The following is a 72089-nucleotide window of genomic DNA, read 5'->3' as shown; positions in this document are numbered from 1 at the left end:
CTGTAAAATTGGGATAATAGCATTTCCCTAGTTCATGTGGCTCCCATGAGGGTAAAATCTTCAAAGATTGTGAGGTGTTTAGATACTATGACAATGGGCCCAATAAGTACCCATGATAGACAGACTTCAGAATGTTGACTCTACTAGTTTTCAGTGTTCCCATTCAGTCATGCACATTATTAAAAAAAAGAATATATGGAGGCATTGCCACCTTATTTTTTCCTCTTTGCAACGGATGAAGGATAAAAATGAGCTATCAGTGCATTAAGTAGACTGACTGAAACCACTCCCACTTTGCCTTATACTAGTGTTTCTAACTCAGTATCAAGTCTGATAGTACTTAGTGATTTTCCTTAAAGATACAGCTCCTAAAGGCATGTGATTGTCAGGATCTCATCTTTCAATTTTTCCAAAAAACCAAAATTCCCAGATCACCTAGCTATGGATAAAACTTTGAAATTGAAGAGTTCAGAAACCAGAAGACAAACAAAATGAATCTCAATTTTAACTAGTTTTGAAAAACCTATTGATTTTTAAGCCCACGTCATGATTTTGGAGCTTGACATATGACTTTTTCAATGCTCAGCATTGGCAATATTCTTATACACATATGCATCTTCTCACTCCAAAAAGAAGCAAACTGAGCAACTTGTACACCAGTAGAGCCTCGCTCAGTATATAAAACCATGTCAATGCCACACATGACAAACATCAGGAAAGGTCTCTTACTGTATACTTGTATGCTGCCTTTAAGGCTTTGGTCCTGCAAATACTTACACATGTGGATCAGTTTATACACATGAAGAATTCCACTGAACATCCTGAATAAATTTTCCCATGTGTTTAAGTGTTTGTGGGATTGGGGGTCTTACTGGGTAGTGCCAAAAATAGCAGGGGTGTGTATTGCTTTAAGTACATTGACAGGGAAATGGATTCAATGATATAATGGGTCTCTTCCATCTCTAAATGCTATGATTCAGTCATGTTTTCCTTGGTAAAGCCATTCATTCCATCACATAAAATAAAATACAATGTATGTAATTTTGTTCATGGGGAAAAGTAGAAAGAGAAATTGCTCTGTAAAGACTAGCATTTGCATCAGCGCCTTCAATTATGCTATCTTCGAATGTAGTGGTTGCATAGTAATTATCAGGGACAGCCACTTGGGAAACATTCTTTAATCAAAGAATTTTGATTAGTCTAATCACTCCTCTACAATGACTATGTAAATGTTAAATCTGGTGGTGTTTTAATTTGAAACCATAGGGTTTTTTTATTAAGGAAGACAAAAAAGTTACTGGTGCTAATGACACTGTTGTGGCTACAGGATGAAATCTGCAAAAACAAAATATGAAGGGAATATAAAATAGCAAAATGCTTTTAGCATAAAAGGGAATATTTCAGATATTTGGCCAAGGACAAAATATGTTTTCCATTACTTACAGATGCTTGAGCAGAGCAAAGCTGTCTCCAGTTTCATTTTCGCTTCTCCTAGAAATAGTCTTTTTTTATAGGCCAATTACTTTCAGTTGTTGTGTTGTAGGGGGAAGCATTTTTTTGCATGTATCTATTTGAATATGTGGTACTTAAGTGACAAACTGGTGAGAATCTGAATAGGTCTGCTTCCAAAAGATTTCTTTCTATTTTTTTAAAAAGATTTCTCCTTTGCTGAGGTGACGGAGGGTCTTGTGGTTAAGGCATGTGACTAAAACTAGGAGATATGAGTCCTATTCACTCTGCCACAGAGACTATTCGTATGACCTTGGACAAGACTCTTATGCTCCCATCCTCTAAGAAGAACTGTCTAGACAGACCCCTGCACCAACACAGGACTCTGTATGAGAACAGGAGTCCATCCACACAGTTTGCAGGAGGAAGGTCTTAGGGGCATGAAAGTTCAGAGATGCTGAGCACTTGCAGGTTTCACTGAAGACAAGTGAAATTGTGGCTCCTCAGTACCAGTGAAAATCAGGCCCTTAATCTCTTTCTACTTCAGAGTCCCATCTGTAAAATGGAGATAATGATAAAAACCTTATGCCAACTGACAGATGACACAGGGGATGTACAGGGCTTTACAGGGATCCCCTGGGTTGGATATCTGCATAATATTTCACCAAAGTGTAGCATGCAAGATCTTTAGCAAAAGCCAGTAGCCCACTGGTAATCATAATCATTGTGAAATGTATGAATAGATAATATCTAAAGACATATGCATCTATAGGAAAAATATGCTCTTAAGGTCTTGGAGATAAGGGATGCCATTAGGAGGTGATATATCTCCTACCTAAGTTATATTTCTGAGGTAACAGCCACTCATCTCTCTGTCTGGCCATTTGGTCATTATATGCTTCCCACTGTTCATCTATTTGCATACTGTGTCAAGTCTAGCCTGAGAGACGGCAAAATCTACAAGAGAGGAAATCTGCAGAATGAAACAAGCAGCAGGATTGTCCTGTTTATGAATAAAGACAAAGGATTGTTCTGCTATATCTTAGCATGCAAAGAGAGACACTGATTCCTTCAAACTGAAAGCATGAAAGGTTTCTAACCATCAGAGGAGTGAAGTTTTGGAATAGCCTTCCAAGGGAAGCAGTGGGGGCAAAAGACCTATCTGGCTTTAAGATTAAACTCAATAAGTTTATGGAGGAGATGGTATGATGGGATAACATGATTTTGGCAATTAATTGAACTTTAAATATTCATGGTAAATAGGCCCAATGGTCTGTGATGGGATGTTAGATGGGGTGGGATCTGAGTTACTACAGAAAAATCTTTCCTGGGTATCTGGCTGGTGAATCTTGCCCATATGCTCAGAGTTTAGCTGATCACCATACTTGGGGTCAGGAAGGAATTTTCCTCTAGGGCAGATTGGAAGAGGCCCTGGAGGTTTTTCCCCTTCCTTTGTAGCATGGGGCACAGGTCACTTGCTGGAGGATTCTCTGCTCCTTGAAGTCTTTAAACCACAATTTGAGGACTTCAATAGCTCAGACATAGGTGAGAGGTTTTTCGCAGGAGTGGGTGGGTGAGATTCTGTGGCCTGCATTGTGCAGGAGGTCGGACTAGATGATCATAGTGGTCCCTTCTGACCTTAGTATCTATGAATCTAAGTGCCACAAGGACTTTGGGTGAACAATACTCTTAAAAGACATGAGTATCTTGTTAATTAAATCTGGGCTCTAGAATGTATGTCATGACTTTATATGTAACCATTTGTTTCCAATACTTCCATTTGCTACTATTTGAAGCTCTATGAGTTAAATAAACGTATACTCAATTTCACAATAAAGACATCTAAGTGCTGTGTGTTAAGTGGAGTGGTGATCTGAGGTTGAACTGGTAAGCTAGGGTGTACTGTTTCTTTGGAATCAGTGAATCTGTGAATACTGCGAGTGTCCAGGGAGACCCTCAGAGGGCTTGATGATTGGAGTGTGCCAATCTCTAAATTGACAGTGGGGCCTGTGAGGACTACCGGGGTGTACTTCTGTTGCCTGTGTCTGGTGGAGTTGAGGAGCTGACCTCCGACAGGCACAGACAAAGCTTTCTCATGCTAAGGGCAGGTGGTTGCAAGATGCCTCACAACTGTGGATAACCCTGGCAAGCATGACAACTAGTAAACCCTTCTGACATTTGCAGCTGGAAGGCCACATGGCCCGGAGCCTGCAAATACTTACACATGTGCCTGACTCTGTTCATATGAGTAAAATTATCTTCATGCCTACATATTTGCATGAGCTTTGCTCATATAGCTGTTTGTTGTAATTATTGCCGTTTATAATTTTAGTGTTTGTTTCATTATCAATTGTCCAAAAAAAACCAAAACATCTGTCCATATAAAGTTATGCTCTTAGATCCACTTTTGGTAGAGCTCTTCAAAAATTGGAATTTTTATCCTGTGGGAAATGTCTGTGTTTCAACATTTGTTTTCTTCCAGAATTGTAATGATTGGAAAGTTGAAATACCTAATATTTTTCTTTTTCTTTTTCTGTTGAATAGAAAGTTCCGAAAAACTTTGATGCAGAGATGTCCCATTTCAACTTTGTTCAACATTGAGCTTCACTTGCCAGAGCTTCTGTGGTAACACTTGGTAGTTCAGATGCCTCATATGTGTATTCTCCTCTTTTGGCCAGGCACCTGGTCAGACTACCTCTCTCATAAAGCACCGTGGTCATGTGACAAATGATTCATTGCAGTAGTCCACTAGGAGGAGAGACCACAGTGCATCATGGGGATACAGTTCAGCCTGGGAGCCTGGCCAATAGAAGAGAAGGGGGTATAAGCCATCCGAATTACAGCTCCCAATGAGGCACTGCAGCATCTCAGGTGGGCATAGATAAATGTTGACCTGACCTGAAATTAAACATTTTGTTTCAGTTTTCCGAGTGGGAAATAAAGAATCAGCAAAATTTAAAAACTTCCTGTGTCCTTTTACTAGCACAGATCTGGGGCTCCTTGCCCTTACCTGTCTCAGGGTGGAATCTCACAATTCTTCCACTGTTAGGCTACATCTACCCTTGGAGCTGTGGGTGTGATTTCCAGCTTGAGTAGACATGCTTGTGCTAGCTCTAATCAAGCTTGCATGCTAAAAATAATGTAACTGGGGTAGTACAGGCAGTGGCGAATGGTGGCATGGACTAGCTGCCTGAGTACATACCCACAGGGTCCAGATGGGTTTCCACTCAGGGTGGCTAGCCTGTGTTTCTGTTCACTACTGCCCTTGATACCACGGCTACACTTTTTAGTGTACTGGCTTGATGGGAGCTAGTGCAAACTATGAATATGTGAGCTGAAAATCATATCCCTAGCTCCAGATGTAGCTGTAGTCTGGGACCTGGATACACTTCCCCACGTGTACCAACAGCTTATCACCCTGCAGGTCTGACTGGGTTTTGGACACCTACATTCCCTATTGGAACCCATAACCAGTGATTATGACCAAGAGCCTTTTTAAAAGTATTTTTATTTAGCAGTTGGAACAAAGTACAAGAGAGGAAAAATAGGATTTCAAAACAACAAACAGCTCAGCTAGCACACATCTAGTTACATCTTATCTTACATTTCACTTTAAGCTGTTTGGTGTATCTCTTAAGTTGCAGAAATAGAACCATTACATTTTCCTAGAAATTCTATATCTTTGTGACCCATTCTGGTCACAGACCACATATTCTGCTATTTTTTTCTTTTCTCCTTGCTAGTCTGCGATAGTTTGTGAGCCTCTCAGGAAGGTGGCCTTTAACTCCCATTGTTGAAACTCTCGGTTCCCCTCTACACACACAGACACACATACCCCTGGTAGCAGGAGCATAAATCAGGACTTAATATGGAGAATACTTCCAGGATGGCTTCTCCATATTTTGGGCAGTTATAGCCATTTGGTCTCACTGGGTTGTAGACTGTGTCTGCTGTAGGTGGAGGTTTTGAAACAGTCTGAACCCATTTTTTAGAAACGAAGCAAACAAACCAAATTGTTTAGGGATACAGATTGAGAGATGCAATTAACATTGATATCCTATTACATCACCATTTAAAAACACCAACAACATTTTGACGGAAAAGTCCCAGCCAACTCCAATATGTTGGCACCTTAATAAAAATGGCCTGATTTTCAGAAAAACTGAGTACTCACAAGTCCTTTTGATTTCATTGGGTCTCCAGAACCTTCCAGAATCAATTCAGTTTTTTTAGGGATCTACGTTTATACACTCAGGCTTGAACAATTTGTTACTATCTTTTTTCTTTTTTTTTAACCAAATGGGGTTTTCTTTGTACATGTAAAAAGATCCATGCATTGTTTCTTTAAAATGATTTATTCTTGTAACCTGCTAGGCATATAGGTTCTGCTTTTTAATCCAGAAAGTTACACTCCATTAGAGTTATATTCACCTTTTTCTGTTAAAATGTAAAATGACTAATATAAAATGCTGGCACTACTGAAGTCAATGGAAAATTTGCCACATTACTTCAACGGAGCCAAGATTTCACCCCTCATTTGCAATCAGATAATGGAGTACTTGGAAATTCTTGTCACAAGAAATATTTGACAGTATTTTCCATTCTTCATTCTTACTGTTTTGAACATAAATATGTGAGGGTACATGGTCCAATAATTTAAATAAATCCTACACATTTTAGATAAACACAGTGAATAGAATTTATAAAATAATTAAAAAGTGCTTTTAAAAAATCTAAAGCAAATCTGACTACGGCACATGTATGGACATATGTAACTTTACTCACAAGAGTAATTGAATAAATAACCAGTTGCAGTTTAACTGCCCAAACTGATTGGAAGGCAAAAAGATACAACTCAATACATTAGATTTTTTTTAATAAACTGTTTTGTTTATTAAGGACTTTCCATGTTTACTAAAATTAGACCAAAATGCAAATACAAAAGAAAATTCCTATCACCAACAGCATATGGCACCCAGTCCCACACAGAATTCTTCAATTAACCAGTGCATTAGTAACTAGGAACATCAACATCTTACCTCTTTTCATCAATCCACAGTTCAAAGACTTGACCCTATCATGTTGGTACTTGGGGCACTCAGGACTGTGAGTCACCTTGTTACCCCTTTGGCTCCATGAGAGAGAGTCTTTCTTGTGGTAGCTGGGTGTCTGCTCTCTATCACCACCAGCCTGTTGGCCACTTAACATCTCTCCTCTGGGCTAGGTGAGCCCTAACTTCACCTATCCCTGCAATCATTATCACATTTTATTTTCCATATACAGTTCATAAACAACATCTTTGCCCACCTATTATACAGCTATGGACCATATTCTGTTATCCTTACTCATGCTGATTAGTTAATTGGATCCATGAAGTATGCTTCTACTAGACATAAGTGTGGCACAACCTGACCCTTTTGAGTTCTAGTTTTGAATCAGGCAGCTGACTACTGCAATGATGGCTTTTCTGGTGGTGTTTTTCTCTGTCTTGTGTTCTTTTCTTTTATGAAAAATTTTGATGGATCTCAATTTCATTTAGAAGTGAAATGAAAATAAATGTTGAAACAGAGATGTTGTACTCCAGCCATCCTATACAGAGAAGAAATCACATTATACCTCCCTTATACGCTCTGTGTGAGACACTCCACTTTCAGATACAGCATACATAACATTAATCCAGTCCATTTTAGATGTCTACGCTACAGATCTGAGTGCTCCGTTCCTCAAACAAGCTAGTACATTATTTATTTCCCATAGAGGTAAGTAGGAAATCAGGATTTGGTAGGTTATTACATTCTCACTTATAGTCAATTTCAAGATATTGATAATTATGTCATGAACATGTCAATAGTTTATGGGTAAGTGGAAGCAGTCCTAAAATTGATTTTTAGAGTATATAGTGTGATTGTGGCCTTTATTTAAGGGATTGTATGAACTGTGAGAGCATTTGAATATTTATCTACCTTGTCTTAACTGTTAATTTCCATTCCTTTAAATTCTTAGGGTTTTTTAAAAACCCTAATTTCCACTGTTAACTTAACAAAGATTTTTGTCTGTTTACTGGTTTTTTAAATTGAGAGGGCCAGTGCAGACTTCCAGAGCTTGATAGGGTTTCCCCATACCCCGCCCCTCTCCGGAAATGCAGAGTTTGGGAGGGTAGCACATTGTGGAAATGAGGTGGTGTTTATTATTATTTGTATTGCAGTAGTACCTAGGAGTCCTAGTCATGGGTAAGGATCCCATTGTGCTAGGTGCTGTAAACAGAGAAAAAGATGGGCCCAAGGGGTTTATAATCTCATGTATTAGATTTTAACACTGGGCATGGTTAACCATAGGGTTCTTCCTAGGGTTAATCATAACAGACTAACATTTTTAAACACAACTGTCTGTCTACATTAGTTCCTAAAGTAGTGTTCAGTATGTTAATTTAAAAGTGTTAATTAGCACACCTTGTTTTCCTATGCAGACTCAGCTTTTGTTAATCTCACCCTTTTTGTGATAAGTATGCGGGGGGAAGGGGGGGTGTCACAAAATATTAAGTGATAGGAAAAGTACCAGTCACAGCAGAGAAATAGAATCCTAGGAATAAGTTTCAAATGTTGCGATCAAAAATATCTTCCGGGTTTTCATTTGTAAGCAAATATTTTGGAATATGTTTTGCAGGTATCCCAAATAAAGAGCAGATATTTGAACTATGGAAACAAATACTGATTTTGGATTGATATATGCCTCATCTGCAGGCCTTAGCTGCTGAACATTTAATATGACAATTTTTTATTATATAAAATCTCAATTATCACAATAACGCCACACTTCTCTTTAAACTATGAGCCTGAAGTGCTATTATTTTGGACTGTTTTATTTGCTTCATGTTCAACCTTCACAGTACCAGTTTAGCAAGGCCCATAATTTCACCTACTGTACTTTTTGCTTTGTTCTTCTTGTTTAAAAATCCATGTAAAGTAATTTACATTTTTTCCAAATCTCTCTCACTCGCTTTTTTTTTCTTTAAAGGCCAGAGGCACAGCACTTATTACGAGCAACCCTACAAATGAAAAATCCACTCCCTATGTGACAAGGAGACTTATTTCTACAGTAACAAATTACAGCTTCAAGGTTCCTCATAAACTGTGCTTAAGAGGAAAAAAAAGGCTTAAAATTTCAAAGAAATAGTTCAACTTTTTTAATGTAAAAAGGGCAGACAAAACAAGTGGTGTGGGTGTGTGTTTTAATGTAAAAGAAATTAGAGAGAAAAAATAAGTTTTATAGTATACTTTGTGCATTTGACAGCCCCAGGGGCCAGATCCTCAGATACTGTAAATCAGAGCAGTTATATTGATGGCAACGGGGAGTCCACTTACACCCGCTGAGGATCTTTCTGCATAGGCTGTTTCAGCTTCCCTGTATATTGAGCCCCCAATCCTGCAATGAGTTCTGCTCAGGTAGACCTGTGACAGTTGCTTCTAGCAATTCAATTAATCAGCATCTAGTTCATGGTCCGAAGTGTTAATGCCTGTGTATTTTCCTACCATTATTCTTGGCTCATAGAGATTGTTACTAAATCTGTTTTTAACTCTTATTACTAAAAGAAGCTAATAGAATGAAGAAGTCCATTTAATACTTTTTTTTTCTTCTTTAAGATTGTAAGCTTCAATGTGGAGACTGTATTTTCCTGTCTGAGCAGTGCTTAACACATCTGAGTTACTAATGTAGTGCAAAGAATAATTATGATCTTCAGACTTTCTCAAGATACTCAGATGATCTTAAAAATCTACATATAAACAGTCTTTCTGGTAAGACAAGTACTTAGCTTCTTGTGTGTTACAATTTGTCACCAACTAATTAATTATTTTTTTTTTTGACATCTACAGATCATGAGCTTTCAACTGGCATTCTCAGATGGGTAAATAATTTAATATAAAATATAGAAATACTGTATTTACTTCACCTTTAGTTTTGATAATCTTTTCATAAATTTTGTCATTTTCTCAGTGTTACTATCCCGCCTGAGGCTGTAACAGAATCAGGAAGGATTTTTCCCATGGTCGGATTGGGAGGTACCTTGTTGTTTGTTTGTTTTTTTTGCCTTTGTCAGAAGTATAGGGCACAGGTTGCTTGCTAGGATCACCTGATTATACCTCACCAAAACAAGTCCCTGTCATTGCAGGGCCCAGAGGCACTGGTGCACCTCAATCCCTTTTAATCTCTGCCTGTGGTACACAAAGGGTTGTAATACTTTAATCTAATCCAGGTTACTGGGTTCCATGCAGGAGTAATTTGTGGGCATTTAGTGGCCAGTGATATACAGTGGGTCAGACTAGATGATCCGGTGGTCACTTTTGGACTTAAAGTATGTGACTCTTTTAACTTTCAGAATATGCTAAAACTGAACCTTGCTGAATTGGGACCGATGTGACATCAGAATTAGACCCAATGAATTTAGCAGCTGCTAGGAATTTGTTTACTTAGCTTACATTAATTCTATATATGAGGTAGAAAAATCATAAAGGGTTCATGTTAATTGTGATTTATGCATGAAGATTTGGCTGAATAATTCATTAACAATGAGAATTGCATAGTTAATTCCCTGGATACTTCACTGAAAATGTACCCAACTACACTGAATGCAGTGCCTTCAGGTTCAGCATTCATTTTAAGATGGCTTGTTCAGGGACTACTGCTTTCTAAAATGATCACTGATCTTGTCTTGACTAGCAATTTATTTTAAAATGAATATCAACTTTTACTTCCTTGTAGGATTTAGTTTAATAAATTGTTTTCTTAATCTTCACACAATTTAAATTGCTTCTATTCAGCACAGTTTATGTATATGTAATTTGTTATGTCAGGTGAGTTACGTAACAATAAAATGGCTCAAGCTGTTACTATAAAAAAGTGGTGCTCTCGGATAAACCTAAACTTAAAAAAAAAAAGGAGGGGAATCATATAAGACATTACAAGTAATTTAAAGGGAAAGGGGTTTAAAGATCAGGTCACAACCAACCAGGCTGCGTTGGTTACTTAGTAACCAAATCCCTAATGCTTTATCAATAACTCTGTCACACTACACACTCCCAGACAAAGAGGTAGCCTTCTGTGACACAAGATTTGACAGCTGCTATCAGCTGCCATTCATTTTAGTTTTTACAAATCTTGTTCCACTCTGTCACACTTATTTCTCAAAACATGAGCTGCTGTCTCTTTCTATTATGAATGGCATTTTAACCTTACCCATTAAGGGTCATATGAATTTATCAGATTTGTACTGTAGAGCGCTGCAGTGTGGCTTTGTTCATACAGTTAAGGGACTGCCAGCAAAGTCTACACCTAATTTAGGATCTGCTGATAAAGCTCTTTCAAACTGAATAACTCTCCAAATTTGACATTTTTCACATTTTGTTAAACAAGTTGGGAAAACCTTCAAATCAGCACAAAACTACAATCACATTATATTAGTGGCAAAAGGCAGATGTACAGGGAAAATTTTGATTGGAAGCTAATGCTGAATTTAGCTGGAATAATTTGTAGCTCAGCATTCAGCATTCTCAGCTGAGCAGTCAAGCAGTCACTAGGGAATATTCTGGTTACTTATTTTATTCATCTGTCAGCTAAATCAGAGATCCAGATGCAAACTCTAATCCTCAGGGACATTTTGTGGATTATTCCCTGAAGGACTTCAGGGTCATAAACCTGGACTACTCTGATACATAGAATAGTTTCTTCAAATAATTCCTTCTGTAACGGATAAACACTTCAGCATTATGCATGTTACATAAAGGAAAACTGTGTCCCCCTTTTCTTCCCATATAGACCAGAGCTCTGAGATTGCAAAAGATACAAACAATGTTTAAGTATGAAAGAGTGAAGAACCACATATTGCATGATGATTGATGTTTTATTATCTATCAAAACTTCATTATTCTGGGATGAGTTAATGGCGTTTAGGTTTTCTAATAGATTTACAACACACAGGCAAATGCTCTGGAATGGAGACTGCTTGTGCAAAATGTGAGATATGATTGCAACAGCATTTTATAGAATATCAGGGTTAGAAATCGAATGAGAGCCATCACAGACATTGTCTTAGTCTCAGAAGCATTTAAATATGATTGGAGACCAAGCAAAGGTTCAAAGCATCCCTCTCTCACACACACACAGAGCATGCATTGAAGAGTGGTCTATTTTGTATCCATAATATCCAGCTAATATACACCCTCATTCACCATTACTGGCTGCTTCCCACTCTTTCAAAATCCTTTCTCCCCTTCTTTTTACGGGTCCTGTCCACATCCACCATCCTCATTCTTCTAGAGCAGTGGTTCTCAACTGTGGTTCACCGCTCATTCAGGGAAAGCCCCTGGTGTGCCGGGCTGGTTTGTTTATCTGCTGCCACCGCAGGTTCAGCTAATCGCAGCTCCAACTGGACGCAGTTCGCCGCTCCAGGCCAATGGGGGCTGCAGGAAGGATGGCCAGCACATCCTTTGGCCCATGCTGCTTCCTGCAGCCCCCATTGGCCTGGAGCAGCGAACTGCGGCCAGTGGGAGCTGCGATCGGCCAAACCTGTGGACGCGGCAGGTAAACAAACTGGCCCTGCGCGTTAGGGGCTTTCCCTGAACAAGCAGTGGACCACAGTTGAGAACCACTGTTCTAGAGGCTTCTCTCTCCTCCTCTTATTTCCATATGGCCTTACATTTGTCCTCATTCTTTCTGTTATGGCATCCTCAACCATTTCCTTGGTTTGGGTTTTCTTCTCTGTGGTAAAGTTTAAGAGGTTGCCCAAGTGAGTGAAACTGTCCCACATGCTCCAATGATGGGGAAGAGAGCTGGTTGCTGATTCCTCACATGTGCTTGTTCCCATAGTCGATTGGACTGGGGTTGTCATGGGAGCTGAGGCAGAGAAGAATACAAATTGATGGCCATCTAGATGAATCCCCCCAGACGTTTATTCATTTCTCCAGTAGGAGCATGGGTCTAGTTCACAGATCTCCTTACCTTGTCAGAGGGAAGCATTTTGGTCTCTTCTCATGATGCAACCTGGCTGAATCAACCTGACAGTCACTCACTGACATCACAGGAAACAGAAGTACTGTTACAAGAACCTCACAGACTTATCCCTTAATATCAGATTAGCAAAATAGGGGCCCCGGGTCTGTGGTCTGACAGCCAAGCAAGCTAGAACTTATGAGCCATTGACATCACAGAAATCACCACTATATTTGCTCTTCCTCCCAAGTTGTCTTCTGGTCTACAGCTATTATGAACTCAAGGTATGCAGTCATGGAACCAGGAACAGAAAGACAAATTTTAATTCTACTTACCTGATTATTTGCTTTCCATGATTGCGTCATGACAACAGAGGCGCACACACACAAGAGGTATTTGGCTCAGGGGTATTTTTTTTTTCCAGAGGAGAGATCAAGTGAGCTAACTGGATTTATTTCCATTTAGAAGGAATCAAACTTGGGTACTGGACAGAAGTGGTCTTTGGAAGTGTATTAATCCTTCTGTCTGGTTGGTCATGCAAGCCTTTTCCAGACAAGAGTCTGAAAAGTCTTGACCAAATCCTATTATCAGGCATGTGGGATTAAAATTTCATTTATTTGGGAAAGTTGTTTATGACGTTAATACAGAACTCTTCTAAACAATAAGCAAATGTAGTTATGGAGGTGGCTAGCACAATCTTTTCTGAGTCTCATTTTCTGTTTTCAGTGTTACGCTGCCAGCTCTGTGTGCTTTCAGATTGAGTGCCTCCCTTCCTGTTTACAGATAACAACATAAACAATGTAAGCAACACTATTTATAAATTAATACCTCTGCTGACTATAATTCAAAATTGTTTAGAATAAATAGATTAAATTTAAACATGAAAATGACAATATTATTTGAGAATATACATAACTACTTGTTAGTACATGATTTTCGATCATTTGTTTTGCAATTACCTTTACTACAACACTCCCACCCACCTCCTCTCTCATATGAATTCTAGTCTTAGATCTTCTACCTACTTCTGGTTATATTTCTGTGCACTTCACCATCCTTATTACTGAGTAAAGGCTCATGTTCCTACCTTAGGAAGCAGACCAGTATCGTTACCCACTGTGGAGAACATGGAGTTGATCTGTAATAATAATGTTACAAATGGGTTACCTAGCTAATGAGATGCCATATTGGGTTCGTGGAATGTATGAATGTATACTGGTTAAGTTAATAGTGGGATGTTGAGAAAATTGCAGAATGATAACTCAAAAGCCTGAGATAAATAGCAGTCCATTAAAGACTTGCAAGACAATAGGCAAGCTAGTAACTCTGAAGTGGATGTTGTGTCTTCCCACCTATGTTACACTGCCTTTTTGATAAAGCTGAGAGCCCAGAGGTTAAAGGGTCAATTAATGTTTAAAGGACCCTCTGGAGAAAGGGAGGGAGGTGAGTTATTAGCAACTGCTTGAGGGGAGACATTGACAGAGAAAGAGAATACAGTAGGGCAATCTGTCCCTCCCAGCCCAGAGTTAAGGGTTTCTGAGTTAAGTGGAACCTACCTAACGTTGCAAGAAAAAAATAAGGATTATGTAAGATCAAATGTATATAGGCATTTGTTGTTTTAACCCTTTTCTTTGATTGCCATGTAACCTTTGGGTGAATAAACAATATATTTGTTTTGAAGGAACTGTTTTGATTAACTTCAAAAAGCTGCTGGAGGCAAATTTAGTTTAGGTGTGAAATATGATAGGGGTTGATGAGTTCGCACAGTTGGAAAATGGGGGCTGCAACCCAGGGATCCAGAATGAGTGGTAGAACTGTAGAGAAGTATGGAGGTAGCAACCATGTCACCTCAGGCATGTGCTCAAGAGCGACTGTGAAGGATGTGTAAGACACAGCTCACTGTGTAACCATGATACCTCACTTTAAAGGTGAGATAACTGAGAGGCTGAACAGTCATTCTGGTAGAGGTGGTAAAAGAAATGTTTCTCTAAATGCATGTCTCAAACTTTAAGGCACATTGCTTTTCAGAGTGAAAGTACCAAATGTGTGTGATTGGCCAGACTCACAGACTTTAAGGCCAGAAGGGACCATAATGATCATCTAGTCTGATCTCCTGCACATGCAAGCCATAGGACCTTACCCACTCACTCCTGCAATAGACCCCTAACCTCTGGCTGAGTAACTGAAGTCCTCAGATCATGATTTAAATACTTAGAGTTCTAGAGAATGCACCATTTACATTAGTTTAACCTGCAAGTGACCTGTGCTCCATAATGCAGAGGAAAGTGAAAAAACCTCCAGGGTCTCTGCCAAAATATGACCCTGGGAAAAATTCCTTCCTGACTTCAGATATGGCTATGACCACATTCTTCTTTCACAGCCAGGGACTGAACACAGAAATCCTGGCTCCTAGCTGATGTCTGACACAGTTGTGTAAGCCACTGGCAAAGCACGTGTCAGACACCCTTCTAGTGGTTGGTCGATATAAAGCCTATTACTGCTACCATTTAGAGGTTTGAACCCTGCTGATGACTCATGCAAATGAGTCATGCAAATGACTCATGCTGATCACCCATGCAATATGGGTGATGGAAATTCTGATTTTCTTTTGTAAAGGGGAAAAAACCCACAGGAAATTGCATACAAAAATTAAATGTGGTATGAGGCACTTGTGTAATTGTTATTCACAATGCTTACTCTAGATGACTCCTGGCAGAGGATGACAAGAAAAGAAAAGCTGTTGTGTTCAAGGTACAGGGATGGGTCCCAGATGAAGTAGGTTCTATTCCTGACATTACCAAAGACCCCCTCTAGGATATTAGGGAAGATTCAAGGAAACCAAATTATGGGAGAACTTTAGCATTAACATTTCTTAGCTTTTGAGTGCGTGATTTTGAAAACTTTAATGTTCTTGTTATGTTGTTTTTGTATCTAGTTTGATATAGATATAAACAAAACAAAAAATCTCAGAAGGCCAAATTTTTCTATCCTAAATTTATTGTAATGGACTTATGCCTGGAATGATTTGGCTCATATTGTTCAATGGCCTTAAAAATCATACTTCTTGTTTCACATAGGTAATGCACTCAATAAGAGTTTGACACTCTGATTTGTACAATAAATCATTTAGGAGCATGGGCTAGCCTGCAATTAAGGAAGTTTCATTTTAATATGCTATGCATTACTGTGAGAAAGTATACTCATAATTTGGTGGCTCCTGTTGGGGGCCTCATAGCCATGATGCATCCCACACACTGCAGTCCTAGAGTTAAAACCCATCAAGCCAGACATAGATATGTGTCTCTCAAGGTAAAATTCCAGCTTCCAGTATGCACTTGAAGTAATTGAGTGCAGCTGCACCTAGGTGTTATCAGAGTTTTAAAATAAGGCTGGGATCTTGTAAGGAAAGAACAAACGGGGGAGTTATTATGCTCACTAATAGTCAGGTCATAGAGCTTAAAAGCATTGAGTCACCCTAATTATATTGTTATGTTTGGGATTTCTTTTATTTGGTTGGAGTTTTTCAGACTATTAAACTTCAGGAAGGGAATGCAGATGCACTCTGAACTTTTTCTTCAGCTGCTCGGACCCTGACCCTGCCATTCTTATATTTTACTTACACTAACCTTCAAACAAATCCAGTGTTTCTGATTTTATATTTTTATTAAGAGCATTGGAATAGGCTTATGCACTATGGTGTCATAATTGTAAGAACTCATAAAAATCACTTCTGTTTTCTTTCTATTTTTACTCCTAAAGAACTGTGCAGAAAACAGCTAAATCAAAGAGAACTTTTGTTTGTGAAACTGAAAGAGAAGGATAGAAAAGGGAGCTGTTAAAGGATTTGGCCCACTGTTAAAGGGAACATGTCTTATTCTTTTTGTCATAAAAACGTAATGCTCTCTGGCATTTATTTTAATGGGCCGATATGTGTAAGTGAATTAGGCTGTCATAAAAAGACTTTTTGTTGTTGTTGTTCCCATTGGTGTCTTAATAACAACACATTTCCTTTACTTTTATTCTACAAGTATTATTCAGCAGACTACAAGGTGTCTAGATAAGGACAGTAATGAATACCACTATTGTTGACAAGTAAGGCAACATCATTCAAGACCTGCTGTCCTTGCAGATAAAATATCATTTGAGACTAATTTGAATTCTAGGGCATGAAGACCTTATTAGCCTAAGGAGAAGTAAACTACAAGAAGTAGTTGATTGTACATGCAACTGAAATAGATAAACCCATTTTCTGCATCTTTCTTGAAGGGTAATTTTGACATTAGGCCCATATCCCTTAAGTAATAATTCCTTTAATCCATTTTGTAAATGGATCTCAGTTACGTACAATCAAGAAAATCCTACTGTAGCTGGTTTCAGAGTAACAGCCGTGTTAGTCTGTATTCGCAAAAAGAAAAGGAGTACATGTGGCACGTTAGAGACTAACCAATTTATCTGAGCATAAGCTTTCGTGAGCTACAGCTCACTTCATCGGATCATCATAATCAAGGTGGGCCATTTCCAGCACAAATCCAGGGTTTAACCTATTTCCCCTTGTTTTTTCCTACCCCCCACCCCCTTAGACGTTCTTGTTAAACCCTGGATTTGTGCTGGAAATGGCCCACCTTGATTATCATACACATTGTAAGGAGAGTGATAACTTTAGATAAGTTATTACCAGCAGGAGAGTGTGGTGGGGGGAGAGAAAACCTTTTGTAGTGATAAACATCCATTTTTCATGGTCTGTGTGTATACAAACATCTTCTGTATTTTCCACAGTATGCATCCAATGAAGTGAGCTGTAGCTCATGAAAGCTCATGCTCAAATAAATTGGTTAGTCTCTAAGGTGCCTTTTCTACTGTAGCTGACACTTTTACTCAGGCTGGGGAAGGTTGTGGTGTGCTGCAGTCCAAATATGTCAGAAAATGACTTCTCACATTGGAACGATAGTCCAGAAACAAATATTCCATTATTTAATACATGTAAGGGTATACATGATATCTCTGTGCATGTTTATAGATTAGATCTAGGTGGGAATGTTCATCAAAATTATTTTTTGATGAAAAACGTAGTTTCCACAAGTGGTATTTTCCCGTTCGATTTTGCTGAAAAATTTGAAATCTTTTTCATCGAGAGAACTAAATTTAATATATTTTTGGTCTATTTGACCAAAATAAAATATTTTAATTTGTTGAACGGAAGTGAAACATTTCATTTTGAATCAGTGGGAGATTAAATTGCATTTGCCAATAATGCAGCATTGGCTCCTGGGAGTTGTAGTATGAATTCTTCATGTCCCCATTCTCTCCTATGTGCTGGGTTCCTTGGCTGGACTATATCTACCATAATGTACCATGGACAGGAGTGCTCCATCATGTGAGATGTCTTGCCAGTGAGCGCAGCCTACCGGGAAGAATAAAGGGAGGAGGCACTAGAGCTACAACTCCCATAAGGGAACTTTCATTTAATGTTGAAACTGATTAAAAAGTAATTTTTAATTTTGATTTCCATGCACACGTTACATTTTGTTTTAATCTGAACATTTTAAAATAAAGTGCTTCACCATTTCCAAATAGAAATGTTTCAGAAATGTGTTGTGGAAAAAAAATAATATTTTGGACTTTTGGACAAATGCTTAAACTGAACCCAAGTAAATCTGAACATCAAATTCCTTTTGATTCTGTTCTTCATTCACTGAGAGATTTTCACCAGTTATGAGAGGTTTAACTACAATTCTAATTCATGCCCAATTCACTATGCCAGGGTATTTTAATTCTGACACAATAACTGTATAAAACTTTTTAGATTCTTAATGTTACCAGTTATAAACCTGAATGTACTGCCTCTATCCTACAGTCCCCTGCTGGTGGCTTCTTGAGGCTAGGCCAGAGATCATCAAGGGATTTCTCTGTATACCTCAGATGATATCAGGAAATAATTTAAGGCACTTCTGGTGAGACAAGGACCTTTTTGCCAAATAAGACTGAATTCTTTAAACACATTTCAGCCCCCTCTCCCAGTCTGATATATCACCATAGCCTTCAAGTTTGTGAACTAATTTTACATTATTAACATCAGTTGCCTGGTGGTTCATTGCCATTTACTGCATCATGAATGAGACCGTTACTTAGTATTTTAGTATGGAAAAAAATCCACAAAGCCCATATATGATAAGCCTATCTGTATTCACAGGGAACACTTAAACATTCATTTCAATTTTAGAGGTACCATAAGTTTCAGAGAAATTAATGCATCTCATCTGCTTCTTTCTGCAGTCGCTTATATACAGGCATGTTTTTGAGATGGCCAAAAGATTTGTGAGTGAGTAAATTTGCGAACTTTCACTGATAAAAAACCTTTCTATCCCACCATGCTGTCAGGTATGTTTTCTGTACTTGCCACATGTGTTATGTTAACCTATTTTGCAAATATTTTAGATAATTTAGTGTTTTGACACTACTCTACATATCCCTCCATCTGTCATGCTAGGTGCCTTAGTAGCATAACTACAACTACAGAAACCTCTATGGGAAAGAAAAATTATGACTGTCAAATGTTAAACTTTACATCAAATATATAACATAATGCTATTATTTTAAGGTCCAGTCTCTTCATACCTTTTATGGCTGGAATCAAATCAGAAACTAGGTGTCGCTCCTCTCCAATGTCATACAACTTCTGTTTTTATGCATCTTGAATGATTGGATCTTAAATCTTGTCACTAATGTAGGGCAGAATATTCCTGAACCTCAAACCAGTGTAATTTTGGGAAGAAGTTCTGGATTTGAGGTAAAGAAGGAAAATATGTTTATGCTTGCTGAATTTTAAAAATATGGCAGCTCTTTGAAGGTCCCCAATGTTCTCAATGTTAGAAACACTTCTAAGCTCAATAAGTACTATGTGGGAAGTCCCCTGGCACCAACAAGGAGCCCTAGTGAAGGCAGTGGAACTCTGAACAGGTCCTGGGCTCTGACCATGTAGAACTCCATCCAGGTTGGGTGCCCTAGTGGAGATGGCTGAGGGGGTAGAATCGAAAGGAGGTATATTTGAAATAGTAGTTTAGCGTAGTTTATTAGAGTTATCGCCACTATACAGAAAGGAGAAGAGCAGGGGGATTAGTTTTCCCTAACTTTCTGACTATTAATGGAATCGAAAATCCTGCTCCACCAATATAGGTTTTGATTGCTCCTATTTTGTTTTTAGACAGAATTATCCTCCTTGTCTGAGGTGCCACAGCCCAAGTGTGATATTCCTTATTGACCTTCTACAACTGGAACCATAACTGATTTTCTTCTTTGCATGCAAAAAGATCAGTAGCATATCCCTTGATCCATTTTCCTCTAGGCTGTACCTTTTCAGGGGCAAAAGTAAATTATCTTTTGATTACCATTTTAGTTACATTTATAGAAACTTGTGCTGTCATATGGAGAACAAGGCTATGACCAATGATTCAAGAGGATACTACCTGAAAATGACTGTTTCAGATTTAAATTATTCCCCCAAATCTCTCTGCAGCATTCCATAAGGTAATGTTAAAGATGTGGTTTGCATAGTCTTACACTGTGAGGTTGCAAGAATCATTAAGTTGAAGTAATTTGTCAAGGAGAAAGTGGTATTAATGCCGCAGGAATGCAATAACAGGCATGTAAACCTACTATCAAATCTTTAAAAAAAAACCCTAGTTAAATAGAACTTTGAAATCAACATTTTATTTTGGATTGTACCGAAAGAAAAACTAATCTTTCTGACAGAAAGCTGTAGGGGAAAAAAGAGTAAATGCTAATAAATAAAATAACTAAATAATAATATTAAAAACACAAATCTTGACAGATAAATGCACATAAGTAAGGAAACTGAAGTTTGCCTCTCCATGAATAACTTATTCTGTTATGATGGATAGGCATTGGAGGAGGCTCTGAATACCATACCCTATTACAATAAAATGGAGATATTGTATCCAGATTTTATGTATTCATTTATTTTATTCATTTATTTATTTATGCAAAACATTTCAATGGACCTGTTCAAACCTCTACATGTCTCTGACATTTACTAAAAATACAAATACATGAAAAACATAGGAGTCTTCCCATAATCAGGAAAGGTGGGGATCCCACTTCATCCCTCGATCACAGCCCTCAGCACAAGCCCCTTTCCCCTAAAACTTGGGAGAAGAGATCGGCTTTGCAGCATGCCTTGCACATCTACAGTTTTGGATTATTTAGCTGAGGGTGTCTCCCAGCCGAGAGCTCCTTCCCTCCCTCTTCAGCCACACCCTCGCTTCCTGAAGACTTTCTACTCTCCTAAATCTAAGAAGCACAGAGCAAACTCTCAGAAGAATGCCTGGATTAGGACCCTTCTCCACCACATGCACTATTCACCAACACTTCATAAGGGAGAGCTTGCAAATGTCACTTTCAAACTCCTGCCCTAATCTCATACTGACACCATAAAGAGAAGTTGAGAAGACCTGTAGGGACATCTGCTTTAGACTCTTTTGAAGCCCCCATTTCGAAGGAGGCTTTTATCTGGTTTATAATAACTTAAGGGGAGAAAAAGACCATGCATTACTGAACAACAGATAACTGTGATACTGTGGGTGCACTTGGTATGAATGCTAGATTTTCTCCAGCTAGAGTGACAATTGGGACACTTTGAAATCTTGCTGAAGATGAGTTGCTTTTTCTTGGCTAAAACTGTCAGTCTTGATGCAGGGCTAGGCTCACTGCATAAGTGCTAGTGACAAGATCGACAGAATATTACAGATGGACAAAGTTTTTCCTAAACTGTTTGATGGGGTGATGGTAACTCCCAAGCTTAGAAGACAGTAATTTAAGCCAATGCTGTCTTCAACTCTTAACTTCCCTTGGGAACTGGCCCATCTCCTGGCTTCTAAAGCAGGATAATTTCACCACCACAGGGTGCTGACAGAGATAAGCAGGGCTTAGTTGCTGATATATAAATATTCACAGCCCTTTTGATATACACATTTCCATGAAGGTGTTTGTCAATTCTTTTAAATGCTGGTGGATACTTCATAATGAATATTCTATAATAACTATTTTCAGATACTCAGCATAAACAAATTAATTGTGCTAGTTTTTTACTCTTAATGTGTCATGCCAAAAATCATGCACACTGAAAAATGAAATGTTTATCAAAATATTTGCTGCAAAGCATATGTTTTGCTGACTGAAATCCTTTATTTTCCTAGACAGTCTATGCAGATTATCATCGATCTATTTTTATCTGTTTCTTAGATTAACATTGAAAAACTTCATTTTTTTAGATATATAGGTTCAAGCTGTTGCATAAACCTAGCTCAGATTTTGATAGTGTACTTACAAAATAAAAGGAGAATACAGATGTTTGCACCCTGTTTACAATCAAACTATATGACAAAGAGAAAATAGGCCATGTATCAATAATAACTGAAATATCTTTTCTTTGATGAATCCCCTTTGAAGGTACTCTAGGTACAAGAGTCACTATCATTTAGAGTGAGTCAGAGATCAGATTATAAACCTGCATTTTTAGACATTTACAATCATGTTGTATAGTGGTATATTTATTTGGTAAAATCTTTAAATTTGTATCTGATCGGGGTTTTGCTAAAATGCACTTTGATAAAAATTCTTGATGCCGGTAGATAATTAACCACTGAAAAACTGACTTAGTATTTCAGATGATTGCTGTAGCAACTGTTTTGTTAGTCTTTACATTTCTTGTTACAGTAATACTTTTTTTTCCAAAGAAGTGTTTAGAACCTTACATTCACAAGTTAGTGTACATGGTTTCAGCAGATGAGATCAAGTGGTTTCCCGGTGGTTTATTTTGTCAATTAATTACATGACTGTAGGTATTAATGTGAAGCTCCTTCAATAATCTGTCTTTTGAACATGTGAGGCAAGACGTTTGTTACACAAAATTCTCTTTAGATAGACAAGTTTAAAAGAAAATTGTTGTCTTCAGAGGTTCCCTGGAACAATTGAGAATTATCATTTTTTTTGGTTTACAAATACAAATATTTTCTTAAACATTAGTGCACTACAGTAAATCTTATGTAAATAAAAATTACATCAATAATATTGGGCCTGATTACATTGGCTTCCATTTATAACTGGTGAAGATCTTTTTTAGTATTTTTAGCTCATTTTCTTACCTCATATTCCTGTTGTGTGAATATCTTTTAAAAATTCACAGTGCATTTTTTTCAGATTAAAAATATATCTTACATCAGCACTGTTCACTCTTATTTTGTGTTCAGTTTCCACAAATATTCTCATGAGTGAGGAATGCTTATAGAAATATATTCACTAAATGTGAATATTCATGCTGAAAACCTAAGTAAGAATTATACTCATCCAGTCAAGGAATTGAAACAAGACATGTGATCAATGTATCCAAGCAAGGATCACTGGCCAACACTACTAGTATTCTGAACACTGAATATGTGCTATAACCTGCTTCCAATCAGTAGACTAAGCATTATTCAGAGAAACTGTTCTTTGACTATTTTGAATAAGAAACAAATCCAAGCTGCTCAGACAATTCATGAACTCATTAGTTGACTAAATTATTCAGTGTTTATTATTATTTGTATTACAGTAGCATCTAGCAGCCCCTAGTGAAAGCGGTACAAACACCTGGTAGGAGACAATCCATGCCATAGAGATTATGGTCTACATAGGCAAGACAGGCAAAGAGTAGGAGGGGAAACAGAGGCTCAGAAACGCGAAGTAGCTTGTCCAAGTTCACACACAAGATAGATGGTTTCCTTACTTTCTCAAATCTTTTTTTAAACTTTCCCTTTATTTTTTTAGTAGTTTATGTTTAACACAGTACTTCACTATATTTGCTTTATTTTTTTGTCTCTGCTGTTGCCTGATTGAGGTGTGAGGTTGATCGGTCAGTTCATAACTCTGAGGTTCTATTATACTTGATATCACTGAACTATTTAAAAAAAAAGAACTGACTGGCAATATGAGTGTTAGACTGCATGCTACCCCTGGGAGAAAGATAGGTACTATAGCTTCTGTGAGTTTATATGGCTGTCTCCAGTATGGAAGTAGGAAATGCCACAGAGAGTGCTGTGTGAAGAATTGTTGTAGTCATGTTGGTCACAGGATATTAGCAACACAGTGTGGGTGAGGTAATATATTTTATTTGACCAACTTCTAGTCATGAGAAAGTCAAGCTGTCTAGCTTACTCAGAAATCTTCTTCAGGTTTGGGAAACACACTCAGTGTCACAACTAAAAACAAGGTGGAATATACTGTTTAACATAAGTAGTTGAGACACATTTCAAGGGACTAGTCAAGTTCATGTGGCCCATTAGCACCCTCCAGTCATAGCCCCCCATGAAAGGAAAGGAAAGGAAGTTTGGTGGGTGGGAGGAGAAGGCAGCTTGTGTGGATGGGTGGGTGAGGGTATTAGTAGGTAATAGATTGTTGTAATAATCCATAAATCTAGTGTTTATATGAAGTCGATGATTTTATTGTCTAGCAAAGTTGTGAATTTGAGTTTCCAAGCTTGTCTTTTGAAGCTGATGTGCAGGTTTCCTTTGAGGATGGGGACTGAGTGATCAGATATAGAGTAACTGCTTTGTGAAAAGTGTTCAACCACAGGTGATGCTGTTTTTGTCTTTTATCATTTTTTTGTAAGAGTTCATCTGAGACTGTAGTGATTGTCCTGTTTCAAACACATAGTTGTTGGGGCATTTAATGCACAGGATGAGATACACCCCATGCTGTGATAGGCATATGTAGGACCCATGGATCTTGAAAGGTGTGTTGTGGGAGGTGTTGGTCATCGTAGCAATGGAGATATATGTCTGCAGGTTTTCAATCGGCTGTTCTGGCAGGGTCTGATGCCACTTTGAGTTGGTGTGTCCCGCTCAATCAACCCTCAATTAATTCATACAATCTCATTGATGGCAAAGGGGTTGAATGGATGGGTTGACAGCAGACGTTTGCTCCATTGTGTTCTGTGATATCGGTAGCAAACTCATTGTTACTTGCTGTATTTGTATGGTTTCTGTGTAAAATGTACAATTTAATTATAACTACCTCTTGTATAGTGCTGCCAATCCTTGGACAACGCGCTCAGGATTCAGTTCAACAAAATAGAAAATGGATTGATAAATTTAGCCCCAAGGACAATAAATGAAAAATATGTTCTGTTTTATTTTATTTATTTTTTAAGCGGAGAATTTTTTTTTTGTACTTTTGCTGTGGCAAGACAATCACCTACTGTCTTCAGACACAAAGCTGAGAGGGTGGGGTTGTACATATATGAATACAGAGCTTAAGGAGTCTGTCTCAAATATATTCAGGGCCAACACGAGCTTTAAAATTACTACTGTCAAGCTAAAGCAATTTCACTAGGGCTATCAAGCAATTTAAAAGATGAATCGTGATGGAACGCACAATTACTTGTGCGATTCATTTTTTTAAATCGTGTGATTAATCACAGTATTAATAATAGAATACCATTTATATAAATATTTTTGGATGTTTTCCACATTTTCAATATATTGATTTCAATTACAATGCAGAATACAAAGTGTACAGGTGCTCACTTTATATTTTTTTATTATAAATATTTGCACTGTAAAAATAAAAGAAAAAGTATTTTTCAATTCACTTAATACAAGTACTGTATGTAGAGTTATGTACAAAAAAAAACTGTTTTATTTTTGAATGCAATGTAAAACTTTAGAGTCTAAAAGTCCACTAGTCTTACTTCTTGTTCAGCCAATCGCTCAGACAAACAAGTTTGTTTACATTTGCAGGAGAAAATGTTGCCTGCTTTTAGTTTAGTGTCATCTGAAAGTGAGAACAGGCATGCACATGGCACTGTTGTCACCGGTGTTGAAAGATAGTTGCATGCCAGATGCTCTAAGGATTCATATGTCCCTTCATGTTTCAACCACAATTCCAGAGGACATGCGTCCGTGCTGATGATGGATCCTGCTCAATAATGATCCAAAGCAATGCAGACCAATGCATGTACATATTCTTCATCTGAGTCCAATGTTATCAGCAGAAAGTTGATTTTCTTCTGTGGTGGTTTGGGTTCTGTAATTTACACATTAGAGTGTTGCTCTTTTGAGACTTCTGAAAGCATGCTCCACACCTCGTGCCTCTCAGATTTGGATGGCACTTCAGATTTTTAAATCTTGGGACAAGTGCTGTAGCTATCTTTAGAAATCTCACATTGGTGCCTTCTTTGGGTTTTGTCAAATTTGCAGTGATCGTGTTCTTAAAATGATCAACATGCTGGGTCATCATCGGAGACTGCTAAAACATAAAATATGTGGCAGAATGCAGGTAAAACACAAAGAAGGAGACTTACTATTATCCCCAACTTCAGTCACAAATTTAATTAATGCATTATTTTTTTAATGAGCGTCATCAGAATGGAAGCATGTCCTCTGGAATGGTGGCCAAAGCATGAAGGGGCATACAAATGTTTAGCATATCTGGCATGTAAATACCTTACAATGCCAGCTACAAAAGTGCCGTGCAAACATCAGTTCTCATTTTCAGGTGACATCGTAAATAAGAAGCTGGAAGCATCTCCCATAAATGTAAACAGACTTGTTTCTCTTCGTGATTGGCTGCACAAGAAGGAGGACTGAGGAGACTTGTCAGCTCTAAAGTTTTAAATTGGAGGGGGTGGGGTTGAGTGCAGTTATGTAACAAATTCTACATTTGTAAGATCTGCTTTCAAAATAAAGAGATTGCACTATGGTACTTGAATGAGGTGAACTGAAAAATATTATTTTTATCATTTTTACAGTGCAAATATCTGTAATAAAATAATATAAAGTGAGCACTATATATTTTGTATTCTGTGTTGTAATTGAAATCAATATATTTGAAAATTATTTCAAAGAGAAACATCCAGAATATGTAATAAATTTCAATTGGTATTCTATTGTTTAATAGTGCAATTAAAACTGTGATTACTCACAATTAATATTTTAAATTGTGATTAATTTTTTGAGTTAATCTCGTGAGTTATCGGCGATTAACTGACAGTCTTAATAGAAAAATTGTAAAAAAACCTCTGGTGGGCATAATGTGATTATGGTTATTCCTTCCAGTGAGCAATAATATACTACATTTAATATTCTTTTGATCTAAATTCAGTATTTGAAGAAGAATTGTATCTTGACTTCAGAAATACCACCTCGTGGTCTCAACCAAAGCCCTCCGAAGTGAAAGACTCCCATTGAATTTAGTGGGCTTCTGGCTTAGGCTGCTGGTCTGCTGAATTTGTGCACATGCATGTTCCCACACACACTTTCACTCTCACAACCCTCCTGCAAACCAATTCCTTTTAGTATCTTAAACAAGAATCAGAAGTTGAATTTAAACACTATGGCCCATTTCTCAGCTTCCCCATGAGCTCTTAAGATAAATTGAATAATGTAGGATGTACTTTTAAAAAAACACTACAGTGTGTTGCCATGCCCAGTATGGATCACAGCTCAGAGGGCCAATTTCAGGTCATACTGCACAGACATCCCCACACTGGTAGTATATTCTATAATTAGATTTAACCAAACCAACATCAAATGTGTGCTCCTTGAACACTATATTAGCTTAGACAGTCCAGCCTATATTACCACCCAGATAAACTGGGCTTCTGTGATGAAAGTTCATTAAAACACCGAAATCACCACACATTAAGTTCTTCCCGCCCCAGGGGTGCAGTCACTTACCCAGATCAATGAACGCTCAGGACCTTTCACCAAAGATAGTGCTGGAGCCAATCCTTTAGAAAACTAAAGATTTATTAACTAAGCAAAAAAAAAACAAAACTAAAAGGTTAAAGCAGATAAAATGCAATACTGTTGGATCAAAAAAAGAAAAGGAGTACTTGTGGCACCTTAGAGACTAACCAATTTATTTGAGCAAGTGAGCTGTAGCTCACGAAAGCTTATGCTCAAATAAATTGGTTAGTCTCTAAGGTGCCACAAGTACTCCTTTTCTTTTTGCGAATACAGACTAACACGGCTGTTACTCTGAAACCTGTTGGATCAAAGTATGTCATTCAAAATGACAGCAGGAATATGAAATCTGCTATTTTTATATAAGTCTCTCTGGGTTGCCCAAATAGTTTTTGGGGACCTCAGTCCTTTTGTTTAAACTTTCCTCTGTCACAATTCACCAGGCCAGAGATGGGATAGAAAAGAGGTGGCCAGGTGCCTTTGTTTTTCCTTTTTATAACTTGACCCTTTTTTCTGGAAAAATCTGTGCCATGTCATGGGGTCAGGCAATTCCATGACATACGTGCTTTGTCATCAGTTCTTCATATGAAGTGTAAATTTTGCTTGCACATTCTGCATACATGCTGTTTTGAGATGTTTTCAGGTCTGACATGAAGAGATTCTTGTTTACAGTTCTTTTGTTATTCCAGAAGAACTAGCCTTTGGACATTTCTGACCCTCAAAAACATGTTTGAGTTACAAACATATAGAAAACTTTTCATAATTCCACACACAATGTTGATATGCACATTATAACAAGATTATAATACTCAGCAGATTACAACTTTTCCAATGATACCTCACAAGGCATACTTTGTACAAAATGTATCACAATTTTGTAAATATGGTGACCATATTAGTGTAGACCAGGGTTTCCCAAACTTGATTTGTGGCTTGTTCAGGGTAAGCCACTGGCGGGCCTCGAGAAACTTTGTTTACCTGAGCGTCCGCAGGTATGGCCGCTCGCAGGTCCCAGTGGCCACAGTTCGGGAAGCAGCGCAGGCGGGCCACCATTTGCTGCAGCTCCCATTGGCCGGGAAAGGCGAACCGCGGCCACTGGGAGCTGTGAGTGGCTGTACCTGCAGACACTCAGGTAAACAAAATGTCTCGCAGCCCGCGAGGGGCTTACCCTTAACAAGCCACAAACCAAGTTTGGGAACCCCTCGTGTAGACAGTTACCTTACACTTTAGATAGTATCACACATCTCATTAAGGAATAGAACTACAGTTGTACATTTTATTCAGCTCAACTGTGGACATATTTACTGTATGCAGCGCTGCTCAGCTTAATTTAACCTGCATCCGGTGTCGTTTATCCCTTAAATTCCAAATGGGTACAAAAAATCCAAAAATTTTAATTCAAACACTTATTCAATGAGGCAGTGTTGACTTTCCACTGAAAACTAAATGGAAACAACACCCCCATGAACTAGTGAGAATTGCGACAAATTGTTTTGGACAGTTACATCCCCTCCTGAAAGCCAACACAGTAGCATGAAAATAAGTGATTTATATTCCTCCTGTTTTTCTTTCAAAGACAATCAAAATGTATTCAGCTGAAATGTATTCTGAAAGCAGAATTTTCTTAAAGCACAATAGCCAAAGCAAAATAGCCAAGGATTTCTCTTACATTAAAACATTCCTGCCAACCCAAAACACAGTGAGCTAAATTTAATAGGCTCAAGCATACAAATGACTAGGCTCTACAGCCTTAACTTAGGTATCAGAATAAGTTAAAAAGCTTTTTCTTGAAAGGAAAATCTTTTGTCTGAATTTAAGAAAACAAAATTAAGGTTTTTAAAACTCTATCGCCAAGGTGTAATTGAGACAGACAGAAAAACAACTAAGGGGCATGAAATGCAATGCAGATCACCATTCAAGAAACTGTGAGGGGGAAAAAAAAACACATTAAGCCTGAAATATAATTAAAGGGCTGGGTGAACATTTTGGTAAAAGGATATTAGAAACCATTTCAATCCCATTACAGAAGCAGTAGTGAATGTAGGAGCTTTGTTGTTGTCTGGCCAGCAAAGGTAAATTTGTGAGGATTTCCCATTGATGTGGGCATAAAAAAAACAATTGAATATTACTAACTCACTTATAGTCATTGTGGTCTTTAATTCACTACACTTGAAAAAAGGTCATGGGGAAAGAAGGAGTCAGGAATAAGCAAATGAGAGCAGTATGCAAACATTAAGAAATGTTAGGACACCATAACTATTAAATTGTAGCAACTGAGTAGACTGTGGTTCTTATCCACATGGTATCATTAGCTGTAGATCTGCAAATGTATAACTAATTCCTTCCTAAAAAATAGAATATAATTGTCATGCTAACTGCGCCTCTGTTCCCTTTCTTTTTCTCTGAGTGCGCTCAGCTCAGTGTTTGGCATCTTGCCCTGAGTTGTCTCAGAATGGAATCTCATGATTTTTCCATCATAGACAAGGACCAGTGGAGCAACTACTTATCACCCTGAAGGCCTGACTGGGTTTTAGAAGCTAGTGCACAATGATAGTGACCAACAGCCTTCTTAAAACAAAGTATATTTATTTAATAGTTGGAACAGAGCATTGTATACAGATTTTAAACAGCAAATAGCCTATAGGCATATTGAGTCTCAGCTTATCTTACATTTCACTACAAGCTAAACTAGATAGTTTTTTCTCTTAAATTACAGGAACAGAACAGAACTAATTTATATTCAGCCCAGATCCTCCTGTGGATCCTTCAATTTGGTCAGTAGCAAATTAATGCACAGGTCCACAGGTCATGTGCTCAGGGGCTCCAGCCAATTTGGGGGCCCTGTCAGGAGTGCCAAAACCTCTATAGAATTGGGGGAGGGGCCACTGGCTCTGTAACTGTGGCTCCACCCCATGCTCCTCCTTTTATCCCCAATGCTCCGCCCTCTGGCCAGGCTGGAAGTCAGAACCGGGCTGTGGTAAGAGCCGCCCATGGAACCTGGGCCACTGTGGGGAGCCCTGGACCCTCCACCTACTCTGGGCAGCATGCCCTGGTGGGCGGGGACACGGACCAGGACTTGCTTTTTGGGCCTAGGACAGGTGGAGGGTTGGGGCTCTCCACAGCAGCCCGGGCTTCCTGTGCAGTTCTTACCATGGCCCAGCTCCAGCTTCCAACCTGGCCAGGTGCTGGAAGTCTCATGAGGTGGCTCTCAAGCTCTCAGTTGTAAAAAATATCCCTGGCAGTAGAGTGGGACATAAAATAAACTGGCCACTATGTTTTAGTTACACTGGCATAAATCTACAGTAACAAAGTCAGTCAGTTCCCTCATAATCAAAATTAGCTCTTCATTTTCAGATGCCACCATTGTGACTCATTGGGACTCAGAGTAGCACCCTGTAGCCCCCCTATTCATCAATGGTATATGGTTAAGATATTTCATACAAGGCATTCTTTGCAAGATACCATATGAAAGGTCATGATTTGCTGAAACTCATTGTTCTGTCAAAATATGTATATAGTTATTGTGTATGAAGTTATAAGATTTTGCTCTTTGGTTGTTATTGAAATACGTTGTGAATTTGGGAGTTTTCCACAGTTAGCTCTCTGGTGACAACAAACCCCCAGCCAGGCAGGCACTTAATGACCATTGATAAGCTGGGGAATTGTAAACAAGAGATTTACAATTCTGTAAAACATTTACAATTCTGTTGCACCAGCACCACACAATGTGGATTGCTCAACTCTGTGACTCAGCAAGACCCACCAGGACATGCCTAGGCCAGTATTTTTTTCAGGCACATAAATTCAGGGTATAAAATAAGGGACAGTGGGATCATGAGACCTCCTCTATCCTCCCCCACCGACTCTGAAGGCAACAAGAACACTAGGAAGATAGACTTCAAACTAAGGAGTTTGGTCCCAGGCTGAGAAGGAAACTCAACCTGTGTATTAAACTGTAACAGACCTGCAACATCCAGTGGGGTGAGAAAAGCTGTTTTAGACTAAGCAAGAGTTGAATCAAAGTTTAGGATTTAGAATGCATGTTTACTTTTTATTTTTAAGGTAACTATATCTGATCTTTATGCCTACCACTTATAATCACATAAAGTCTATCCTTCTGAAGTTATTAAACTTATTTTAATGTTTTATCCTTGCCAGTGAGTTTGTCAAAAGTGCTTGGAAAATCAGCTCAGGTTACCAAGACTGGTGCCTGTCCACTTTCCTTTGTCAAAGTGGCAAACTAATGAATAAGCTTGCACTGTTCAAGAGAAGGTCTTCAGCAGTGTAAGATTACACGTTTGGGGTGCAAGGCTGTGGGCTTGGGAATTTACTGGTGTTTCCCTGTGTAGAGTTCATACGTGCCTTGTAGAGTATTCATGCAGCTTAGCTGGGTGTGCTTCTGCCCACTGGTCACTGAGTGATGACAGCCCATGGAAGGGTTTGTTGCTTGTCATTGGCAAAGCATTGTGAGAGACTGCCCAAGATGGAGAGTTAAGGGGGCACAGCAGTCCCACAGTTCTAGGTTATACCCTGGTTGTACCTGTCATAACCATTCATTTGTAAGTTGGAGGAGTTTCCACCCTGGTGCTAATCAGCTATACATATTGTGGATCAGAGTCTCTCATCTGGCTGCTGCTAATAGCTCACCTTAATTTTTCACTCTCGTTATAGTGTGTATGGCAACACCCATTTTTTCATGTTCTCGCTCTGTGTGTGTGTGTGTATGTGTGTATACCTACTGTATTTTCCACTGCATGCATCCAATGAACTGGGTTTTAGCCCACAAAAACTTATGCTCAAATAAATTTGTTAGTATCTAAGGTGCCACAAGTACTCCTTGTTCTTTTTGCTGACACAGACTAGCATGGCTACCCCTCTGAAACAGGACCCGACAATGACCCCAAGATCCTGAGGCTTGTCAACAATCAGTATGCTCATCTGGCTAAATCAAAGCAGCCAAAAAACTACTCTTATGCCTGGTTGCCCATTGTGTACCCATTGTGGCAACTGGAAATCACTGATGTTCAGAGGTCCCCTGGCCACAGCCCTTTTCTGCTGTGCTGAGGGCCAGGAGGAAGGCCAGAATTTGTCATCTGTATATAGGCAAATTTATCATTTTTCCTCAGATTTGGTTTTATTGATTATTTAAAAGCATACACCTCAGCCTAAGCTCCTTCTTTGAGCTTGGTATTTCCCTCCATAACCTGCTCTCTGTCCTATACCCTAGTAGTTTCCTCTGCATCTGAGTGTGGCACTTGCGCTTTCACGTCTGTCTTGTAGCCAAGCGAAGCCACCAGTTAGTGGAACTGCTTTTGCATTTTACCAAAAATGTTTTTCACCATTTGTTGACAATGTATTGCCATTCTTCAAACAGCTCTGCAAGCCAGTATGACTCCACAGTTATTCTACTGAACCTTAAGGAAATTTTCAGTCACCTCCTAACAGGATGTCTCCAAAGAGCAGCCTTGCTTCCCTGTGTAGGGTCCCAGAGTTTGCCACCTATTTAAACCAACAAAGAACATGCTCTTTCTCAGAACTGAAAGCAGACTCTATAGTAATAATTCTTTATCTTGCTACTTGTTGTAAAATTATGATCCTGTCTTGGTGGGATTTTCAAAATGAGACTCTGTTTTCATTTCAGTGTTGCTGTTTGATGAGCAAAAAGTACAATAATCTTCTTATTGCCGTATCTTGCTCTTTATTCTCACCTTGCTTTATATAATCATCATTTTTACCTCACTGAATATATTCATGTCTCTTAAGTTTGCAGTCATATAGAAGTTTGCGAGAGCAATCCTGCTTGGTTAGTTTTTTTAAATAATTTAGAGTATAATAATGAAACAGAAGTTAGATAAAATGTGTTTTGTTTTTTATGCTTAAGGAACTGAACTCTCAGCATTTTTAGCTTTCTGCACTAATTATTTTTTAATTCCTATAGTTGGAGATTTGTTCAGCCCTTAGCTTTGACAGATTGATACACCTTGGCCAATAAGTCCGATCCTGGAACACTCCTCTGCAGCTGCTGTCCCAAAGGATGTTTCCTGTCACAGAGGTCCAGAAGAGCAGCATTTTTATAATTGTTGGGTAGAGCTAGAACAGGTTCAGCTTATTGCAGCTCCCACTGGCTGCAGTTCGCCGCTCCAGGCCAATGGGGGCTGCGGGAAACAGCGTGGGCCTAGTGATGTGCTGGCCGCCACTTCCTGCAGCCCCCATTGGCCTGGAGCAGTGAACCGCGTCCAGTCGGAGCTGTCATCGGCCGAACCTGCGGACACTGCAGGTAAACAAACCGCCTCAGCCTGCCAGTGGATTTCCCTGATGGGCCGCATGCCAAAGGTTGTGGATTCCCTGAGCTAGAATAAGCAGAAGAAATACCTATTTCACACTGGTTTTCCAGCAGCCATCGTTGCCTACCACCTTGTTAGAATTTGGTTTACTGATTTTGATCAAATGCCCTTTGAAGTCAAAAGGAAACCTTCCCGTTGCCGTCACTGGGGTTTGTTTCAGGCCTTTGCTCAGTGATTATACTTTCCCTTTCTATTTGCTCCCATAACCCAATGGATATTTCCCAAAGATATTTCCAGTAAATGAAATTGGCACATTACTGGAACTAGAAAAATGAAGGTTAACTTGATTCCTATAATAGTTCCTAAACACCCCACATGAGAACAAACAGGTCTGGGCCCTCTGTCTAGCTCAACCCAGCTGCTCTGGGTCTCCTTTGGTGCCTGGCCCTGGGACTCCACTTCTTAATGGAGTTCCCTAGGACAGAGAGGACTGTGCAGGAACAACACTATATCTGTCTGCATTAAATTTCTTTCTGTGCTTAGCCTGGTTCCAGGCAGTGACTAGTGTTGGTTAAATGACAGAGGAAAGTATTTGTGACTTTTAAACAAATATCCAGTCCCCATTCCACCCTAACAGAGTCATTGAAATTTGAAAGTTTGCAAAATTTTGGCCAATTATATAGACAACAAGGAATTTCCTCTTGCCACGCTCTTGGCCAGATCATTCCTCCCCTGACCCACCCACTCTCTGTTTATTTGCAGGTCCACATTCTCTGCAGGAAACCCTGCACTGAATGTGGCTGCAATACTCCCTCCCCTCCATTTAGACTCTCTGTGCACTGATTGCAAGTGTACTATGTGGGCCTCACAATAATAATGAAAACCTAGTGTTGGTGGTAATAATGCTAAAATCTAGGAACCATGTGACAGTGTGCATTACCCAGTCATGAAAAAGCAGTGGCATAGGAATGAAGTGGAGTGAGAGATGGATTATTATGAGTGAAACATCTAGCTGAAAAGGAATGAGGCCTATAATCCTGATTCAGCAGGATACTTAAGCACATGCCTAACTCTAAGCACTTGTGTAGTCCCTTTGAAGTCAATGGCACTGTACTCAAATGCTTAAAGTGATGTGCAGGCTTGTTGTGTAGGGGCCTAAATGGCCTTCCAGGTCTCAAACTTTTATGAGATTTTATATGTTGAGATGTTCCAAAGAGGATGGAGCTAGACCAGAGGTGGGCATACTATGGCCTGAGGGCCACATCTGATCTGCAGGACCCTCCTGCCCAGCCCCTGAGCTTCTGGCCCGGGAGGATCACCGCCGCCCCCACCCTCTCCCCTGCTGTTCCCCCTCCCCTGCAGCCTCACCTCACTGCACCTCGGGTGCAATGCTGCAGGCCATGGGGCTGTGAGCTCCTAGGGCAGCGCAGCTGCAGAGCCTGGCCTGACCCGGTGCTCTGTGCTGTGCAGCATCGTGGCTGTAGCGGCACCAGCCACCGGTGCTCCAGGCAGCACGGTAAGGGAGTGGGGTGGGGGGGGTTGGATAGAGGGCAGTGGAGTTTGAGGGGGTGGTCAGGGTCTGGGGGTGTGAATAGGGGTCAGGGCGGTCAGATGGTGGGAAACAGGGAGAATGGAGGCAGAAGTCCTGGAGGGGCAGTCAGGAAGAAGAGGGGGTTGGATGGGGCAGCGGGGGGCAGTTGGGGCAGAGGTTCTGGGGGCAGTCAGGGGACAGGGAGAAGAGGTGGTTGGATGAGGCAGGGATCTTGGGGCGGCTGTCGGGACAGAGAATGGTGGTGTTGGATGGGATAGGAGTCCTGGGGGGACCGTCAGGGCGTGAGAAGTGGGGGGGTTGGATAGGGGTCAGGGGCCGGGCCACGCCTGGCTGTTTGGGGAGGCACAGCCTCCTGTAACCGGCTCTCCATACGATTTTGGAAATCCGATGTAGCCCTCAGGCCAAAAAGTTTGCCTGCCCCTGATCTAGACTGTTTTCAGTGGTGGCAGATGACAGAACAAGGAGCAATGGTCTCAAGTTGCAGTGGCGGGAGGTCTAAGTTGGATATTCGGAAATGCTATTTCATTAGGAGGGTGGTGAAGCACTGGAATGGGTTACCTAGGGAGGTGGTGGAATCTTCTTCCTTAGAGGATTTTAAGGTCCAGTTTAACAAACCTCTGGCTGGGATGATTTAGTGGGTATTGGTCCTGCTTTGAGGAGGGAATTGGACTAGATGACCTCCTGAGGTCTCTTCCAACCCTAATAATCTATGATTCTATATGTATGGTACTTTGTAAAAAGGGGAAGCAAATGTCTCTTTAGAGAGCTCCTTGAATATTTCTATTCTAAAGTTAAGAATATAAGATGCTAATGAATTTGCAATCAAGTATCAAGTGCAATGTCTCTGGAAATGTCAATTATTTATATTTCTCACTTAAAGTGTGGAAATTCTGGTGTTACTACTAATTACTACAACAATTCTGCTGCCAGTAAGGATGCTTAGCTGTATTACAGCAAATGAGTATTATACTTTCATTTGGTGTGACAGGGATATAGAACAACTTTAGTTTCTCATTAATTTAGAAATATTTTGTTCCCAAGGTCCCAATCCTTTACCCATTGAACCTGACAGAAGTCTAGCCACTGGCTTCAATGGGGCCCTTAATTTGCAAAGTATTTCTTGTCAATTTACATTCTTTATTGTCTCTTCCTTCCCCTCAATCATGGTAGCCATGTCATCTTAACATACACATTTCTACTAAGGATATATTTACATGACCAAGGTTTACAGGGTAGAACAGTAATCATGTCTGCTAAATAAAAATCATAGATCAGTCAGGAGAAGACCTGTTGGGTTATCTAGTTCATGCCGTTGAAGCAGTACAGGATTTTTCTGTATCAATATTATGAAGATAGGGATCACATCCTAATTTCTTCTATGTATTGGAGTGTCAAGATACGGGGGTTTAGTTCACGCCCCTCTTTAATGTTGTTTGGCCTTAGTTTTAATATTTGGCAGATTGATTTGACTTGGTAAAGAAATATTGTCAAATAGTTAAAATGCAATATAACCCAGCTGACATTCTCTCAAAAAGGAAGGATGGTCATGTGGATAAATCACTCAGATCTGGGTTCAGTGAAATCTGTGACACATAGTAAACAGTTCCAAAGTCTTGAGTCTTACCTGTGCAACTAAACCCCAAATCAGGCAAGTTTCACATGGATTCAGCTTTCACAGTGAATATTTCATACAGTTCCAGGTGTAAAGCTTTTACCCTGCTTAGTCCATTGTGTATTACATATAAAGTTCACCCTATTGCAGAGGATTCAGCCTTATAGAATCATAGACTTTAAGATCATTATGATCGTCTAGTGTAACCTCCTGCACAACGCAGACCACAGAATCTCATTCACCAACTCCTGTAACAAACCCCTAATTTATTTCTCAGCTATTGAAGTCCTCAAATCGTGGTTTAAAGACTTCAAGGTGCAGAAAATCCTCGAGCAAGTGACACTGCAGAGGAAGGTGAAAAACCCCCAGGGCCTCTTCCAATCTGCCCTGGAGGAAAATTCCTTCCTGACCCCAAATATGGCGATCAGCTAAACCCTGAGTATGTGGGAAAGACTCACCAGCCAGACACCCAGGAAAGAATTCTCTGTAGTAACTCAGATCCCACCCCATCTAACATCCTATCACAGGCCATTGGGCATATCTACCACTAGTAGTCAAAGATCAATTAATTGCCAAAATTAGGCTATCCCACCATATCATCTCCTCCATAAACTTATCAAGCTTTGTCCTGAAGCCAAATATGTCTTTTGCCCCCACTGCTTCCCTTGGAAGGCTGTTCCAAAACTTCACTTCTCTGATGGTTAGAAACTTTCATCTAATTTCAATTCTAAATTTCCTGATGGCCAGTTTATATCCATTTGTTCTTGTGTCCACATTGGTATTGAGCTTAAATAATTCTTCTCCCTCTCTGGTATTTATCCCTCTGATATATTTATAGATAGCAGTCATATCTCCTCTCAGCCTTCTTTTGGTTAGGCTAAACAAGCCAAGCTCCTTGAGTCTCCTTTCATAAGACAGGTTTTCCATTCCTCGGATCATCCTAGTAGCCCTTCTCTGTGTCTGTTCCAGTTTGAATTCATCCTTCTTAAACATGGGAGACCAGAACTGCACACAATATTCCAGATGAGGTCTCACCAGTGCCTTGTATAACGGTACTAACACCTCCTTATCTCTACTGGAAATACCTCGCCTGATGCATCCCAAGACTGCATTAGCTTTTTTCATGGCCATATCACATTGGCAGCTCATAGTCATTCTGTGATCAACCAATACTTATGCAGCATGTTACAATAGATATGCAGGGTGAAACCATGAACAGTCACTATGCAATCAAAGCTATGATCCTGCAAGGTGGATCCTCAAGACTGCACTACGCCCCACTGAAATCAGTGGGGTTTCAAATGAGTGTGGGGATCTTCCCTGCACAATAGCTTGTGGGATGACTTATAATCATTTTCTTAAATCTGTTAAAAGTCCCCATAACAGAACAAGTACCGGTACTAAAATACTCTTCTATAACCTTTTCTTAGACTCGGTCAATAACTTATTGCAATATTTCACATGACACTGCTTAAAATGGCATTATGCAAAAACTTCACCTAAATCTAGTATGTACATTTCAATTGCATAAAATAATTAATTCTTTTAAAACTGCCATAAAATATGCATAATAAATGACAAATGAATAATTTATCCAGTGTAAGAGAGAAAGGAAGGAAGACATTAAAATATTACCCACAGATACTTTTTTACCTCTGTCAAGTTATTACTAAACCACTAGAGTTTTGTTCTACAGTATGTGTATTCAGGGCACAGCAGTCAAACAAAATGTGTTTTTTCAGGTGTGTGCTCCTGACACAGAATAATGACTGAGCAAATATTTCCATGAAGGACCTTTTAGAGATGCAATTTCTATATACATTGCTGTTTTAAATTACCATCAATTTCAATAATTCGTATTAAGGGGTAGTTTATTGAAATTTGTAAATCAAACACACACTATTTCTGTGGAGAAATGTTAGTCAATGTACATTTGCTTTTTTACTTATTTCCATACTATGTCCTTTGAACTTATAAATATTATTAGATTTTAAAGTATGTAAAGTGCATATTTTTGGATAAGTATTATCCAGGTTAAAAATAGTTTGGTGTAATTCATCCTGAAACTTTCAATTTTTGGTGGTCAGATCTTGATTCACAATAATAAGGATCACCTAACATTTGTAGTAATACTGGTAAAATAGGAATCTAGGAACCATATGTGTGTGTGTGTGTGTGTGTGTGTTACCCAGCCATGAATATCAAATAATACTAAATAACAGTCTTGCTAACGCCAAGCATTCAAAAACCATGAGTCAGCCCCATCCAAAATAATGAGATTGGGTTAAAAAGCATAAAATAATATTTTTAAAATTAATTGTAGGTTCTTGGTATGTGACTTCTGGCTTTTTTGAGGCTTTAGGGTTCACGTTTGCAAGATTTCCTTTGCAATTCTGAGGGCTAGAAATGTCCTTTGTATGAGAGAGAGAGAGATCTGAGATTCTTACATAATCACATGATCTCAGGAGCTGGAGCTTTAAGAAAGCCCCCAAATATCATGAGACTCTTAATAAGAGTTGGCAACTCTGTAACATATTATACTATTGTGTGCATCGCTTTTCTGAATCAGAAATAATATCTCCGTTTATGCTTAATTCTCCTTCCCTTGATTGTCAGTATCATGCACTATTTCCCTAAAAAGCCATCTGGCAGGCACTTGGCAAGAAGCACATTAGTAATAGTTCTGAATTCTATTAACACCACCACCCCCTGTTGATAGAACCTTCTATCTTTCTCACTTAAGGCACATGGAACATTATGTGAATAATCCTTACTCATGGAGCAGATTAATAGATCATCTAGTCTGACCTCCTGCATAAAACAGGCCATAGAGCCTCACCCAGTAATCCCTGCAGAGGAATGATTGGGAGCACTCACTTGAGTAATAACTACTTGTGCAGTTGAGACTATTTTTGCAGGACTGGACATGAAATAAGATGCACTGGCCTTTTGGAGATCAAAAGGGAGGCTTCAAGAGCCGGAAACACCAGACTTATTTTAATGACCACATGCACACAGGGAGAAGGGAAGAAAGAAGCCAGCAGCAGGGGGTAATGGAGCAGAGGTACATTCTTCTCTGTGCTTGGATTGTTAGCCTGGGGCCCACTCAAGGAGGACTGGTGGCCCTATTCTCCTATTGCAAGGAGCTTTCCTCAGAGGATAAGGGCTGGGAAGTGAGGCTGATCTGACTGGGTGAGTATTCCACTATTTCTTCTCCTCCCTCACTCAACCCCTACTTTATGTTTATTCTGAGGTTGAGTAAAAATCAGATTACACCTGGAAAAAAGCTTTTTAATCTTTGTGACCTTTACCCCTTCCCCATTTGCAGGACAAATATGTGCTATAAATAAGGCTACGATTTAATCATGGGTATTTTTAGTAAAAGTCATGGACAAGTCACTGGCAATAAACAAAAAATCAGGATTCTTTTATGCTGATTGCCAGTTTGTTTTGCCCCTAAGCCTTCTGAGGAAGACTCAGGAAGTTTGATAACAGCAAAGGTAAGGTTCATCCCTCTCACTCTTTCACAAAGCTCACTTTTCCCTTTCCTTTTCTTCTTTCTTCTCTCTTTCCTCCCACCCCCGGTGCATCCTGGGAATTGTAGTTCCTGGACTCAAAGCTACCTAGGAACTAATTTACAAACCAAAACTGGAGTAACTATTTGCACCTCGCTATATACAATGTTTAGATTGAAAAATGAATTGACAACTTGTGTATCCACAAATGTGATAAATTATTGTTTGCTGCTGGCAGTAGGAGCAATTCAAACCAATAGTTCAGCATTATGACAATTGCTTCAGGCTTCTATACAGCTCATATATAATAGAGGAACTGCCTACAGGGAAGATTATAAGGGAAATTTGAGAAAAAAAACATTTTAATTTTGTTAGCTCAGCAGTGTTTGTAATTATCAACATAGCCTATTATTTACTTAGGGGTAAATTGTACGTATGGGACCTTTATCTTGTACTGTAATTACACTATGAAGAAACAGTGCAGTTGTTAGGGGTGATTTCACATCGATGGATAGTTAAGTGTCATTAAAATTATCCTGGAATATATTTATTTACAAATAAATATTCCCAATCTTTCTTTTAGGAGAGTATTACCGAGTGACCTTTAGAAACAGATGACAAACAGGAAGTTGCTATACTAGAGCAATAATAATAATATTTATAAAGAACTGTCTTGCCAAGGCATCTTGGGAGCTATATTGGTAAAGATATTTTTAGAATGACCACTGTTGTGCCCTTTATTTAGTATTACCTTTCATTCTCTTTCACAATTTTATTTTTATTTTGGAGGGCATCTAAATCCTCTCCCCACCCCATTTTGTTCCATCTGTTTACATTTTAAGAAGGTTAATTTTAGTTGTGTTTGCTATACCATTGTTTAATTGTAGTTTATTTTTAGGGAAGAGCAAAATGTTAAAATCTCAGAGCATGCCATTTACTTTCATTGAACCATCTATTTCTGGCATGGCGGAGTGGATTTGAAATCCTCGTAGTGACATGAGCTATGCCATGGCTGAATCATGGTTTTCTATGCACAAGAAATAAAAAAGTATATATTTACTTCAAGCATTAATTTGGGCAGGAAGTGTGTGAAATGTAGTCACTTAATCCAGTTGCATCAATTATTCTTTTTAAAAATACATCATGGTTACATACCTGTAAAAGTTACAGTAACTCTTTGAAAATTTTTCTTTAATTAGCACTTTCTCTCTCTCTCACACACACACACTCTCTCTCTCTCCCCCCCCACACAATATTTTGGTAATAGTTCACTATTACCCCCCGCAAAATCCAAACAAAACTGAAAAAAAATCTAATAACATTAACTTGGTTCAAAGTGCAATTGGCCGTTTATTTCCTGTCATTTTCAGTACTCTATTCCCTTCCAATGGACCCAGGGTGGTCCCTTTACACACATCAGCTGGATGATCCTTTTCAGCCTTCTAGATCTTGAGGGGTAGAAAGATGACCCGCTCATTACATTTAGGGGGGTCACTGATTAGGATGGCCACCCTCCTCTTCCATACCATATCCCTTCTCAGTATATTCACAGGAGTGGTGACCTATAATCCTTTATTCTATGACCAAAATTTTCCAGGTTGTGATAATAGGGCAGGGGTGGCCAACCTGAGCCTGAGAAGGAGCCAGAATTTACCAACGTACAGGGGGAGGAGTTGGAGCAGAGTGGTTTGGAGTTGGAGCAGAGAGCAGCTTGAAGGAGTTAAAGTAGAGGAGAAATGCCGTGGCTGGCTAGAAGACCAAGACCCGAGGTAAAGAGACATCCAGCTTGTGCAGAGTGAGGGCAGGAAGCCCCACAAGCTGAAGAGCAGGAGAGGGAAGTAGCCCAGGGGAAGGAAGCACTAGTTCAAGTGGTTTGCCACTATCCCTAGGGCCCCTGGGCTGGGACCTGGAGTAGAGGGCGGGCCCAGGTCCTTCCCTCTCCACTACCCTTCTCTGGGTTACTAGTGGGACAGTAGATACCCTAGTTCAGGGGCAGGAAATTGCACCCTGAACTCCCCACACAAGAAGAGGAAGTGTGGGACCCATCAAAATCGTGCCAGCAATTTGCCACAGTACCCAGCCACGTTCAGCTATGGGAACCTATTTTCTCAAGAGTGCCAGTACAATGTATTTATATAGAGTCAAATTCTGAGATGTTTACTTGTTTTTTCACTCATGCCTTATTCAGCCAAAACGCCCATTGACTCCAAGCACAATTTTGAATTGGTAAGAACATCAGAAGATGTTAGCCTATAACAACTATTTAAAGATTCAGAAGTTTAATGCCAAGCTGTGCTGTCACAGCATGGGACGGCCCTTTTAAGGGTTAACCTGGGCCAGTGCAACCCACCTCCATGTTCTGTCCCTTTAAAAACCAGGTATTTTGGGAATTGTAGTCCCTGCAGGGTCATGCAACTCCAGGATGGAAGTGAGGCCTGCTGGGGAATATAAAGAGGCTGGCTGTGGCTCAAAATAGTGAGAAATACAGGAAAAAGGTATGAAAGCAGATGTTGCAACTTGTTGGCAACAATCTGAAGGGGCTGAGAGTCTGAACAGAGACCAGTTTGAGTCTGTGTGGACTGGGAGCTGAGACTAGAACCCACAAAAGAGTATGGTGGAGAATGTAGGGAAGAGGCTAGGGAGACGGTCCTAAAGAGAGTCAGACATAGAAAGAAGCAAAGAAGTAGGCAAGTTTGGAGACTGAGAGTTGACAGCTGCCTATAGTACAGGGCCCTAAGCATGGACCCTGGTGTAGAGGGAATGTCTGGGATCCCCTATGGCACTCCTTGGTGTTGCTGTGTTTAAAAAAAAAAAGCATACAAAGGGAAGGATTTGGAAAGGAAGCAGTTGCCTGAGGATGAAATATTGTTATACCCTGGAAAGGGTAGAAGTCAGACAGACCCTAATGGAAGGAAATGGCAAGAAATAGTTTTTGGTTTGAAGGGTGTGTGTGTATATGCTATTTATTTTGACTCTGGGAGTTTGTTTGCCCTAAATGGGAGCAATATTGATTTGGCTGTAATGCCAAACTTCACCGAATTGCTTGCAATACAGAAACAACTGGAAAGTGGAGCTCGGAGAGAAGGGACACGGAGACACAGCTGTAACTGACTGTTGAGCAGGTAAGCCACACGGCATACATATAATGTCAGAATTAGCCACAGTATGTGTCATAGCAGCTAGTACATATCTATCACCTCTGCTGTGTTAGTTTAAAAAACAACAAAACAATAAAAATAAAATATTCTGTTACTTCAGGATATTCTAGTCTATAGAAGATATTAATTACCTATAGGGTGAATTGGAACCACCCACTATAATATTTCCTCTAAGACATAAACAACTATACTAGTTTTGTCAATTCACTTTTGTTCATTGCTTCTCAGATAGTTTCATTATATCTATAACCTTTAGCACTTTTTTGCTGTTCAAGCAATATTTCAAAGTATGTTCAGACAGAACAGAATGTTGCATATCTTTGCCCTCAGCTGTGTTAGTGACAGGAAAACTGTCCTTAAGACTGAAGCTCTGCACAGGTCAATTTGTACCATATTTAGGCTTTTATTTTCTCTACTGTGCCTTTCAAAGTGAACTCCAGCTACTGAAGACTCTGATTAACCTAGAATCTGGATTCAGGGTATTAAATGCCAGTGCTGCATGGTCAGTAATGAATGTGTTTAAAAAAAAATCTTGCTGAGAGGTCTCACTTTCTCATATATCTGTAAGGCATTCTGATTCAAAGGAAAAATAATTTATTCTTGTTGACAAAAGTAGAGGTGTGAAAAGTAATGACTTAATAATTTTCCTTGTGATGTGAAAGTACAACACCCCTAAAGCAGTGTATTACAATATGTAAGGTTTCAGAGTAACAGCCGTGTTAGTCTGTATTCGCAAAAAGAAAAGGAGTACTTGTGGCACCTTAGAGACTAACCAATTTATTTGAGCGTGAGCTTTCATGAGCTACAGCTCACTTCATCGGATGCATTTATTCATCGGATGAAGTGAGCTGTACCTCACGAAAGCTCATGCTCAAATAAATTGGTTAGTCTCTAAGGTGCCACAAGTACTCCTTTTCTTTTTACAATATGTAAGCTATTGGTATCAACTAGCTCTCCCTGCCATCTATTTATGAAATGGGGGGAAGGATCTCAAGAGCAGACCATATTTGCATTGTCACACCTACTTTTTCCTAGATAATCAACAGACATACATGCTTTGCCAAAGTGATAAATTTTGGCTGTTTGGGGCTAAAATACCCTTAAGTCTTGGATGCAGGGATAATGAAATGTTGTTATCTTTCCTGTATAACTAAAGGGTGGCAGAACTGTACTTATTCTGAACTAATTGAGGTGGTTACCCTAAATGCACAAGGAACCTAATTCTGCTCCCAAAGCAGTCAATGGCAATGTTTCCAGCAATGTTAACCATTAGGCCCATATTGAAGAAATGTAATAACACATCTATAGTTCTGGTAGGAAACTTTTCATTAAAATTGTTTTTTTTTTGGTGCAAAATTGGATTTTTCAGTAACCACAATTTTTCACAAAATCTGTCTGGTTTCTATGGGAAAAAAATTCTCTTCATTGAAAAAGTGAAAAGGTTTTGATTAAAAAACTATTTTAAAAATACATTGTTGAAATACTCCATGAGGGAAAAAAAACTTATTTTCTGCTCTCTAATAGTTACATTATAAATCCCCAAATAATTTGGAATCCTACTGATTGTTCAGCAAGCAAGACTTGAGGGATTGAGGATATATTTGTCCAATCTGGGGGAGTCTCATGAAATTCAGGATTATTGGCAAAGCTAAATTACTCTTCATTAAAATTATTTGAAGGTTTTGGGGTTCCAGAGTTGGCTGGGACATAGAACAATTGTAGGGATGTGGTAGTATCTCACTTATCATAGGCAATAACATTTGAAATATGACTTGTGTCTAAGGCCCATAAATATAACAACTAAGTGGCCAGATTTTCAAATGTGCTTTAGCGCTCCCTGATTCTACACTGTTGCTAGAATCTTCAGTGCCCAGCCCCAGTATAACTTACAGATGCTCCTGAAGAGCAGGTCAGACTTAAACTATTGGCATAAGGTCCCTCAGGGACCTTTAATGCCAGTAGAGACTTGGGCATAGAGGAGCTGTTCTCTGCCATCTTCCCTTTCCATTTCTCCTTGCCTCCAGAATGCTTCAGACATGAGTCCTCCCATTCTCTGCAGTGGTGGTAGTGATCATGGTGGGGAAACTGGTGTCTGGGGATTTGTCTCCACCAGCTTTACACCAGTGCAAAGTTCATTAACATGAAGGAAATTTACTTCTGCCCAGCTACAGCCAGAAGACAGCCACTTCATGCTGTCTCAGTAGCTGAGTAGAGCAAAGGGCCAAAACAGACTACTGAATCCAACCCAGTATTCTTTATGAACAAAACATTAGTAACTTCATTTTTGTTAAAGATTTGGTTGATCATATGTAATATCCCTGCAATCACATCCCAGTACCCTTTCCCACAATGAGTAAATCGATTACACATGGAGTAAAGTTCTACTTGGTGTGAGTAAACCGGGCTGAATCTAACCCTCTGTTTGCTAATGTATTTTAGTTTTAATAACTTCAGAAAGTTATAGGTAAAACTGATGTCCAACTGCACTTGGAGAGAATCATAATGCATAGGACTACAGAGTATATGGCACATTCTACCCTGCTTTCTCTGAAATATCTCCATGTTAACACAGGATAGAGGCCTAAAACAGCAGTGGATCAAAAGTGGTTATTTCAGTTTTCACTGATGGATGGTGTAGTCATTAAAGAAAAAATGAACTAATGTCTGAATCCATCATACATGAAATAAAATATAAATAATTAAATCAGCTGCAGTAGGAGTGTCTGCTTTACTCTTGCTATCTGAATGTGTCAAACTGCATGATCAAGAGAGGCAATTACATGAAAAACAAGTCAAGAATTTTGTAAACATATAAAATACATAGCTCTCCAGTTTAAGCACTGCTTGCTTTCTGTTTGTCAAGCACAGTTGGTGACTGAGGACACAGCGCTCATTTCTCCCGTTCTTATAATCATCATATATTTCATAAAAGGAAAATCTAAAAGATGCCGGCAGCTGCAACATTAAAGCCTGCTGTTGCTTGTATTCTTGTTCATCACCCTTGTATTCCTGGTGACTAATCTGGCTGCAGAAAATCACTATGAAAACTTTCTCTTTATGTTTTAAAGAAAAGACAGTTCACATGAATATACAAAACAGAGCAAAGCTGCACAGAGAGTATCCACTGAATACACTGATGATCGGTACCTTAGACTGAAGGTAGGTAGAAAAGATGATAAAGGAAACTTGTAGAACAGATCAAATAAGGGTGGGGTGGGACATGTAAGAATTTCCCAACTAGTGACTGATAGGTGGAAAAGATAGAATGTACTATGAATAATTGCAGAGTTGTATTTGACCAGCTGTAGAACTGATCAAATAGGGTGACATTCATCCCTGTGCAGAGATGCAGCACAAGGCCCATGCACCACTTCAGTCCCACTAGAGCTTTTAAAATAGGACTTAAGCGGAGCCTAGGGCCTAGTCTTGTGGTTGCCACAGGAATGGATTTTATCCCTCATTCAGGAACATATTCATGGACTACATTCTTTGTTCCTAGATGTGTACATTTCCCTTTAGCCTTATTAAAAACACATTGTTTGCTTGCACCCAGTTTACCGAATGATCCAGATCGCTATGTGTCAGTGACTTGCACTATTTACCACACCCCTTTCCCCCCAGTTTTATGTTCTCTACAAACTTTATCAGTGATTAGTTTATGTTTTCTTCCAGGTCATTGAGAAAAAGTATTAAGTGTAGGACCAAGGACTGATATCTGCAGGACCACATAAGAAACTCACCCACTGAATTATGATTCCACTTCTAAAATGTAGGACGTTGCTCCTGATATTCCAAAATATCAGGGAGAATCCTGGAACCTGGTTTGCTATTTTTTTCCCTTCTGATACCTCTCCATAGCCTCCTACCATTTGTTTGGCTTGTTATGGGTTAATTACTGAAGGAAACCTGAGGCAGCATTTCCTAATGGTTAGAGCAGAAAGGGGCATAGCAATCAAGAGACCTGACTTCTGTTCCCCACTTTTCCATGGATTTTAATATGACATTGGATGAATCAATAACATCTGTCTTTGTTTCCCTCGACCAGATCCCCAGCTGGCATAATTCTGTGTAGCTCCTTTGGCTTCCACGGAGCAATGCAGATTTACACCAGATGTGTAAGTAGTACTAGTCTACTTTTCCCCTCAGGATGCACAGATCACCTATTGAAAGCAATCGAACTTCTGTATATAAAGGGAGAACAGAATAGTTTTGAATTGGTGAGACTAATTTATAATCTACAATGTTATGTTCAGCAGGTATACACAGTGATTTAAAAGATTATCAGAAAAGTTAACATAGCAACGCATCCCCAGTTTTGTTCAGTAATTCAGTAGAGTGGAGTTCTTGCATTCAGTGTTGCCCAATTGTTGTAATTCAGCAGACACATTGAGTCTGCGCTCTATCCTTGAACTGCTTCTCATTCTTCTAATAATATTTAGAAGACCATTGAATCATGTTGAGTCTCTTTTTCTGTCCATTATACTCTCTAACAAGGAATGACCTCTGAGAAAATTAATAATCTCAAAACTTATGTTAAATAAGAAAGCGGGCTTTGAAACTTTTGATTTTTTTTAATCTTTGATCTTCATTGTTTTGTGCTGGCCACTGTGCTTTTCTCCACAGTTCAGTGAGCCTGTAAAGCAGGGGTCTCAAACTCAATTTACCTTAGGGCCAATGCCAGTCCTCAAATCCTCCCAGTGGGAAACACATGCGGCCTAGAACCCACCCACCCCCCAAACTCTGCCCCCCACCTGCCTGAGGCTCTGGGAGGGAGTTTGGGTGGGGGAGGAGGTCTGGAGTGCAGGCTCTGGAATGGAGTTTGGGTGCTGGGTGCAAGCTCTGAGCTGGGGGTGCAGGATGAGGGGGAGGAGGGAGGGGTGCAGGCTCTGGGAGGGAGTTCGGGGGCAGGAGGGGGTGTGTGAGAAGGGGGAGGGGATGCAGGCTCTGGGAGGGGGTTGGGGGGTGTGGCGCTTACCTGGGGCTCCAAGTCAGGATGGGACGGGGATTGTTAGGGGGCTTATTTCTTCACCCACTTACTTCCCTGGTCCTTCTCGCATGAACAGAGAGCAACAATACCCGAAGTCCAAAGGTGCAAACAATTCAATGTTTATTGAGGTGAACTTCCAGCAAGCATGATTCCAGTTTCCTTCCTTAGTGTCCCCCTTCCCAGCTCTGACACTACAGAGCCTTACCTATGTCCCAGTTCCCATTCCCCCCTTAGCAAAACATGATTCCAATTTCCCCATCCCCATTCCCTGTTCCCATTTCTCCCCGTTACATGTCCTGATTGACTGCAGACAATATAGTAAAACTTGAGCTCTGCTTAACCAATCATTTTACTGAAATTTAACTAAGCAATCCTAACATATTGTAACAAGATTATTTAACCAATTATATCCCACCACCTTAATTAGTTTACACCCAGCAACATTAATTATACAGCAGACAGAAACAATCACAGAGCCAGACAGAGATTAGACAGACAAACAATAGGGAATGGGGACTACAATGATAGAACAACACAGAAATGAGGATTTCACATCCCAGCTATCAATAAGTGAGTTCTTGCCAGACAGGGTGCTATCAAACTAAGTTTTCCTTTTACATCTTCTAGGCACTTCCCTTTCTCTGGAGGCAATAGGCATTATCAGGACAGGATTGTATTCCTAGCAGCCCAATAGCACCTTCTTTCAATGTGACTAGTTTGGAATGTGAGGATGTGACCGTTCGCTTCCCAGCTTATGGCTGCCTCTGCTGCTCAGCCAAAGGCCTTAGCCTAAGCACAGGGCCTCAGACTGTCACAGCAAGAGAAGGCCCTTACACCGGCAGACAGTGATTTTGATTCTTTTTTTTATACCTCTATAACTAGCTAAGTGATAAGAATACACCTAAATTCTTAGAGAATAGGCCTTTACAGACAGGCCTGAATCCCTATATCCTAACAGGGGGCCTCTGTGCGCTGCTGCCCCCAAGCACTGCACCCACAGCTTCCCATTGGCCACAGGGGTGCTTGGTGTGGTGGCAGCATGTGGAGGCACAGCCCTGCCCCGGGGCTGCAGTTGCTGGACCCCCGCGGGCCACATTGGGGAGGTTTGTGGGCCGGGACTTTGAGACCCCTGCTGTAAAGTGTGTGTGCAGTGGAGGGGCAGGAAAATCAAAATACGAACTATTGAAAAGGCTGAAGTAATAAAGCACCTTTCACAGATTGCAACATTTAAAATGTTGATATTTTATTTTAGTGACCAAAATTTCAAAGGGAAAAGAAAATGGCACAACACAGATTCATTTCTTTGAAGAAAAGATTACAATAAGCATGTAATGTGGTGAAAACTTGACCTATTCTTACTGCAATCTTAAATTTGTAATCTCATGGTTCTAAGACTTTTCAGAGTGTGATATATAAAGTAGCCCCAGGCAGAAAGAACTCGAAATTGAGTTTACTACAATATGTTCACAGATAATATAGCCATTATAGCCTTTCAGCATTTAGGGCCATATATTAGCCTCTCCTTTTGTGCCACGAAGGGTACAGAAGAAAAAGAAAGGGTAATGAGAAAGATTAAAGGAAAAAATGAGATGACAGACACTGAAAGGAGGGGAAAAACAATACAAGATATACAGTAGAAAAAAATAGAATGAGGGAGTAGCATAGCAAGAAGGATGAGAAAATGAACAAGCGGGCTAGTAAGATGTCTGTTATAATATGTTGGCATTTAAAAGAATTAATTATGTAAAGTCTCTTGCATACAGTAAATTCTTGTGAATATGTAAATTTCTCAGCCTCTGGTGGATGTCATCCTTTTCTCTGGTTGCTGCTGTCGCTACAAGTGTTAACTTTATCTCTAAAATTTAATATGACTCTTTCCTCCTCCCCATACTATTGCACAATTTTTTTTTTTCCCCAAGGGAGGATACTCTTTGGAGTGTTCTTCTGGGGAAAAATCCCAGTCCGCACTGAGCTGACTAGAGTAACCCCAGCATGTGTGTACAAGGAGAGGAGGGGCAAGGCACTTTAATTAAAATTACTAAGTGAATAAGTTTAAAAGATTCATGTTTAAATTTTTTCTTGAACCGGAAGTTTGAGGTCCACTACTTTAGGTCATCTCATTAGACTTAGTTTCCTTAAGTGACTTTGAATCCCATTTGTTTCTCTTTGCATCTGCAGTTTCCGTGAGCTTTGCTTTCTTTTGTTTAACTTGTCTTACCCATTTTTGCAGATTTATTAGACCCAAACTGTTCTCTCATACTTCATCTCACAGTAGCTTCTGAGTTGTCACTTCCTTTCCCCTAGCATTCTGGAATTTCACTGCTTCCTTTCTCCTCAGCAATTTCCATCTACTCAACTTTCTCTTCTTTTTTTTAACTCATGTGGCATATGCAATATTTCGAGTTTGAGCTGCTGTTGAGTTGAGGGTGGTTTTGCTCTGCTTTCCTTGTTTTTAGTTTAGAACAAGTCCATAAACTAGTGGATTTCACTTACATGCTGATGTTTTGCCCAAGGGAGAGACTGAGGAGAAAATGCTCTCTCAGAGTTATTTTTCTCCCTTCTGGAGGAGTGATTAGCCAATACTTGACCAGCACAGCTGTTTTTATAAACTCCAGCCTTTTTGTTGCTGTAGTAAACATAATTTACAGTGTTCAGTTTTCAAGGCATTTTACCCTATTTTGATGCCCTTTGCCTGTCTTTTATTATGCAGTTTAAGGTTATCTGGAGACGTTAATTCTTAAATGACTGACCAGAACAGAGACCTTTTTTTTTTTTTACCAATAGGTTAATAAAGGAGATTCACTTCAAAAGGAGATTCCCAGTGTGTGTTATCAGTCAGTATACTTATGTCACCATTTTCTACAAGATTTGTCTAAAACTATCTCAAAGAGGGAGTGTGGTCCAGTGATTACAGCAAGGGAATGGAGCTCTTCTCAGCCTTGCCCTCACTTGTTGTGTGACTATGGGTAAGTCACTTACACTCTATGCCTCGTTTTCTCTATCTCTAAAAGGAGGATATTGTTCTGCTTTCTGAAGACCTTGAAGCTCCTCTAATGAAAAGTGCTGTGTAGCATACTGATTCCGCATGTGACTTAATCATGTGACTATTTTTAAGCATGGGAATAAATGACTTTGATAGGACGACTTTTGTGTTAGTATCTTGCTCAACTGAGGTCTGAAGCACACAGCATTATTTTTACTGAACTTCAACTACTATATATTTCTTAAATTACATGATGACAAGCCATCAGTGCATTAACAGTAGAATTGGTTGGGAATTTTTCAATTACACTTTTTTGTGGGAGGGGAGGGCAGAAAATGCCAATTTATTGAAACTGAAATGTTTCAATAGAAATGTATTGGTTTGCACAAAACTTTCTCTCTCAACCAGTGAAATGTTCCCTGTGAAAGAGTACCCTACCCTAGAATAGCCAATAGCTCAATGTTTCGGGCACTCACCTGGGATGTGGGAGACCTACATTCAAGTCCCTGCTCTCCCTGATTCAGAGCAGGGTCTTGAATGTAGTTCACCCCAAACCCAGGTGAGTGTTCTGGCCATATAATCATTTTCTCTGGCTCTGTGAACATTTAAGTATTTCTACAAAGTGGAACAGAGAGAAGGATTGCCTAGGGATTAAGGTATTCACTTGGGACTTTGGAGAGTCAGGCTCAAGTCCCTGTTCTACCTGATTCATTCTAAGGGTATGCCTAAACTATAAATTTAGGTAAATTTTATTTAAGTCAACACTGACTCCCCGATTTAAGCAAATCAATTCTGCATGTCCGCACTATACACATTATGTCAGCGGAGTGCATCCTCACTAGCAGGGCTTGCATCGACTCAGAGCGCTGCTCTGTGGGTAGCTATCCCACAGTGCATGGAACTGAGTGGAATGATGAGTTGGGCTTGCAATGCCTCATGGGACCAAAACATTTGTGCAGGTGGTTATGGGAACATGGGATTAGCCTCCTATGATGCACCTCCCTCACTCACTTCCTGAAGTCAATGGCAAACAAACCAAGCCTTTTTCATGCCTTTTTTTCTAAGCCTGGGTTACCTGCGCAGATGCCATAGCACGGTAAGCATGGTCCCCACTTAGCAGTACACTGTTGTTGTGAGCATTACAAACACCTCACGTCTTATCCTACAGTATTTGCTTAGCCGAACCACACAGAGCAATGTGATGCCATCGCAAACAGTCCTTCTGGAAGCCATGGAGCGGAGCAATTCGCAGATGCTGGCGACTGTTGTGCATCACCTTGACATAGTGGAGCACCGCTTCTGGGCCCGGGAAACAAGCACTGAATCGTGGGACCATATTGTTATGCATCTGTGGGTTGACGAGCCGTGGCTGCAGAACTTTCAAATGTGCAAGGCCACTTTCATGGAACTGTGCAAAGGGCTTTCCCCAGCTCTGAAGCACAGCAATACTAAAAGGAGAGTTTCTCTGACAGTTGAGAAGTGAGTGGCAATAGCTCTGTGGAAGCTTGCAGTGCCAGACAGCTGCTGTGGGGAATCAGTTTGGAGTGGGTAAATCTACCGTGGGATCTGCTGTGATCCAAGTTGCCAGGACAATCAAAAGACTTCTGCTAAGAAGGGTAGTGACTCTGGGAAACACTCAGGTCAAAGTGGATGGCTTTGCCGTGATGGGGTTCCGTATCTGTGGTGGGACGATAGACGGAACTCATATCCCTATCTTAGCACCAGACCACCTTGCTAAAGAGTACATAAATTGAAAGGGGTACTTATCAATGGTGTTGTAAGTACTGGTGGATCACAGGGGCTGTTTCACCAACACCAACATAGGATGGTCAGGAAAAGATGCATGATGCGCACAGCTTTAGGAATCCGGTCTTTTCAGAAATCTGCAAGCAGGAACTTTCTTTCCAGACTGCAAAATAACCATTGGTGATGTTGAAATGCCAATCGTGATCCTGGGACACCCAGCCTACTCCTTGCTCCCCTGGCTTATGAAGCCATACACAGGCAGCCTGGACAGCAGTAAGGAGCAGTTAAACCATAGGGTGAGCAAGTGAAGAATAGTGACGGAATGTGCCTTTGGACATTTAGAAGCCCACTGGCATAGTTTGCTTATTAGAGTACACCCCAGTGAAAGCTATATTCCCACTGTTGGTGCTGTGTGCTCCATAATATCTGTGAAACAAAGGGAAAAATGTGTCTGGCAGGCTGGGGGTTGGAGGCAGATCACCTGGCAGACAATTTTTGAGCAGTCAGACACCAGGGCAATGGGAAGGGCAGAGTGAGGCATGCCGCATCTTCGTGAGACTTTGAAAAGTAGTCTCATCAATGACCCACAGTAATGTGACATTTGTGTGTGTTGTTCCTTATTGAGCTGTTCCCTTCATTGCGTGTACTCCCCTGTAAACTCTACCCCCGCTAACCGCTGTGTCCTCAATGAATAAAGAGCCTTTTCTTCTCAATCCGTTAATTTTTATTATGCTCACAAACACTGAGAGACAGCAAAGAAAAGTAAGATAAACTGGGGCAAAAGGGCTGATAATACTTGTGGGGGGGAGGGTAGAAACAAGGACCACTTGCTTACAATTGCACTGCAATAACAATCAAAGGTGAGAGAATGGGTGCCTTCTGGTCCTTGTACCTTCCCCTGGAGTTGAGTGCAAGGGATACCAGACTCCCCACATAAACACAACACATCCTAGGATGTCTGGGAGAGGAGGATGTAGAAATGGGCCATGATGGCAGCAGGTCCGGCATAGGGTGCAGCGGGGCTCTAGCATCCAGCTGCCTTTCTTGAACTTCAACAGACACTTTAATATGTCTGTTTGCTCCCTCATAATCCACACCATCTCATCCTGCGTGTCATGCTCTTGTTCCCTGCTCTGTCTTTGCAGTCATTGTGCAGGCTTTCCGACAGTGCAATTCTCCATGTGCTGAGCTCTGTCTTGTCACTCTCAGAGGCACGCACTAACTCATTGAACATGTCTTCCCGATTCTTCTTTTTCTGCCTTCTAATCTGGGAAAGTCTCTGACAAGGTTTCAGCTGCAAAGAATACAAAGCACAAGGGTAGCATTGACAGTGCATACATTGTTTCTGGTGTAAGGTTAAATCTTTTTTATAAAAGAAACACCTCTCAGTGCACTTCCCTGCAAACCACAATGTAATCACAACCACTGGCTATTGCAAGAGTCGGTTTGCTGCTATAGCCATGGTAAGTAAAGCCACGTGGCATGGGAGAGAGGTCTTGTGCTGCAGCCTTTGTTAAAACATCCTTGGAATCAATGGCTGTTACCTCAGCACAACCCCCTTTCCCATAGCAACCTGGATGGTGCTTGAGGACAGGCACCAGTGTAAAGCCCGACAAATAGTTTGTGTTACAAAAGCGGTACTGGGTTGGGGTGGAAGGGAGACAAACAGGAAGTGTCGTCCCTCCCCATTTTTTTAAAATGCTGGCTGCAGTATGCAGTGATCCCTTCCAACCACAATCAGGGCACACTCGGGAAAGTGTGGTTGTGTGACCCAGAATTCAACAAACGGGTGGATTACTTATCGAATTGCTTACGGTTTAAGGGCTAGCATTTAAAACTCCCCCCATTTCCCATAGGAGACCATACACAGTATCATATAACAGAGACGGAAAGGGAGCAGATTCTGCAAGCGTCTGGGTACAGACCTGGTCCTTATGCTGCAATGCTGTATGCCACAATGATTCCAGAAAAGTTAATACTGGAGTGGCGCGGGAAAGTGCCCTACCATGGTGGATGAAATAAGGCAGTCCTTCCCAGAAACCTTCTGCAAAGGATTGCAGAGTATCTCCATGCAAGCTTCCTAGAGATCTCAAGGTAGGATTCCCAAGCCATCCCCGGGCACATAAACAGTCTTTTTCGGAGAGCACCCTCTATGTAGCTGGAGTAGCTGCCGATAACTTCTATCCCATTTTTTTAATTCAGATTCAACATAAAAATAATAGCATGTGTAACCCCTATAGTTTGATTGAAAATGTGTACTCACCAGAGGTGCCTTCCCTGGCATCACGGTCGGCCAACAATTGGTCCTGTGAAGGGATGGGCTCCAGAGGTAAAAAAAGTTCTTGGCCATCAGGAAGAATGAATCCTCTGCTTGCCTGCTGTGCATTCTCCTCCTCCTTCTCTTCCTCATCAACAATGTTCTCTTCGTTGTTGCCCAACGTTGCCCAGGGCTCCTGGGAGGTATCCACGGAGCGTTTGGGGTAGTGGTGGGGTCGCCACCTAGAATCGAATGCAGCTCCTCATAGAAGCGACATGTCTGTGGCTCAGAACCAGAGTGACTCTTTGCCTCCCTTGTCTTCTGGTATGCCTGCTGCCCCCAGAGCACTTGCAGCACCCCAGGAAACCCTCTGCCCCAGAGCACCCATGGTGCCCCAGTGTGCCTCCTGGCACAGAGCACCCAAGATTTAGTCAGGGGTTATAGTACAAGTCATGGGCCATGAATTTTTGTTTACTGCCCATAACTTGTCCATTACTTTTACTAAAAATACCGATGACTAAAACGTAGCCTTAATCATGATACAAAGACTTAGTTAATGGCCTTCTCACACCCATTAAGGTGCTATATGCAAGAAAGCTTGTCCCATCAGCCTGAATTCTGAGGAAGGAAATAAAGATAGCTGACCTGAACTGTTGGAGTTTGGACTCTCACAGGGCAAGTACTTGGAAACAGAGGTACCTGGCTTAGCCCTAAAAGACATTCAGTGATGACAGATTACTACAGCTATAACTTTGTGTATTTGTGTATATGTGTTGCTACCTTAACATGTAAATAACACACTCATTTTTTTTCCCTAGTTAATAAATCCTTAGTTAATTCCCTGTAGGATTGGCTACAACCAGTGTATCTGATGCGAGATCTGAGGTACAAATTGACCTGGGATAAGTGATCTTTGAGGTATTTCAACCAGCTATCACTAAGTCCAGTTAGCTTGGGTGGCAAGACAGACTGGAATGCCCAAAGGGAATGTCTGTACTCAGTGTTAAGACTGTTGTAGTGCTTCACGAGTTCACACGTGTTACTGGATTGGTGAAATCTAATTCTAGAATATACAGCCAATTTGGAATGTCTGCCCTGCTTTTTAGAGAGATAAGGTGGGTGAGGCAATATATTTTAATGAACCAGCTTCTGCTGGTGAAAGAGACAAGCTTACACTGAAGAACAGCTCTGTGTAAGCTCGAAAGCTTCTCTCTTTCACCAGGATAAATTAGTCCATTAAAAGATATTACCTCACCCACCTACAACACTTCCCTGCTTTTTGACAGTCAGCTCTTAGGATGGCATTCCCTGTCATGAACCACTCCAGACACTGTGACAGACAAATTCCACTTCTTTTTCTCTGCAGCCCTTAATAGTCCATCTTTGTTATGTCTCATGCATTTCCTTGTATTGGTTAATCCTTTTAGAACAATTTGTGTATAGTCTATGTACATTGTAGGAGCACAGTTATATTTAATAACATATATTCTGTTCAACTTTCTCAGTCCCATTTTGTCTTTGGTTCCTCACTTCTGTTTATTTACTAGGTTTCCTCCTCTCTAATGTTTTTTGGTCTTTCTAACCACACGTAACGGGATCCTACCCTCAGCTCTCAAAATTTGGATGGTTGATTTTGTTACTTCTGTTCATGTTCTTAGAGGTAAAGAAAAGATGTTTATTCTGTACTTTCCTACTGCGATCTCAAATGTGGCATGGTAATAAGAACGTAAATACTAATGTTGATAAGCCTGTTACAGGCTTCTATATCTAATAATAATATGGTTCACAGAGAATCATTATAGTTAAATGATAGGGGGTTTGGCTTCCATAGATTTCAGGAAGAGCATTGATTACCTTCGCTTCACTGTCCCCTTACTACCCATAATGGCTATAATACCCTGTAATTTAATGACAAGGAACTATATAGTTACAGAAATTAAATAGTGAACTCAAACTCTCTCATTCTCTTCCAGCAAAACAGTTGAGTACAAATAAATCTATGCTTAGCTTCATAGCTTCCTAATGACTAAATTCTATTCTTATTTGGAATTTTGTTTTATACAGGTATGAAAACAAAACAGCAACAAACACAGAATTAATACCTCAGTCTACTAGCAATTTCAAATTATTCTGTTCAACTGTTATCTTTTTGTAGTGAAATCCTGCCCTGTTGAAGAAGGACCAATATATGACTAGGCCTTCTAATTCTCTGCCCCCCAAAAGATATATAATTGATTTGATTCAGTGGTTCAAATTGAATAGGTGAAATTCTGTTCCTATTTAAATCAATGGCAAAGCTCCCATTGACTTCAGTAAGGCCTGGATTTCATCCTGGGTACTTTACTTGAAGCACACTCCATCCAAGCTAAAGAACTATGCAGAAGTGGGTAATGAACAGAACATATTTAAGAAAATAATCAGTAGTATTTACTGTACATTACTCAAATAACCAAAGCTAGTTGAATCCCAAGAGGAAAAAACATTTCAACTGATTTGAATAGTGTGATTACTTTCTTAAGCTATATTTGACAAATAGTGAATCATACTGTCTTTCAAATAAAAAGAAAACCAAAAATATTTGAACTGTATAATCTAAAGTTTACAACTTATTTTTGGTGAAATAATGTACATTTTATGCAGCCTAGAACAGAATATGGTCCTGATCCTGCAGTGTAGAACAGATGGATGGACTCCTGCACCCCTACAGAGCCCCATTAACTTCAGTTGAACTCTGCGTGGGTGCACAGGACCCCAGGTACATTGTAAATGATAGAATTGGACCCTATGCACCTAAAAATACATTAAATGTGTAAGTATAGGGAGAAACCCCATAAAACACAAGATGACATTCTCTGAAGTATAAATTACATATTGAGTTCTGAAATTTTAATATTCAGGTGTTAATTTTTTATAACGTTCCATCACATAGAACCTGACATTATATTGAAAATTTCTCATTGAATGCTAGTAAGAAATGGTAATTTACATTAAAGGTCTCCTATGTCTCTTCTGATTAGCAATAACACTTCTTCTCTAGTTAAAAATTTTGCCCACCATGACAGTCATATGTGATGAACAATATTTTTTCTAGGAAAGTCCCAGGACACATCAGAAAAGTCATGCATATTAAATAGCAATTTAGCTAGTGAATTTCTACCAGATATTCATGTATTTTTAAACATACGTTTATTTGCCAACCAAGTATACCCTAACATCCTTTCAATGCACAGCAGAAAAGAAACTCCAAGCATTGCAATCAAATTGAACTATGGTCAAAAATCACATGAGAAGAATAAGAAGAGAGCAGAACTGAAAAAAGCATGTTGTCACATTCCTTCTACCTGAGCTCCTATTAGTTCTCACCTGCACCACAGCTCCTGTTTGTGTGGGGTGGGGCATGACTTCAGAGAGTGTGAAGAGCTCAAGAGGATGTCATTTCAGGCAGGTGTGAGATTTCTAGCCAATTTCCCTTTTGAAGTTAAAAAGGATACCTCCGACATGATATAATTCATCACTATACTTACTTATTTAGTTTTATACTGGTGCAATTCCACTGAAATCAGTAAAACCAGTGTAAAGCTGAAGGAACACAGTGGTGGATCAGGCTCAATATTGCATTAGAATCTTGTTTTTCACTTAGCTACGTTTCTAATAACACCTTAATAACCCCAGCATGAAATTTGTTTTAATATCAGATTTGTCTGTGTTCTGTTTGACAGCTTGTTCTCATATACGAATTGCTATGCAAATTGAGAGAGTTTGACATGCTGTGCATTTGCACCAGTAGCAACATCATGTTCATGCAACTGCTATATGCATTTTCCTTTATTCACTCTATATGTAATGGATGTGAGAAAAACAGCAGCTCCAGATTCTGTTAAACATGGGAGTGTGAATTAACCTAGCTGAAATGCTGTGCATTGGGAAGTGCAGCATTTTGGCTGGCTTTCCTGCAAACTTAAAGGCTTTTTTATCTTTTTATATCATCATCAACAACTCCTTTCTGGGGAAAGCTCTGGAGGCCACGCTCTACACATGCATATGGATGTTCCCAGGCTGGTGTTCACAAGTCTCCACAAAACAGCAGCCTGGGAGGTTTAATTGCTCCAAGGACACCCTTCTCATCCCAATTTTTGTAGCAAAACAAAGTCTAGACTGAAGGGACAGAGATTCATGCTGCTAAATACTGCAATTTGCTCTCCTACCCCAGAAGGGAAAAATATATGCAGCACCGTCCTGCATTCTTTTTGACTTGGGACAGTTTCCTTTGAAGTCAAATTAAGATACTTGTGTGTTGCATGTAGGCCCCAATTAAACAAACAAATATCTAAAACATGTTCTTTGCTAAGTCAGAGATGAAGCTTTAATAATAACTCCATTAAAAAACCTATGCTGAAAGACAGTTATGGTCAAACAGTTAAGTACTCCAAAGTAGAATTGGGCAGGAAACATTTTTCCTGTGTCACAAAAATTTTCATGATTTCAAAGTTATTCCCATTCTGCATGGGGAAAAGGCTGAATCTTCTAAAAAAAAAATGTGAAAAAAGAATATATGAAAAAAAGAACTCCCAACCCAATTTTAGAGAATAGCCCTGTGGTTCGGGAACTCACATGGGAGGTTCACAATCAGGCACAGCAGCAACTTGAACATGGGTCTCCATATGCCTATTGGCTATCCTGGGGTAGCATATCCTCTCTGAGAGAAATTCCATCCTTGACTGAAAAACCTTCCTGATAAAAGTTTTGTCAAAACTGATCCTTTCCAAAAGTTTCAGTTTTAACTAACTGGCATTTTCTGACCAAAAAACAAACAAACGAAAAACTGTTTAGTCAAAAAATTTCCAACCAGCTTTACTTAGAAGTGAAGGAATCCCAGAATTAAGCTTAACCATGCAAGAATAACTATGCCCATTTGGGCTCATTTATTACAACACAGCCTTTAATATTAATTTCTCAAATAATAGTAGAGTTGTTTGGATACCTTTTATATAAATTTAAAAACTGACAAATATTTCATGAATTGTGCCACAATTGGTGTCTGATTTGTGGAGTTATGTTTGATGTTTGCTAAATCTTCAGACAATTTCCAGGCACCCATGGAAAATGTTTGTGAACCCTTAAACACTTTTGATAAACCAAGCTTAACCTTTTTTGGGCCAAACAATAATAATAGAATCATAGAGTATCAGGGTTGGAAGGGACATCAGGAAGTCATCTAGTCCAACTCCCTGCTCAAAACAGGACCAATCCCCAACAAATCATCCCAGCCAGGGCTTTGTCAAGCCTGACCTTAAAAACTTCTATGGAAGGAGATTCCACCACGTCCCTAGGTAACGCATTCCAGTGTTTCACCACCCTCCTAGTGAAAAAGTTTTTCCTAATATCCAACCTAAACCTCCCCCACTGCAACTTGGGACCATTACTCCTTGTTCTGTCATCAGCTACCACTGTGAACAGTCTATATCCATCCCCTTTGGAACCCCCTTTCAGGTAGTTGAAAGCAGCTATCAAATCCCCCCTCATTCTTCTCTTCCACAGACAAAACAATCCCAGTTCCCTCAGCCTCTCCTCATAAGTCATGTCTTCCAGTCCCCTAATCATTTTTGCTGCCCTCCGCTGGACTCTCTCTCCAATTTTTCCACATCCTTCTTGTAGTGTGGGGCCCAAAACTGGACACATTACTCCAGACGAGGCCTCACCAATGTCGAATAGAGGGGAACGATCACGTCCCTCGATCTGCTGGCAATGCCCCTCCATATACATCCCAAAATGCCATTGACCTTCTTGGCAACAAGGGCACACTGCTGACTCATATCCATCTTCTCGTCCACTGTCACCCCTAGGTCCTTTTCTGCAGAACTGCTGCCGAGCCATTTGGTCCCTAGTCTGTAGCAGTGCATGGGATTCTTCCATCCTAAGTGCAGGACTCTGAACTTGTCCTTGTTGAACCTCATCAGATTTCTTTTGGCCCAATCCTCTAATTTGTCTAGGGCCCTCTGTATCTTATCTCTACCCTACAGCGTATCTACCTCTCCTCCCAGTTTAGTGTCATCTGCAAACTTGCTGAGGGTGCAATCCACACCATCCTCCAGATCATTTATGAAGATATTGAACAAAACCGTCCTGAGGACCAACCCTTGGGGCACTCCACTTGATACCGGCTGCCAACTAGACATGGAGCCATTGATCACTATCCATTGAGCCCAACAATCTAACCAACTTTCTATCCACCTTATAGTCCATTCATCCAGCCCATACTTCTTTAACTTGCTGGCAAGAATACTGTGGGAGACCATGTCAAAAGCTTTGCTAAAGTCAAGGAACAACACGTCCACTGCTTTCCCCTCATCCACAGAGCCAGTTATCTCATCATAGAAGGCAATTAGATTAGTCAGGCATGACTTGCCCTTGGTGAATCCATGCTGACTGTTCCTGATCAATTTCCTCTCCTCTAAGTGCTTCAAAATGGATTACTTGAGGACCTGCTCCATGATTTTTCGAGGGACTGAGGTGAGGCTGACTGGCCTGTAGTTCCCAGGATCCTCCTTCTTCCCTTTTTTAAAGATGGGCACTACATTAGCCTTTTTCCAGTCGTCCGGGACTTCCCCCGATCGCCATGAGTTTTCAAAGATAATGGCCAATGGCTCTGCAATCACATCCGCCAACTCCTTTAGCACTCTTGGATGCAGCGCATCCAGCCCCATGGACTTGTGCTCGTCCAGCTTTTCTAAATAGTCCCGAACCACTTCTTTCTCCAAAGAGGGCTGGTCACCTCCTCCCCATGCTGTGCTGCACAGTGCAGTAGTCTGGGAGCTGACCTTGTTCTTGAAGACAGAGGCAAAAGAAGCATTGAGTACATTAGCTTTTTCCACATCCTCTGTCACTAGGTTGCCTCCCTCATTCAGTTCTTAAAAACATAGTTAAGAACATAATTTAAGTTGTATGCACTGGCCAGCTTTTTCAAAACTGGGTGCTTGAGCTGGGCATCAAAGTCCATAATTTAGGCACTTACATAAGTGGCCTGATTTTTTTTCAAAATTGCTGAGCACCCACCTGCTACTGAAATCAGTGGCACCTGATGGAAGCTTCTGAAATATCTGGCTGTCTACATTCATCTGGATTTTAAGTTAAACGCTGTGAGTCACTATTTCAGTTCATGGACTGAGTCAATTCCTTTAACAAATCCCTGTTAGGAATGTAAAGAAAATTATGATGGTAACTTGTAAATCTTGATGTAGAAGGCAAAAATCTCTCTCTCAAAATCTATGTCTCCAAAGTTAGATAAAATGTAGCAGTTACAGTTCCAAAAGCCAGTGGGCAAATGTTCTTTATGGTATAGTTCTATCATAAGAAAAAATAGTTATATCTTTTTTCAGCCATGTTACTGTGACCAACTCTATGAAATAGACTTTTGGGGAAAGCCAAGTAGCAAATAAAGAAAACAAAAATCAAATTTTCCAATGTGTCTTTTAAATGTTGTTATTGAAAGAAACACCTGGCATAGTTGAAGAGGTAACCAAAAGCATTTGAAGCACTTGGAAATCTTATTTATTTTGGGAATAATTCATTTAATAAGAACTACATGTCCCTTGAAAAGATTAAATGCAGCTAAATCCTTCACAACCAAAGCACACTGAAACAAAGAGTGTTACTGTGGTGGTGAAATATCCTTTATCAGGATAGACTCACAGGTCTGAGAATAGGGTTTTATAGTTATAGATAAAGAAAGTACTTCCTTTTCAAGCAGCCCATACTGCCTCAAATAATGGATGTTTGACAATAACGCTAAAAGCTTATTGGCATTTTTTTTTTGTTCTTCAAAGAAAATCTCTCATCTAAAGAATAGGGTTGGAGAAGAAATAGTTTAATAAAACAATCTCTGTTCTCTTATTTCACTATCTGAATTGTCTGTGATAAGCAATATGACTGTGATTAGTAATACAAAAATACCTGTACACCTAAAGACTACTCATTCCGATGCTCTTACAATGATTATCAACTTAATGCCATTGACTTTAATGAAGTCTAATGAAGTAACTAACTATTCAGCATAAATAAATGGTATTGGAATCTGCTCCTTTACCTCTTCCATTGCAAAGAAAGTCTAATACAAGTATTTGGTACTGATTAAAGTTCCTAAAAAATATTTAAGTAATCTGCCCTGAAGACTCTGAACTTTAAAATTATACTATTGTGTTTGCATAATGTTTTTATTCATGTTTATTCCCTCTTATATCCTTTCTGTGGATTGAATTAGTTGATTTTATAAAGGCAAACAATCCAAATCTTTTGAACACCTCACCAAATTGGAATATATTGAAGATGAGTCAATAATAGTCGAGATCACTGCAGCTAACCACACAGATCATGACATCTACCTTCAGACATCCAGTAACCATCCCAAAGACACTGTTATCCACAGCCAGACACCAGATACAACAGAATATGCTATGATTAGAAAGTCCGGGGTACACACCCCAAATCACCTTTGCTATATAAGGACACTCCAGCAGAGAAGTACATCACATCATTGAAAGGAGCCACCTGAATAGCCTGAAAGAACCTGCTTCAATACAAAAATACAACCCTTTCTGACTGCACACCCCTGGTTGTCACTGCTACCCCACAATGGAACCCATATGGGGTATCATCGGACAACTACAGGCCATACCCAATGGGGACTCCATTCTGAACAAAATCTTTCTTGAACCCCGCACGTCTGGTCTTCAAACAAACCCCAAACCTCTCCAAACTCATCATCAGAAGCAACCTCCCCACAAACCAGGACACACCAACTCCAAGTGGCACCAGATCCTGCCAGAAGAACAGATGCAAAACCTGCAGACATATCTCCATTGTTACAGTGATCAACACCCCCACAATACAATTTTCAAGATCCATGGTTCCTACATTTAGAATCTATGATTCTACACATGCCTATCACAATATGTAGTGTACCTCCTCCAGTGCACTCAGCATCCTAATAGAAACCATGTGGGTGAACCCAGACAATCACTACGCTCTCGAATGAACTCACACAGGAAAATGACACAACCCCCATATCATCTGCATGTGAACACTTTTCACAAAGCGATCACTCTATATCTGACCTATCAGTCCTCATCCTCAAAAGAGACCTGCACAACACTTTCAAAAGACAAACCTGGAAGCTTAAATTCATAACTTTGCTAGATACTAAAAATCATGGACTGAATAGAGACATTGGATTTATGTCTTATTACAACAATTTACAACTCACTGATGATCCCCGCCCCAGCTACTTACCACCACCCCTCCCACCTCCCCCAGTTCCTTTCCTCCTTATGACTGGAGAGGTGTTAACAGGCCACTTCACCTCAAATGTTCGCTTGAAATATGCATTAACTACTTAATCTAAATAATCTCTTTCATCTTGTATTTAGCTGTGACACACAATGAGTTTCCAGATCTGAAGAAGAACTCTGGGCAAGCATGAAAGCTTTTCCCTCTCACCAACAGAAGTTGGTCCACTAAAAGATATTACCTCATCCATCCAGTTGCTGCTAAAACTCTTAGAGGATAAAAGATTTCTGTAGACACCAAGTAAAACTGTGCTCAGATTAACTTCTTCTGTTGTTGAAGAAGTCATGTGGGTGAGGTTCTAACTCAGTTAATTCTCAAGTTCCAGGGTTCTTCAGGTATCTCTCCCAGCAGAACCAATCTTCTGTCTCTTTAGCAACCAGCAGAAAAAGGGCTTACCACCTTCCCTCTTTGTAAGCAGGAGAGAGAGATGAACAAGAGCCAGGAGGGAGAAAGGAATTTAAGAGACCGTTTGCCACTGAATGGAATCAGAGTGCAGACCCAGTGTCATTTGTGGGTGAAACATCATGTCAGAAACATTGCAACACAACCACTATGCAATGCCTTTCAATAACATTGAGCTATTCCTTTTAAAAGCCCAGACTCTGGCATCTTTACTTGTGATGTATAATAACTTAGGAATTGTTTACACAGACATTTAGTCTGTGGCAAGCTGGGATGTAAATCTACCTCACATTAGCATGCCATGCACTAAGTGTCAGTGTGGACCCTGCTGATGTACCCTAAGGGCAGTGGTGAGCTGGAGCCGGTTCGCACCGGTTCACACAAACCGGTTGTTAAATTTTAAAGCCGGTTTAGAACCGGTTGTTAAAGGGGTCGGCAAACTCTGGCCTGCGGGCCACGTCCGGCCCACAGGACCATCCTGCCCAGCCTGCCTGAGCTCCCGGGTGAGGAGGCTCCCCTGGCTGAGAATCCCTTTTTAATCTTTATTCACCTGGCAGCACACTGGGTCTTCGGCGTCACGTCCTTCAGCGAGTGAAGGACGTGCTGCCGAAGTGCCGCTGAAGACCCGGAGCGACTGAAGGAACCAGTTCTTCAGTTTCTGGCAGCTCATCACTGCCTAATGGTTCCTTAATGCACATTGATCTTGACCCATTTCAAAGCACGGTAAGTAAAAGCACACTAAAGAACTGTTAATGCACATCAACAGGGCCTATATGGACAATGCACAGCAGCGTAGCAAAAAGTAAATTTACGCTCCAGCTGGCCATGAAAGAACTGTTAATGTAGACAGGCCCTTACTCTACAAATAGTCCCTTTGAAATTATTGAGACCACAAATAGAATAGTGTGCTATTCTATATGAGCAAAAATATCAGAAGTCAGCCTACAATCCTACAATAAGGATAAGTGCAGGGTCCTGCACTTAGGACGGAAGAACCCAATGCACAGCTACAGACTAGGGACCGAATGGCTAGGCAGCAGTTGTGCGGAAAAGGACCTAGGGGTGACAGTGGACGAGAAGCTGGATATGAGTCAGCAGTGTGCCCTTGTTGCCAAGAAGGCCAATGGCATTTTGGGATGTATAAGTAGGGGCATAGCGAGCAGATCGAGGGACATGATCGTTCCCCTCTATTTGACATTGGTGAGGCCTCATCTGGAGTACTGTGTCCAGTTTTGGGCCCCACACTACAAGAAGGATGTGGATAAATTGGAGAGAGTCCAGCGAAGGGAGGTTTAGATTGGATATTAGGAAAAACTTTTTCACTAAGAGGGTGGTGAAACACTGGAATGCGTTACCTAGGGAGGTGGTAGAATCTCCTTCCTTAGAGGTTTTTAAGGTCAGGCTTGCCAAAGCCCTGGCTGGGATGATTTAACTGTGAATTGGTCCTGCTTCGAGCAGGGGGTTGGACTAGATGACCTTCTGGGGTCCCTTCCAACCCTGATATTCTATGATTCTACAGGTAGAATACTGCTCTACCTGCTCTAACTACTAGATCTTAAACTGTAAAACAATCTATTGAACCTTTCTGTAACTAATTCAAAACATATAAAAGAAAGATTCTGGTGTTAAAGTGCTAAAAGAACCGGATCACTGCTGTAGAATGAAAAGGAAGAGTTAATCAAGGTGATCTACTGGAAACAATTTTCTGAAAGAAGGAAAAAATAAATGTACTCTGTGTCCTCTAAAATGTCTTATGTGTGCTCAAAGTGGGCAATTTAGGTAACTAAGTGCATAGCATTTAATAGAGCAGCTGGTTCATTTATAACTCCATAATAGAAAAAAATTGCTCTTGCTGAAGTCAAAGTCTAACAGTAGGTGAGCATAGCTATATCTTCATAATGCCATGCAAAACAACTTATTTTCATGGAATTTGGCATACCAAAGCATCAGAAAATGCTTCACAAAGAGTCAGTTATATTCTATGAAATGGAAAAAACTCTCACGTCTGAAGATTCGAAAAGTTGGTTTCTCCAAGAATGTTAACTTTCCTTTATCATATAACCTGTATATTTAATTATACTCATTAATAGCAAATATAGGACATTTGATAAGGAAATGGGAATAGAAAATGGCATATATCGTTTACAGCAACACTTATGCCGAATAGCACCTTATTTTTTTAGGGTTTTCCTACAACATTAATGGACTACTTAAAGGAGACACAGTGACCTTTAAAAATCACACTTCTGTCAAACTTTTTATCTACTATTTGTTGTAAGTGATGCCACTGATTACTATAACTGGGAGAGACTAGAGATAAGTTGCATTTCTCCACTTTTTTAAAGTTTATTTGCCATGTGCACAGTTAGTTTCACTGTTTTTCCTGGAATACTTAATTAATTTTCCCACTGTTTTGTGTCTGAGTATAGAGAAACATTTTGAAAAAAGAGGAAAATGTGATTGTAAACTTATAAATATGAGCATTGGGACTTATTTAACTATCTGAAAGTAAATCTAAACTCTTAAAAATTAGATTAGATTTCAAGTAGATTTTTCATTAAGTTGTAAAGTTCCTTGTGTGTGCTTTATTTCATAACAGATATTGCATTAATAATAGGGGTTTGTTTGCACTGAGGAGCACAAAGCAACCACAGCAGAGGCTGGGGATCTGGTGAGTAGTCCCATTGATGCCCATACCTATGTAAGCCTCACCCTGACATCTGGTGGTGAGGTGTGGCAAGTTGTGGAAAAGAACTTCAGGGGCCAATCTCATTTGCATAGACACACCCACCCCACCTAGAATGAGGCCATAGCTGCCCAAATGGTCACTTTGGCTGCTGTGGGATCCCCAGTGTCTCTGTTATTGGGGCAGGAAGAATAAATAGTTATTACCCTGATTATGGGAACTGTGCTTGGAACTGTACTTGGCCTTTTGTTATGATGGAGGGTCATGGGTTCCCAAACTCTGTGAATTGAGAGAGGCTGGGGACAAATATTAATACTTGGTGGCATAGGCCCCTTGGTGAGGGCCTTACATGCTAATTGCACTTCCTCCTCTCTCCACTGTGGAATATCAGAGCTAATTTTGATTTCATTGGAAGTCTAGTTACAGGCTGCTGAGCTCACTTTGGGCTAATAGTGCACCAGCACTGGGGCTCCCCTACTACAAGCTGAATTCACCTAAGAGCTGAAGTCACTGAGCATTGTGTTAAGTAGTGAGGGAGCCTGAAGATATATTGTGGAGCAGTTTGTGGACTGGCTGGTGGAGCAGTTCGTGGGACAGCGGGAGCTGCTGGTGGGCCGTGGAGCGGAGCTGAGTGAAGAAGTTTGTGGGGCGGCCGGCGAAGTGGAGCGAAGGCCTATGGAGCTGTGGGGCGGTCAGCTTCAGATCATGTAAGGTGCCTCTTACCCCCGTCCCATCTCCACCCAGGTTGGGAGGTAAAGCTCCGCAGATAAACTTTTGAATTCTGGGGCTGCCCTGACCAAGGACAGAGACTTTTGGGTCATTGGACTTTTGGGACTTTGGGTGATTTGGGGTTGCTGGACTCAAGAACCAAAGGGAAAGGGGCATGCCCCAATTTGCTTGGGGTGGGTTTTTTTGCTCATAGGTTGTGTTATGAATCCTGTTGGTGGTGTTTCCCCAACATAATGCCACATTGCTTCTCTCTGTTATTAAAAGGTTTTTTGCTACACTCAGACTATGTGCTTGCGAGAGGGGAAGTATTGCCTCTTGGAGGCACCCAGTGGGGGTGGTATATATTTGTCCCAGGTCACTGGGTGGGGGCTCGAGCCGGTTTGCACTGTGTTATTGGAATGGATCCCCTAGATATTGAACCCGGCCCTTGTTGCTGCCAACTCTGACGGGCAGAAGGGTTACACCTATTATTAAGATTACATATGGGATGAGGTTCTGTGCTGTGCTCTGAGAGCATAGGCACCTGTAAGAGCCTCAGGCAGCTGGATGCAATGCCTGCATTGGGGCGGGGGGAATTCTTTTCTGTCAAGGTTCCTCCCCCACTCTGAACTCTAGGGTACAGATGTGGGGACCTGCATGAAAAACCTCCTAAGCTTATCTTTACCAGCTTAGGTCAAAACTTCCCCAAGGTACAAAATATTCCACCCATCGTCCTTGGATTGGCCGCTACCAACACCAAACTAATACTGGTTACTGCGGAAGAGCTGTTTGGATGTGTCTTTCCCCCCAAAATACTTCCCAAAACCTTGCACCCCACTTCCTGGACAAGGTTTGGTAAAAAGCCTCACCAATTTGCCTAGGTGACTACAGACCCAGACCCTTGGATCTTAAGAACAATGAACAATCCTCCCAACACTTGCACCCCCCCTTTCCTGGGAAATGTTGGATAAAAAGCCTCACCAATTTGCATAGGTGACCACAGACCCAAACCCTTGGATCTGAGAACAATGAAAAAGTATTCAGTTTTCTTACAAGAAGACTTTTAATAAAAATAGAAGTAAATAGAAATAAAGAAATTCCCCCTGTAAAATCAGGATGGTAGATATCTTACAGGGTAATTAGATTCAAAAAAATAGAGAACCCCTCTAGGCAAATCCTTAAGTTACAAAAAAGATACACAGACAGAAATAGTTATTCTATTCAGCACAATTCTTTTCTCAGCCATTTAAAGAAATCATAATCTAACACATACCTAGATAGATTACTTACTAAAAGTTCTAAGACTCCATTCCTGGTCTATCCCCGGCAGAAACCAGCATATAGACAGACACACAGACCCTTTGTTTCTCTCCCTCCTCCCAGCTTTTGAAAGTATCTTGTCTCCTCATTGGTTATTTTGGTCAGGTGGCAGCGAGGTTACCTTTAGCTTCTTAACCCTTTACAGGTGAGAGGAGCTTTCCCCTGGCCAGGAGGGATTTCAAAGGGGTTTACCCTTCCCTTTATATTTATGACACGCCCCCCAAATCTCAGCTAGGGTGAAACACTGGCTGGGATTTCTTCCTGGAGCTCTAGGAAAAACAGAGTTAATAAGACACATGCATCTCTAAATATACTACCAAGTACATAAAGACTAACAATATTTTCCACATCTCAAGGATGATTTTAACCAGTTGATTCTGGGAAACTTTCACGGGAGAGTGCATCAGCCACTTTGTTAGAAGCTCATGAGATGTGTTGGATGTCGAAATCAAAATCTTGGAGAGCTAAACTCCACCAAAGAAGTATTTTGTTAGTTTCCTTGACGGTGTGAAGCCACTTCAGTGCAGCATGGTCGGTTTGCAGGTGGAAACGCCGTCCACAAACATATGGGCGTAGCTTTTCTAGAGCGTAGACAATGGCGTAATATTCTTTTTCAGTGACTGACCAGTTGCTTTCCCTCTCAGACAGTTTTTTGCTGAGGAACACTACAAGGTGGAATTCTTGATCAGGTCCTTTCTGCATTAAAACTGCTCCCACACCACGCTCGGATGCATCTGTGGTTACTAGGAATGGTTTGTCAAAGTCTGGGGCCCTTAGTACAGTATGAGTGTCGCTTTAAGCTTGTTAAAGGCCTTCTGACACTTTTCGGTCCACTGAACAGCATTTGGCTGTTTCTTTTTGGTTAGGTCTGTCAGTGGGGCAGCGATTTGGCTGTAGTGCGGTACAAATCGTCTGTAATAACCGGCCAAGCCTAAGAAGGATTGAACCTGTTTCTTTGACTTTGGGACAGGCCACATTTGGATAGCATCCACTTTGGCCTGTAGGGGGCTGATAGTTCCTTGACCCACCTGGTGTCCAAGGTAAGTCACTCTGTTTAGGCCTATTTGACACTTCTTAGCCTTAACAGTTAGTCCTGCCTCCCTTATGTGCTCAAGGACTTTTTGTAGATGTTCCAGGTGGTCTGCCCAGGAATCTGAAAATATGGCCACATCGTCAAGGTAGGCGACTGCATATTCTCCTAATCCCGCTAGGAGACCATCTAGAAGTCTTTGGAAAGTGGCGGGTGCATTTCGCAGCCCAAAAGGGAGTACATTAAATTCATACAGCCCGAGATGTGTGGTGAAGGCTGAACTTTCCTTGGCAGATTCATCTAGCGGTACCTGCCAGTACCCTTTGGTTAAGTCCAAGGTAGAGATGAACTGGGCCCATCCCAGTTTCTCTAATAGTTCATCTGTGCGTGGCATTGGATAGTTGTCTGGGCGAGTTACAGCATTTAGCTTACGGTAGTCCACGCAAAAACGTATTTCCCGATCTGGTTTGGAAACTAGAACCACTGGAGATGCCCATGCACTTTCAGAGGGGCGGATTACACCCATCTGTAACATATCCTGGATCTCCCGTTCTATAGCAGTTTTAGCTTGGGGAGACACCCGGTAAGGTTGGACCCTAATTGGGTGAGCATTACCTGTGTCAGTGGAGTGGTATGCCTGTTCAGTCAGTCCTGGGGTGGCTGAGAACGTTGGTGCATAGCTAGTGCACAGCTCCTTGATCTGCTGTCGCTGCATACGCCCAAAGGTCATGGAGAGGTTCACCTCTTCCACACCACCAGCACATTTCCCTTCGTTGTAGACACCTTCGGGCCACTCAGCATTGTCTCCTCCCTGGGCTGTAAACTGACAAACCTTTAATTCTCTGGAATAAAAGGGCTTTAGAGAATTAATATGGTACACCTTAGCCTTTTGGTTGGAGGTGGGGAATGCTATGGGATAAGTAACAGCTCCCAGGCGCTCCTGGACCGTGAATGGCCCTTCCCACGATGCTTCCATTTTATGGGCCTGGAGCGCCTTTAGGACCATGACCTGGTACCCTACTTTGAAGGAACGCTCTCTGGCATGTTTATCATACCAGGCTTTTTGCTCTTTTTGAGCATTCTGTAAGTTTTCTTTAGCAAGGGCTAAAGAGGTTTGGAGGGTGTTTTCTACGTTAGTTACAAAGTCCAGAATGTTAGTTCCTGGAGAAGGTGTAAATCCCTCCCATTGCTGCTTCACCAACTGTAATGGTCCCTTAACCTCATGGCCATATACAAGTTGAAATGGGGAAAACCCTAAACTGGGATGTGGTACAGCTCTGTAGGCAAAGAGCAACTGCTGCAACACTAGGTCCCAATCATTGGAGTGCTCATTTACG

The 72089-nt window shown here is 40.4% G+C and overlaps 1 long non-coding RNA gene across 7 annotated transcripts; it reads left to right on the top strand.

The window, feature by feature from the left end:
• The first annotated feature begins 31013 nt into the window (after positions 1-31013).
• Positions 31014-53720, top strand: LOC140918546 (uncharacterized). 7 transcript variants are annotated; one of them, XR_012161226.1, is made up of 8 exons: positions 31014-31151; positions 39637-39810; positions 39947-40118; positions 43188-43255; positions 46360-46450; positions 46964-47406; positions 51063-51244; positions 52430-53720. It is a non-coding gene; the product is annotated as an uncharacterized lncRNA (long non-coding RNA). The 7 variants fall into 7 exon arrangements; XR_012161234.1 differs by lacking the exon at positions 39947-40118 and having other exon boundaries at positions 47337-47406; XR_012161225.1 differs by lacking the exon at positions 39947-40118.
• Positions 53721-72089: the final 18369 nt, after the last annotated feature.

This window comes from Lepidochelys kempii, chromosome 1 (assembly GCF_965140265.1).
Source record: "Lepidochelys kempii isolate rLepKem1 chromosome 1, rLepKem1.hap2, whole genome shotgun sequence".
NCBI lineage: Eukaryota > Metazoa > Chordata > Testudines > Cheloniidae > Lepidochelys > Lepidochelys kempii.
This window is presented reverse-complemented; position numbering and strand designations above follow the sequence as displayed.